We start from the raw sequence: 72,089 nt of genomic DNA on the forward strand, positions 1-72,089 counted from the left end.
AAGCCGGTGACCAACACACCGACGGCGGTTAGCAAAACGTTGAGCCCTTTCCTGAGACAACGTCAAATTGTCCACCACATGAGTCCTAATCTGCTGCAGCCTGTCCACCACAGAATCAACACCAGGACAATCAGAAGGCTCAACCTGCCCAGAAGAAAAGCGAGGATGAAAACCAAAATTACAAAAGAAAGGTGAAACCAAAGTAGCCGAACTAGCCCAATTATTAAGGGAAACTCAGCCTATGGCAAGAAAGACACCCAATCATCCTGATCAGCAGACACAAAGCATCTCAAATAGGTCTCCAAGGTCTGATTAGTTTGCTCAGTTTGGACATTAGTCTGAGGATGAAACGCCGAAGAAAAAGACAAGTCAATGCCCATCCTAGCACAAAAGGCCCGCCAAAATCTAGAGACAAACTGAGAACCTCTGTCAGACACAATATTCTCCGGAATGCCAAGCAAACGAACCACATGCTGAAAAAACAATGGAACCAGATCTGAGGAGGAAAGGTACCAGATGGACCATTTTAGAGAACCGGTCAAAAACAACCCAGATAACAGACATCTTCTGGGAAATAGGAAGGTCTGAAATAAAATCCATGGAAATATGCGTCCAGGGCCTCTCAGGGACCGGCAAAGGCAAAAGCAACCCACTAGCGCGGGAACAGCAAGGCTTGGCTCGGGCGCAAGTCCCACAGGACTGCACAAAAGCACGGACATCGCGCGACAAGGAAGGCCACCAAAAGGACCTAGCAACCAAATCTCTGGTACCAAAAATCCCAGGATGACCAGCCAACACTGAACAATGAACCTCAGAAATCACCTTACTCATCCATCTATCAGGAACAAACAGCTTCCCCACAGGACAGCGGTCAGGCCTATCAGCCTGAAATTACTGAAGCACCCGCCACAAATCAGGGGAGATGGCAGAAAGAATCACCCCTTCCGTAAGAATGCCAACCGGCTCAAGGACTCCAGGAGAATCAGGCGAAAAACTCCTAGAGAGGGCATCAGCCTTAACATTCTTAGATCCCGGAAGATACGAGACCACAAAATCAAAACGGGAGAAAAACAGAGACCATCGAGCCTGTCTAGGATTCAGCCGCTTGGCCGACTCGAGGTAAACCAGATTCTTATGATCAGTCAAGACCACAACGCGGTGCTTAGCTCCCTCAAGCCAATGTCGCCACTCCTCAAACGCCCACTTCATAGCCAACAACTCCCGATTGCCGACATCATAATTGCGTTCCGCAGGTGAAAACTTTCTGAAAAAAAGGCACACGGTTTCATCAAAGAACCATCAGACTCCCTCTGAGACAAAACGGCCCCTGCCCCAATCTCAGAAGCGTCAACCTCAACCTGAAAAGGAAGAGAAACATCCGGCTGACGTAACACAGGGGCAGAAGTAAATTGGCGTTTAAGCTCCTGAAAGGCCTCAACAGCCGCAGAGGACCAATTCGTCACATCAGCGCCTTTCTTCGTCAAATCAGTAAGGGGCTTAACCACACTGGAAAAGTTGGCAATGAAACGGCGATAGAAATTAGCAAAGCCCAAAAATTTTTGAAGGCCCTTCACAGATGTGGGTTGAATCCAGTCATGAATAGCTTGGACCTTAACAGGATCCATTTCTATAGACGAGGGAGAAAAAATAAAACCCAAAAAAGAGACCTTCTGAACTCCAAATAGGCACTTAGACCCCTTCACAAACAAAGCATTATCACGAAGGATCTGGAACACCATCCTGACCTGCTTTCACATGAGACTCCCAATCATCGGAAAAAATCAAAATATCATCCAAACATACGACCATGAATTTATCAAGATAATTGTGGAAAATATCATGCATGAAAGACTGGAACACCGATGGAGCATTAGAGAGCCCAAATGGCATCATAAGGTATTCAAAATGGCCTTCGGGCGTATTAAATGCAGTTTTCCATTCGTCACCCTGTTTAATACGAACAAGATTATATGCCCCTCGGAGGTCAATCTTAGTAAACCAACTAGCCCCCTTAATCTGAGCAAACAAATCAGTAAGCAGAGGCAAGGGGTATTGGAATTTAACCGTGATCTTATTAAGAAGACGATAATCAATACAGGGTCTCAAGGAGCCATCCTTCTTAGCAACAAAAAAAAACCGCTCCCAATGGTGACGAAGAGGGCCGGATATGCCCCTTCTCCAAAGACTCCTTAACATAACTCCGCATGGCGGCATGCTCTGGCACAGACAGATTGAAAAGTCGGCCCTTAGGGAACTTGCAACCAGGAATCAAGTTAATAGCACAATCACAGTCCCTGTGCGGTGGAAGGGAACTGGACTTGGGCTCATCAAATACATCCTGGAAATCCGACAAAAACTCAGGGACCTCAGAAGAGGGGGAAGAGGAAATTGACATCAAAGGAACATCACTATGTACCCCTTGACAACCCCAACTAGTCACAGACATAGTTTTCCAATCCAGCACCGGATTATGTTCCTGTAACCATGGAAAACCCAGTACAACAACATCATGCAGGTTATGCAACACCAGAAAACGGCAATCTTCCTGATGTGCTGGGGCCATGTACATGGTCATCTGCGTCCAGTACTGAGGTTTATCCTTGGCCAAGGGTGTAGCATCAATACCCCTCAAAGGAATAGGGCTCTGCAAAGGCTGCAAGGAAAAACCACAGCGCCTGGCGAATTCTAAGTCCATTAAGTTCAGGACAGCGCCTGAATCCACAAATGCCATGACAGAAAAGGACGACAATGAGCAAATCAGGGTCACAGATAAGAGAAATTTAGGCTGTATAGTACTAATGGTAACAGACCTAGCGACTCTCTTAGTACGCTTAGGGCAATCAGAGATTACATGAGTAGAATCACCACAGTAAAAACACAGCCTATTCTGACGTCTGAATTCCTGCCGTTCTGTTCTAGTCAAAATCCTATCACATTGCATAGGTTCAGGACTCTGCTCCGAGGACACTGCCATATGGTGCACAGCTTTGCGCTCGCGCAGACGCCGATCAATCTGAATGGCTAGAGACATAGATTCGCTCAAACCGGCAGGCGTAGGAAAGCCCACCATAACATCTTTAAGGGCTTCAGAAAGACCTTTTCTGAAAATAGCAGCCAGAGCCTCCTCATTCCATTTAGTGAGCACAGACCATTTTCTAAATTTCTGGCAGTATAATTCTGCCGCTTCCTGACCTTGACACAAGGCCAACAGGGTCTTTTCTGCATGATCCACAGAATTAGGTTCGTCATACAATAATCCGAGCGCTTGAAAAAATGCGTCTACATTCAATAATGCCGGATCCCCTGTTTCAAGAGAAAAGGCCCAGTCTTGAGGGTCACCACGCAGCAAGGATATGATGATCTTTACTTGCTGAATGGGATCACCTGAAGAACGGGGTTTCAAAGCAAAAAACAATTTGCAGTTATTTTTAAAGTTCAAAAACTTGGATCTGTCCCCAAAAAACAAATCAGGAGTAGGAATTCTAGGCTCTAAAGCCGGAGTCTGGACAACATAGTCCTGGATACTCTGTACTCTTGCAGCAAGTTGATCCACATGAGAAAACAAACCCTGAATATCCATGCCAGAGCATATATCCTGAACCACCCAGATATCAAGAGGAAAAAAAAGACAAACCAGAGCACAGAAAAAAAAATGGTTCAGAACTTTCTTTTCCTTCTTTTGAGATACATTTAATTCATTTTTGGCCACTTGTACTGTTATGATGCGGTGGTTTAGGAGCAACATGGAACGAGCTCTGAAGGAAGTGGTAACTGTACTGACCGCAGTCCCTAAGCTCAACACAACACTAGAAGTAGCCGTGGGATGCTCCTAACTCTCCCTAGGCACCTCGTCACCGCCTAAGAGCTAACTACCCCTAAAGATAGAAGCAGGGAAACTATCTTGCCTCAGAGAAAATCCCCAAAGGATAGATTAGCCCCCCACAAATAATGACTGTGAGTGGAGAGGAAAAAGACATACACAGAATGAAACCAGGATGAGCACAGGAGGCCAGTCTAGCTAAATAGATAGGACAGGATGGAATACTGTGCGGTCAGTATAAAACACTACAAAAATCCACGCAGAGTTTACTAAAAATCTCCACACTTGACTAAAGGTGTGGAGGGTAAATCTGCTTCCCAGAGCTTCCAGCAAGACAGAATTAATTAATACTGATAACGCTGGACAAACATAGAAGCACAGAACGGATAAGTCCACAATCTGTGAACAGAAAAGAGCAAGCAAAAACTTAGCTTTGCTGAACTGGTCAGGATAACAGGGAACTCCAAAGAGATGTGAATCCAACCAGGAACCATTTACAAGTGGCACTGGCTGCAGGACAGAGGCATGCATAAATAGCCGAGCAGAAAAGACGATCAGTGGAAGCAGCTGAAGACAGCTATCTCCAAGGAGCAGCCATACCACTAGAAACCACAAGAGGGAGCCTAAGAACAGAACTCACAAAAGTGCCACTTACAAGCACCGGAGGGAGCCCAAGAGCGGAATTCACAACAGGGTTTCTACTGTTTAGCCACATCAGGGGCTCTGCAAACGCAACGTGATGCCCGCAGACCATTCCATCAAAGTCTGCATTTCAAAACGTCACTACTTCACTTCCGAGCCCCGGCATGTGCCCAAACAGTGGTTTACCCCCACATATGGGGTATCAGCGTACTCAGGAGAAACTGGACAACAACTTTTGGGGTCAAATTTCTCCTGTTACCCTTGGGAAAATAAAAAATTGCGGGCTAAAAATCATTTGCTGGGGTCCTGGGTTCTAATCCCACCCAGGACAACTTCTGCAAAGAGTTTGTATGTTCTCTCCGTGTTTGCGTGGGTTTCCTCTGGGCACTCCGGTTTCCTCCCACATTCCAAAGACATACTGATAGGGATTCTAGATTGTGAGCCCCATCGGGGACAGTGATGATAATGTGTGTGCCAAACTGTAAAGCGCTGCGGAATATGTTAGCGCTATATAAAAATAAAGATTATTATTATTTTTGAGAAAAGAAATTTTTTTTTTATTTTCATGGCTCTGCGTTATAAACTTCTGTGAAGCACTTGAGGGTTCAAAGTACTTACCACACATCTAGATTAGTTCCTTTGGGGGTCTAGTTTCCAAAATGGGGTCATTTGTGGGGGATCTCCAATGTTTATGCACACAGGGGCTCTCCAAACGCGACATGGTGTCCTCTAATGATTGGAGCTAATTTTCCATTTAAAAAGCCAAATGGCGTGCCTTCCCTTCCGAGCCCTGCCGTGCGCCCAAACAGTGGTTTACCCCCACATATGGGGTATCTGCGTACTCAGGACAAACTGGACAACAACATTTGGGGTCCAATTTCTCCATTACCCTTGGCAAAATAGGAAATTCCAGGCTAAAAAATCATTTTGGAGGAAAGAAAAATTATTTTTTATTTTCATGGCTCTGCGTTATAAACTTCTGTGAAGCACCTGGGGGCTTAAAGTGCTCAGTATGCATCTAGATAAGTTCCTTGGGGGGTCTAGTTTCCAAAATGGGGTCACTTGTGGGGGAGCTCCAATGTTTAGGCACACAGGGGCTCTCCAAACGCGACATGGTGTCCGCTAACAATTGGAGCTAATTTTCCATTCAAAAAGTCAAAAGGCGCGCCTTCCCTTCCGATCCCTGCCGTGTGCCCAAACAGTGGTTTACCCCCACATGTGAGGTATCGTCGTACTCGGGAGAAATTGCCCAACAAATTTTAGGATCCATTTCATCCTATTGCCCATGTAAAAATGAAAAAATTGAGGCGAAAATAAATTTTTTGTGAAAAAAAGTACTTTTTCATATTTACGGATCAATTTGTGAAGCACCTGAGGGTTTAAATTGCTCACTAGGCATCTAGATAAGTTCCTTGGGGGGTCTAGTTTCCAAAATGGGGTCACTGGTGGGGAAGCTCCAATGTTTAGGCACACAGGGTCTCTCCAAACGCGACATGGTGTCCGCTAACGATGGAGATAATTTTTCATTCAAAATGTCAAATGGCGCTCCTTCCCTTCCGAGCCTTACCATGTGCCCAAACAGTGGTTTACCCCCACATGTGAGGTATCGTTGTACTCAGGAGAAATTGCCCAACAAATTTTAGGATCCATTTTATCCTGTTGCCCATGTAAAAATGAAAAAATTGAGGCTAAAAGAATTTTTTTGTGAAAAAAAAGTACTTTTTCATTTTTACGGATCAATTTGTGAAGCACCTGGGGGTTTAAAGTGCTCACTATGCATCTAGATAAGTTCCTTGGGGCGTCTAGTTTCCAAAATGGGGTCACTTGTGGGGGAGCTCCAATTTTTAGGCACACGGGGGCTCTCCAAACGCGACATGGTGTCCGCTAAAGAGTGCAGCCAATTTTTCATTCAAAAAGTCAAATGGCGCTCCTTCCCTTCCAAGCCCTGCCGTGCGCCCAAACAATGGTTTACCCCCACATATGAGGTATCAGCGTACTCAGGACAAATTGGACAACAACTTTCGTGGTTCAGTTTCTCCTTTTACCACTGGGAAAATAAAAAAATTGTTGCTAAAAGATCATTTTTGTGACTAAAAAGTTAAATGTTCATTTTTTCCTTCCATGTTGCTTCTGCTGTTGTGAAGCACCTGAAGGGTTAATAAACTTCTTGAATGTGGTTTTGTGTACCTTGAGGGGTGCAGTTTTTAGAATGGTGTCACTTTTGAGTATTTTCAGCCATATAGACCCCTCAAACTGACTTCAAATGTGAGGTGGTCCCTAAAAAAAATGGTTTTGTAAATTTCGTTCTAAAAATGATAAATCGCTGGTCAAATTTTAACCCTCATAACTTCCTAGCAAAAAAAAATTTTGTTTCAAAAATTGTGCTGATGTAAAGTACACCTGTGGGAAATGTTATTTATTAACTATTTTGTGTCACATAACTCTCTGGTTTAACAGAATAAAAATTCAAATTGTGAAAATTGCAAAATTTTCAAAATTTTCGCCAAATTTCAGTTTTTATCACAAATAGACACAGAATTTATTGACTTAAATTTACCACTAACATGAAGCCCAATATGTCACGAAAAAACAATCTCAGAACCGCTAGTATCCATTGAAGCGTTCCTGAGTTATTACCTCATAAAGGAACACTGGTCAGAATTGCAAAAAATGGCCAGGTCTTTAAGGTCAAAATAGGCTGGGTCATGAAGGGGTTAAAGCAGCAGTGTACCCATGTCTGCTTCCATGTGCAGCCGAGTGAGCCGATCTTCCACAGGTGGTGAATGCGGGCAAACTGGTGGGCCTAGTGGAAAAGTTCCAGGTGGTTGGAAGGTCTTGGGGATCATCAATATGTTTTCTGGCAAAACTGTGACGAGCCTTTATGTTCCTATATCTCAGCAGTGGTTTTTGTGTTGGAACTTTGCCACGCAGGCCATTTTTGCCCAGTCTCTTTCCAAGGGCTCATACTCACATGCGAGAAACTCGGGAGAGTCTCGCACGTCAATACCCGGCACTGCACCCGGCACTCAGGAGCAGAGCGTGCAGCTACATGTATTGCTACGCAGCCGCACACTCTGATTCAAGTGCCGGGTGCAGTGCCGGGTATTGACGTGCGAGACTCATCAAAATTTCTCGCATGTGAGAATGAGCACTTATGGTGAAGTCATGAACACTGACCTTAACTGAGGCAATTGAGGCCTACAGTTGTTTAGATGTTGTTGTTGTGAGTTTTTTGTGACCTCTTGGATGATTCATCACTGTGCTCTTGGGGTAATGTTGGTCTACAGGTCACTCCTTAAAAGGTTCACCAATGTTTTTGCCATTTGTGCATAATGGCTCTCACTGTGGTTCACTGGAATCCCAAAGCTTTATAATCTTTTTCAGACTGATAGATCTCAATTACTTTCTTTCTCATTTGTTCCAGAATTTTTGGGATCTTGGCATGATGTCTAGCTTTTGAGGATCTTTTGGTCTACTTAACTTTGTCAGGCAGGTCCTATTTAAGTGATTTCTTGATTGAGAACAGGTGTGGTAGTAATCAGGCCTGCATGTGGCTAGGGAATTTGAACTTCCCAAAGATGCGATAAGCTTCAGATAATTGATTTTTAAATGAGGGGAGATTACTTTTTCACACAGGGCCCTGTAGGTTTGGATTTCTTTTTCCCTTAATAATAAATACCTTCAATTAAAAACAGCATTTTGTGTTTACTTGTGTTATATTTGCCTAATATTTAAAATTGTTTGATCTGAAACATTTAAGTGGGACAAACCTGCAAAGGATTAGGAAATCAGGAAGGAAGAAAACACTTTTTCACATAAGTGTATATGGCTTCTAACTTGATCTGGAAATCCACCATGAACTAACCCTCTAAGCACCAAATGCAAAAATATAAATGGAGGGCACCATTAAAGGGAACCTGTCATGTCCTTTGTGGCATGTGAAATGTCCCCAGTGCATTGTTAATGATGCAATATGCATTGCTAATACGTTTTTCCCATTAAAATTGTCACTGTAATCCTTCTAAAAAAACACTTTATATCTTACCTGCTTGATTAGTCATAGAGGTGTGCTTCATTGCGTTCAGTCAGGCTTGTCTCCGCCCATGCAATTTGAATTGTTCCTGGGGTTACGCCGACGTCACTGCATATTCTGCGCTTGCGCAGTGTTTGTTTTCCGTGCTTGAATAGTGCGTATTATGGAAGCCGTGCTGGCGCAGTATGCTGCTGACCAGCGCTTGCGCATTGTCCATCGGCGCCATGACTAGTGGCTTCCCACACGTGCACACTCAGTCAGTGAAGCTGGAAACTAACATCAGCTTCAGTGCGAACGTGCGGGGAGCCACTTGTCACGATGCATGCGTGAATCACATTTTGATAGGCCATGCACATCTACCGAAGTCTATATATCATCTAGTCAATACGTGACATGCACGCACTGTGAGGATTCACAAGTCTGCAGTCCCCTAGAGTGACTACAGATTTTAACTTCAAGCCCGGACAACCCCTTTACCCCAAATCATTCTACTATGACTGATATTACCACCATACAGTGACCATATAATGGTAATATCCGGTGTACCCCAGTGCTCTGCAGACCATACACAGGGCCGCCATCAGGGCATGACAGCCGTGACTGGCGTATGGGGCCCGGTGAGCAGAGGGGGCCCGCATCGGGCCCCGTCTCATCTGGTCACCGGGCCCCCCCTGCAGGCGCTGCGGCAGCGGCACACTATTGACTTGCGGGCCCGAGCCCGCACGTCAATAGTTAACAGCCGCCAGCCAGTCTGAGGCTGGCGGCTGAATAGGGCCGCAGTGCGCACTCGCCGGCGCCGCCGGCGTCTGACGTCATTGTCAGCCGCCGGGCCCGGCGGCGAGTGCGTCTGTGTGGAGCCTGGAGAGGGAGCTTCACCCGGCGCTGGAGCTTGGCCAGGTAAGAAGTTGTGTTTTTGTTTTTTTTCTTTGAGAGCTGCTGCGATCCAGGGGGGCCCGGGGGGCAGGATGATGGACACACAGGGGCAGAAATGCTGGACACACAGGGGCAGAATGGTGGACACACAGGGGCAGAAATGCCGGACACAGTAGGGCAGAAATGCTGGACACAGTGGGGCAGAATGGTGGACACAGTGGGGCAGAATGGTGGTCACAGTGGGGCAGAAATGCTGGACACAGTGGGGCAGAAATGCTGGACACAGTGGGGCAGAAATGCTAGACACAGTGGGGCAGAATGGTGGACACACAGGGGCAGAATGGTGGACACAGTGGGGCAGAATGCTGGACACACAGGGGCAGAAATGCCGGACACAGTGGGGCAGAAATGCTGGACACAGTGGGGCAGAATGGTGGACACAGTGGGGCAGAATGGTGGACACACAGGGGCAGAAATGCTGGACACAGTGGGGCAGAAATGCTGGACACAGTGGGGCAGAATGGTGGACACAGTGGGGCAGAATGGTGGACACACAGGGGCAGAATGGTGGACACACAGGGGCAGAAATGCTGGACACACAGGGGCAGAAATGCTGGACACAGTGGGGCAGAATGGTGGACACACAGGGGCAGAATGGTGGACACAGTGGGGCAGAATGGTGGACACACAGTGGGGCAGAATGGTGGACACACAGGGGCAGAATGGTGGACACACAGGGGCAGAAATGCTGGACACACAGGGGCAGAAATGCTGGACACAGTGGGGCAGAATGGTGGACACACAGGGGCAGAATGGTGGACACAGTGGGGCAGAATGGTGGACACACAGTGGGGCAGAATGGTGGACACACAGGGGCAGAATGGTGGACACACAGGGGCAGAATGGTGGACACACAGGGGCAGAAATGCTGGACACACAGGGGCAGAAATGCTGGACACAGTGGGGCAGAAATGCTGGACACAGTGGGGCAGAAATGCTGGACACAGTGGGGCAGAAATGCTGGACTCAGTGGGGCAGAATGGTGGACACAGTGGGGCAGAATGGTGGACACAGTGGGGCAGAAATGCTGGACACAGTGGGGCAGAAATGCTGGACACAGTGGGACAGAATGCTGGACACACAGGGGCAGAATGGTGGACACACAGGGGCAGAATGCTGGACACACAGTGGGGCAGAATGCTGGACACACAGTGGGGCAGAATGCTGGACACACAGTGGGGCAGAATGCTGGACACACAGTGGGGCAGAATGCTGGACACAGTGGGGCAGAAATGCTGGACACAGTGGGGCAGAATGGTGGACACACAGTGGGGCAGAATGCTGGACACACAGTGGGGCAGAATGCTGGACACAGTGGGGCAGAATGGTGGACACACAGGGGCAGAATGGTGGACACACAGGGGCAGAAATGCTGGACACACAGGGGCAGAAATGCTGGACACAGTGGGGCAGAATGGTGGACACACAGGGGCAGAATGGTGGACACAGTGGGGCAGAATGGTGGACACAGTGGGGCAGAATGGTGGACACACAGGGGCAGAATGGTGGACACACAGGGGCAGAAATGCTGGACACACAGGGGCAGAAATGCTGGACACAGTGGGGCAGAATGGTGGACACACAGGGGCAGAATGGTGGACACAGTGGGGCAGAATGGTGGACACACAGTGGGGCAGAATGGTGGACACACAGGGGCAGAATGGTGGACACACAGGGGCAGAATGGTGGACACACAGGGGCAGAAATGCTGGACACACAGGGGCAGAAATGCTGGACACAGTGGGGCAGAAATGCTGGACACAGTGGGGCAGAAATGCTGGACACAGTGGGGCAGAAATGCTGGACACAGTGGGGCAGAATGGTGGACACAGTGGGGCAGAATGGTGGACACAGTGGGGCAGAAATGCTGGACACAGTGGGGCAGAAATGCTGGACACAGTGGGACAGAATGGTGGACACACAGGGGCAGAATGGTGGACACACAGGGGCAGAATGCTGGACACACAGTGGGGCAGAATGCTGGACACACAGTGGGGCAGAATGCTGGACACACAGTGGGGCAGAATGCTGGACACACAGTGGGGCAGAATGCTGGACACACAGTGGGGCAGAATGCTGGACACACAGTGGGGCAGAATGCTGGACACACAGTGGGGCAGAATGCTGGACACACTGGGGCAGAATGCTGGACACACAGTGGGGCAGAATGCTGGACACAGTGGGGCAGAATGCTGGACACAGTGGGGCAGAAATGCTGGACACAGTGACAGGGGCAGAATGCTGGACACAGTGACAGGGGCAGAATGCTGGACACAGTGACAGGTGCAGAATGCTGGACACAGGGGCAGACTGTGAGACCCAGGGGCAGAATGCGAGACACGGGGCAGAATGGAGATACGGGGCATGATTGGAGACACGGGGCAGGATGAAAGACATGGGGGCATGACTGGAGACAGATGGGGCAGGATTGGAGACAGATGGGGCAGAATGGAGACACAGGGGGCATGATTGGAGACAAGTGTCAGGATTGCAGACATGGGGGCATGGTTGGAGACATAGGGGGCAGAATGGAGACATGGGGCATGATTGGAGACACTGGGGGCAGAATTGGAGACAGATCGTGCAGGATCATGGGGCAGGATGGATATGATGGAGACAGATGGGGCAGGATGGGGCGATCATATGGGGCAGGATAAGGAGATCATATGGGGCAGAATGGATACTAATGAGGGCAGGATGGGAGAATATCTGGCTGACGCCAGGAATGAGACACACGGGGCCAGGCTGGGTGATATTATTAATACCATAGGGGCTAATTTAGGGATATTATTACTGCAGTGATGTATTTATTTTATTTTTTGAGTATACTGTTTTAAATGGGGGGCGGTCCTGTTACTGTATAGAGTGATACTATGTCGCCTTCTTCATGTGGTGTAATGTAGAAGTTGTGAAAAATTAAGTAATGTGTTCTGCAAGCGGAGCTCGAGATAACTGTGTTATTTCCTGCAGAGAGAAGTCCTGGCTGGATGAAATGATGGCGGTCTGTGCTGGATGAAAGATGAAGGACTTCACCTAGAGACGTCACTGGTGAGTCAGTGTGTTACCTATACACTGACACTATACACTGTATACAGAGCTCCTGTGTATAATTTCACTAGTGATCACTATATTATCTGTACACAGACACTGCATACTAATTACAGATCTCCTGTGTATAATGGCACTTATGGTGATAGTATGGTGCTTTTTAAAAAATTACTGATCAGAATTGTAGTATTCAGTCACTATGTGGTGATAATATGTGGTCTGGACATGGTGTTGTGGTATTTGTTCCTTGTATGTGATATTATTCGATCACTGTGGTGGTAATATGTGGTCTGGTCATGGTGTTGTGGTATTTGTTCCTTGTATGTGATATTATTCGATCACTGTGGTGGTAATATGTCATCTGGTCATGGTGTTGTGGTATTTGTTCCTTCTATGTGATATTATTGGGCATTTTAAAAATTGAAAAATAAATAAAAATATACCTAAATTGTATTGCATATTTTAACAAATATTTAATAGGTTACAGCAGAGTAGGGCCCGGCCAAAAGTGTCTACGGTGTTATGGTGGCGGCTTAAAAAATCTTTTGGCCAAAACAAAAGCTGCCTGCTATATGTGTGATCTGGTGATGGGAACTGTTAATGTGTGATTGGTGAGAAGTGGAGTTTTTCCAAGAGAGAGCGGTGGGACTGTGGACAGTTCGAGGGGTGGAGCCTGGAGGCGGGGCTGGGGTCGAGCCTGGGCGGAGTCTCAAGGGGGCCCCGAAAATTTTGCCAGTATGGGGCCCCGAAATTTCTAGTGGCAGCCCTGACCATACATGTGTGCATGTTCTCACCAGTGATGTTCTCGCTGATTGTTGTCGTTCATTTTCTTTTTTTCCTTTGCATTCAGTCCAGACCGCTATGACCTGTTCCTCCGTCGAACTCATCTCTATAAAATGTAACACACTGATATCTTTACTTCTCACAAAACTAAGATATATGTTCTATCCATCAAATTCAAGGATAAAACCTGTACCCATTATCAATGTTTTTTTTTTTGGCAGCCCAAAATACAGATCAAAATTACTCATAAACGTCTGTCAGTGAAAATAATGGCTACCACATGGATGCCATCTGAGTGCATCCATGTGCTGTCCAGTTTTAACTTTGTAATGAGAGGGAGAAGCTTTGCAAAAAAAAATAATCCAAATTTACAGAAATCACTGTTGGCAAAAATGTACACAAGGACCAAGCACTGATAAAAAATTTGATCCAGGACAACCATGAAAGTCAGTCTGTTTTTTTACCTACAAGATAAAAAGTATGCTATGAAAGGAGAAAAAAGAGCTATACTAGGTATATATGTAATAAAAAGTATTGAATAGGGACGGGAAACGTGCGTCGGGGGGCTTCTTTATACACCCGGCCCAGGATCCTCCAACCCCTGCCATTGGTAAGTGTCTGCCTACCTCCCATATCATGATTACTGCCTCACTGGGGGCTATGCTTACATAGGGCGCTGTTTGGCAGGCATACTTACCTGTGTTATAGCACTTTGCACTTTATGGACAGCCGGTTTTGTACTCGGGTACTAGGGTTCTTTGGTGGGTCCTGTCTACCCTGGTGTGTTGTCTCTGCACATATACTATTTTCTGTGTTAATGTATGTTTAATATATATTATGTGAATTTTCAATAAATTTCGGACTTTTTATTACATTTATACCTAGTATAGCTCTTTTTTCTCCTTTCATAGCATGTTGTACTGAGTGGGTATATTTTTCTTTGTTCCTCGCTAAATGGGCTAACTATAGCCATTGCTTCTGACGGAAATATGTCAGAGAGGTTTTTGTGGTTACTAAGATAAAAAGTATGTCTGAATGAGGCCTATTACCACCTGAATATATCTTGCAACCAGTCTATACCGTACCTCCTATCAAATTTACCTACTGTGTGTCATAGGTAGAGAAATAAGATTGTGAGCTCCATTTTGAACAGGGACTGATACAAGTGATGACAACCCATATACTGCTGCAGAAAATGTTGTCACAACATATTCAAAAGTAATGAATAAAAATGCAGCTTTCTCTGGTACTATGGTGCCCATGGAGAAGGGAAACCCTTGGCTATGCATTTACCCAAATACGGCACATAAACATGGCTCCTGCTGACTGATTAATTTAGTGCTTCTTTAGACTATCGATTCTAAGTTTATACTACCTAAAAGTTGGTGTCATATTTAGGTCACGCTTCTAGTGACAAACCATATACATTATACTAGACCACACCCCCTTGTTGAAATATTTGGAAAATGTTTCTAAATCACAAAATGAATAAGATGCAAGGCATGGCAGACAGTTTTTATGGTGCAAATAAAAAGGGTTGCCCACTACTTGGATATAGCTGACATATAGTTCAGAAATATCTGATATATTGGATCCAACACCCACAAAACATTGACTGTTTGCCACTTAAGTAGCACCCAGATATACGCAATGCACAGAGCAAGAACAGGAAAGCTTTGGCCCTGTGTAGGGGTCATTCTAGGGTTCTGCTGCTCAGCTCCAATTGAGGTGAGAGGGAGCTTATCTGTACTGCCTGAGAACGGCCGCTATTCTGACGTCAGAACTAGGCAGCGAGCTACAGCGCTTGAGACACTGTTTCTATGAATATCTTTATGAACTAGTACTCACACAAAGATATTTAATCAGATAGCTTGACTCAACTGCAAAGGCACGTATTAAGATTCCAGAAGGAGGTTTATTTTCAAGCTGAATTCTTGTAGTTATACACAATTGCAGTATTTTAAAAAATTACTATTCTGAACCAGAGATGCAAAGACATGTGCCTCTTTACTTGGCTGACATATACTGTGACTGGGGAAAAGGGAGGGATTAATAACCTCAGAGCTACAGGGAGAGAGGGAGGACAAACTTCTAACAGGGGCAAACCTTATTTGCATAGCATTGTAACCACTATCATACACTAAAGGGTGTACAGAACTGTCTGACCTTTACCACTCTGGATAGGTCATGGTAGTTCTGGACAAACCCTTTAGACCACAATGTTGGTGTTTTTAGCTCAGTAAGGCTAGTTTCACATTTGCGTTTAAATCCGCAGCGTTTAATCCGCTTCCGCAAGTGGTGGAAAAAACGCATATAAACGCGTACAAACGCAGCGTTTTTTAGACGCATGCGTTCCCGCATGCGGTTAAAAAAACGCCGCGTTTGTACTCGTTTATATGCGTTTTTCCTGCGTTTACGTTTTTGGTGCGCATGATGAGAAATTTCACAAGAGAAAAATCTAGATAACCAGACACCGGCATTGGGACTACAGATGGCGTGTACTATGGTTTTTCTTTATATAGACCCCTGAACAGCTGTAATCTTCAGATTTTGCTCCTGTATCCTGTGTCATGATGGATCTTCGCATGGAGAGTTTTTATTTCAACCTGGATTTAAGCATCAAGCTGTTTCTTGCCTGTGTTTTTGCTTGGGAGCAAGACAGAATCGCGAAAGATGGAGAAGGAGACAACATAGGCATTTTTGGAGACACCCCATTATCGAACTACATGAGAGATGTGGAGCCTATCACACGCTGTATGGCGAGCTTAATGCCAACCCGGAGAAATTCCATGAATATGCTTTGCAAAAAAGAAAAAAAAAGAGCATGAACCGCACATCCCAAAATCATATGTTGATCTAAAGCCGCTAGGCAAAAATTAATATAACTGAATATGAGGTTTTCAGTTTAACATTCTGATCAGACTGTATGAAGCCCACTGCCACTTCACGGCAAACCTCGTAGTGGGTCCTATCGCCCTAACGGAGCGGAGCCGTGCGGCACCCACCGCCACAGCGGCCATGCACCAGCAGGGCGGACGGCCTGTTGCCCCACAGCACCCATGCTGCAAGACTGAGTCCCCAAGACTCCAGACCGTGCCGCCCCACCAGCACAAAGCCACAGCAACAATGGCCGCCACACAGCACCAACACCAAAATGAAAGGAGCACTTAAACTCACCTTCCTCCAGCTCTTCAGTGAGAGCCAAAATGGGCTAGACCCCTTACTTTGCAGTCTCCTGCTAATTAAAATCACCTGAGCGAAATGGGAGGAGTGCTGGTCCAAGAAAGAGACAAGAACATGCTTTGTACAAAAAGAAAAAAAAGAGCATGAACCGCACATCCCAAAATCATACGTTGATCTAAAGCCGCTAGGCAAAAATTAATATAACTGAATATGAGGTTTTCAGTTTAACATTCTGATCAGACTGTATGAAGCCCACTGCCACTTCACGGCAAACCTCGTAGTGGGTCTTATCGCCCTAACGGAGCGGAGCCGTGCGGCAACCACCGCCACAGCAGCCATGCACCAGCAGGGCGGACGGCCTGTTGGCCCACAGTACCCATGCTGCAAGACTGAGTCCCCAAGACTCCAGACCGCGCCGCCCCACCAGCACAAAGCCACAGCAACAATGGCCGCCACACAGCACCAACACCAAAATGAAAGGTGCACTTAAACTCACCTTCCTCCAGCTCTTCAGTGAGAGCCAAAATGGGCTAGACCCCTTACTTTGCAGTCTCCTGCTAATTAAAATCACCTGAGCCAAATGGGAGGAGTGCTGGTCCAAGAAGAAGACTAGAACATGCTTTGCAAAAAAGAAAAAAAAAAAAAACAGAGCATGAACCGCACATCCCAAAATCATACGTTGATCTAAAGCCGCTAGGCAAAAATTAATATAACTGAATATGAGGTTTTCAGTTTAACATTCTGATCAGACTGTATGAAGCCCACTGCCACTTCACGGCAAACCTCGTAGTGGGTCCTATCGCCCTAGCGGAGCGGAGCCGTGCGGCACCCACCGCCACAGTGGCCATGCACCAGCAGGGCGGACGGCCTGTTGCCCCACAGCACCCATGCTGCAAGACTGAGTCCCCAAGACTCCAGACCGCGCCGCCCCACCAGCACAAAGCCACAGCAACAATGGCCGCCACACAGCACCAACACCAAAATGAAAGGAGCACTTAAACTCACCTTCCTCCAGCTCTTCAGTGAGAGCCAAAATGGGCTAGACCCCTTACTTTGCAGTCTCCTGCTAATTAAAATCACCTGAGCCTAGTTATACTCACATTGTTCAGTGTCTTGTTTTCCTCCAAGATGTAGCCTGTGTCTCGTCTGCTTCAGTGTCTGCTGATTAGTGACCTGCAAATGTCCACTACCTCCCTTTATCACTTACTATGTGGGGGGTGGCTTATCAGTGTCTAGACATGTTTATCTCTTTTGAAACGCATGCATTCACAAACGCAAGCAAACGCATGTGCTTGTGAACGCATGCGATCATATAGACAGCAATGCGGTTTTTTGTCGCAATCCTTGCGCAATAGACCGCATACATTTCCAGGCGGCAAATTGACGCCTCTAAAAATTACTACATGTTGCATTTCCGCGCCAAGCCGCAAACGACGAAACGACGCATGTGTCGTTAAACGCGGCAAAACGTGAACAATCAAAAACGCATGCGTCCCTAACGTTAAATTTAGGAATACACAACGCATGCGGATATATGCGGTAGAAATGCTGTGGACACAACCGTAAATGTGAAACCAGCCTAAATCTGTACCAGTGTGTATATAGGCATTTTCCTATTTTACTATAGACTACTGTATATACTCATGTATAAGCCGAGTTTTTTAGCACATTTTTGTGTGCTGAAAACGCCCCCCTCAGCTTACACATGAGTCTTAGTACAGAAAGCCGGTGGGAGATGGGGCGGTGGAGCAGCGGGTGCCTGGAGCCGGCGCACACATCACACTCACCTACCTGCGCACCCTCGGTGCTGGCACTGCATCCCATTCCGGCCGCCGGTGCCTGTCTGCAGCTCTTCCTGTGCTCAGCGGTCATGTGGTAACGCTCATTAAGGTGATAAATATGGACGCGTCTCCACTCCCATAGGGGTGGAGCGCATATTCATCACCTTATTGAGCAGTACCACATGATCACTGAGCACAGGAAGAGCTGCAGTCAGGCACTGGCGGCCGAAATGAGATGCAGTGCCAGCACCCAGGGTGCGCAGGTAGGCGAGTATGATGTTTTGCTTTTTATTCAATAGGAAGCATGCAAACAGGGATAGGAGATAAGGAGGCATGCATACAGGGACGGAACTGGGAGGCATGCATACAGGGACAGAATGGGGAGGCATTCATACCAGGACAGGGATGGAACGGGGGAGGCATGCATACAGGGATGGAACGGGGAGGCAATTATACCAGGACAGGGATGGAACAGGGGAGGCATTCATACCAGAACAGGGAAGGAGGAAGCATGCATACAATGACAGGGACAGGGGAAGCATGCAGACATGGATAGGGAGGCATTCATACCAGGACAGCGACGTGGGAGCCACGCATAGCAGGACAGGGATTAGGAGACAATGCATACTCGAGTCAATAAGCTTACCCAGTTTTCCGTGGCAAAAGTAGGTGCCTCGGCTTATACTTGGGTCAGCTTATACTCAAGTATATACGGAAACTTCAGATTCACAGAGAATATACCACAAATATAAAACTTAGTTTATTAAATTTGTATAAAAACACCAATAATTATAAAGTGCCACAGAACAATGGCTGTTTACTAATCCTGCCTATTATTAGACATTGGTAAACATACTATCCAGGCCCATTTTCCCTAAACAAGGAATGGGCAACACTTAACATAATGATGCAATATACTAATCCCACAGTTATATAGACTATGGTCAGATTAAGAAGTGTTCACATATAGAGTTGAGCGACCTTGACCTTTTTAGAGTCGAGCCGGGTTTTGCGAAACCCGACTATGTCCAAAGTCGGGTCGAGTGAAATCGGCCGATTATGACGTAAAGTCGGGATCGACCGAAACACGAAACCCAATGCAAGTCAATGGGGCAGCATAGTCGGCAGTGAGTGGGGGCCAGGAAAACACCTAGAGTGCCCATTTTAATGTCAAAACCATCCATTCTTCTTAATGAAGCTTGTCAAGCGTAATTTACCTTAAAATAATTGGAAGGCATTTGAAATTGGGGGTCATTTGGCTAAAGTTGTGGGGGGTAGGGCTGGTTCAAGTAATTAGTGGGCCCAGTAAATCTGGACCACGTCACGGCAGTGGAGCAGGGAGAGGTAAGTATTTCAACTTTGCAAGTGCTGTGATCCTGAGCAAGCAGGGGGGGCCCACTCGTTGGCATTGGCACTGGCACAGGGCCCCTCAAAGTACAGCGGTGTGTTTGCACGGCGGGGGCGCCTCCCACCGGCAGCAACACTTTTGCGTACTATGAGAGGCCCTGTGCCAGTGACGTCGCCAACTAGTATTCCTCCCCCCACCTGATGAAGGAACCTGCACTTTCATCTGCACCTTCCTCTTTGTCCCCGTGTAAGGTGGTATGGTATGCGGGAAGAGCAACCTGACTTTCAGCAGGGTCACAATGTTGTTGTGTAGCGTGCACGGGGAATGTTGCGTTATGGGTCAATGTACCAGCAGACTCATCTATCACTGGCTGGGCAATGGGCACGATGAAGTGGAAACACAGATATAGGCCCAAAGAATAAAGTGGGCTAAATGCAGTTCAAAATTGGTAACACAGGAATAACCAGGGGGCATTGCAGTGGAGGACAACTGGAATGAGAGGCTGACACAGAGAGTAGGGCCAAATCAGTAAGTAGTCGAAATGCAGTTCAAAATTGGCAACCGTAGTAAACAGGCGGCACAGCTTTGTTCAGTGGAGGAGAACAGCAAGGAGTGGCAGACACCGATAGTAGGCCCCAACCCAACTAGTAGGCCAAATGCAGTCTAACATTAACAACTACTTAACGAGAGGCTGAAAATGGAATTTCAGGACAGGAAACCAGGAGAACAGCAAGGAGTGGCAGACACCGATAGTAGGCCCCAAACCAACTAGTACGCCAAATGCAGTTGTTCCATTTAACCACAATTTAATGAGAGCCTGAAGATAGAAGCTCAGGAAAGGCAACCTGGGGAACACCTTGGAGTGTAACACACCATCTCTCTCCACCCGATACCCATTTTGTAGGCCTAATGCAGTGTAGTTTTCTACAACTACTAAACGAGAGTCGGAAGATCGAAGCAATGGCGAGGAAACCTGGAGAACACCTTGGAGTGTAACACACCATCTCTCTCCACCCCATTCCCCATTTTTTAGGCCTAATGCAGCCTACTTTCCGACACCTACTAAACGAGAGCATGAAGATCGAAGCTCAGGAAAGGCAACCTGGGGAACACCTTGGAGTGTAACAACAACCTCTCTCTACACCACGGAAGGGCTGATTCTTAGGAAGGAAGGCTGTTGTAAATAAGCATTGCGCGTCCGAGGGTGATTATATTCTTATTCGGTATCTACTCACCCTCGGACGCGCCATGCTTCTTGATTTGTAATTAATGTTTATTTGCAATGTGCTTTTGACTTACTCAATTATTTTTTTAATTATTGATTTTATTAAATTAATAGTTTAACATCTTATTGGAAATAATTTAAAGGAGACGCGACAGGACAACACTCGGTGGATGCCATATCTGTGTTAACAACTCCAAAAAACTTTCAGTTAACTTCTTGCAGGAGAAAGAAATTGTAGCTGTTGGACCTTTGTAGTACAGTTCCAGATATTTGTTGTGTGTTTGTTTTGATTGTTAAAATGTCTGCATTTGAGATCTCAACACGATCTTATTTTTTATAATCAAATTAATTTTTTAAATATTTTATTAGGTTGGTTCAAGGGGTACACGGGCCGCAGTAGACAGGTCAGTGGAGGCCTAGTGGAAGGAGGGACCGCAGATGCGCCACTGTTTCACCCATACACAATTAGTAGGCCTAATGCAGCGTAGTTTCCAACAGCTACTAAACGAGAGCCGGAAGATCGAAGCTCAGGAAAGGCAACCTGGGGAACACCTTGGAGTGTAACAACAACCTCTCTCTACACCACGGAAGGGCTGATTCTTAGGAAGGAAGGCTGTTGTAAATAAGCATTGCGCGTCCGAGGGTGATTATATTCTTATTCGGTATCTACTCACCCTCGGACGCGCCATGCTTCTTGATTTGTAATTAATGTTTATTTGCAATGTGCTTTTGACTTACTCAATTATTTTTTTAATTATTGATTTTATTAAATTAATAGTTTAACATCTTATTGGAAATAATTTAAAGGAGACGCGACAGGACAACACTCGGTGGATGCCATATCTGTGTTAACAACTCCAAAAAACTTTCAGTTAACTTCTTGCAGGAGAAAGAAATTGTAGCTGTTGGACCTTTGTAGTACAGTTCCAGATATTTGTTGTGTGTTTGTTTTGATTGTTAAAATGTCTGCATTTGAGATCTCAACACGATCTTATTTTTTATAATCAAATTAATTTTTTAAATATTTTATTAGGTTGGTTCAAGGGGTACACGGGCCGCAGTAGACAGGTCAGTGGAGGCCTAGTGGAAGGAGGGACCGCAGATGCGCCACTGTTTCACCCATACACAATTAGTAGGCCTAATGCAGCGTAGTTTCCAACAGCTACTAAACGAGAGCCGGAAGATCGAAGCTCAGGAAAGGCAACCTGGGGAACACCTTGGAGTGTAACAACAACCTCTCTCTACACCACGGAAGGGCTGATTCTTAGGAAGGAAGGCTGTTGTAAATAAGCATTGCGCGTCCGAGGGTGATTATATTCTTATTCGGTATCTACTCACCCTCGGACGCGCCATGCTTCTTGATTTGTAATTAATGTTTATTTGCAATGTGCTTTTGACTTACTCAATTATTTTTTTAATTATTGATTTTATTAAATTAATAGTTTAACATCTTATTGGAAATAATTTAAAGGAGACGCGACAGGACAACACTCGGTGGATGCCATATCTGTGTTAACAACTCCAAAAAACTTTCAGTTAACTTCTTGCAGGAGAAAGAAATTGTAGCTGTTGGACCTTTGTAGTACAGTTCCAGATATTTGTTGTGTGTTTGTTTTGATTGTTAAAATGTCTGCATTTGAGATCTCAACACGATCTTATTTTTTATAATCAAATTAATTTTTTAAATATTTTATTAGGTTGGTTCAAGGGGTACACGGGCCGCAGTAGACAGGTCAGTGGAGGCCTAGTGGAAGGAGGGACCGCAGACAGGCATCGAAGGCCTAAAATAATCACACATGGCTGTAGGCAATTTTAAATTGGTTCCAGGGGTACACGGGCAGCAGTGGTGTGGTCAGTGGAGGCCTAGTGGAAGGAGTGACCACAGACAGGCATCGAAGGCCTAAAATATTAACACATGGCTGTAGGCAATTTTAAATTGGTTCCAGGGGTACTTGGGCAGCAGTGCCCTGGTCAGTGTAGTAGTAGTTGAAAGAATGGACCGCAGACAGGCATCGAAGGCCTAAAATAAAAAAATTGGGCTGGCTGTAGGCAATTTTAAATTGGTTCCAGGGTTACACGGGCAGCAGTGGTGTGGTCAGTGGAGGCCTAGTGGAAGGAGTGACCGCAGACAGGCATCGAAGGCCTAAAATAATCACACATGGCTGTAGGCAATTTTAAATTGGTTCCAGGGGTACACGGGCAGCAGTGGTGTGGTCAGTGGAGGCCTAGTGGAAGGAGTGACCACAGACAGGCATCGAAGGCCTAAAATATTAACACATGGCTGTAGGCAATTTTAAATTGGTTCCAGGGGTACTTGGGCAGCAGTGCCCTGGTCAGTGTAGTAGTAGTTGAAAGAATGGACCGCAGACAGGCATCGAAGGCCTAAAATAAAAAAATTGGGCTGGCTGTAGGCAATTTTAAATTGGTTCCAGGGGTACACGGGCAGCAGTGGTGTGGTCAGTGGAGGCCTAGTGGAAGGAGTGACCGCAGACAGGCATCGAAGGCCTAAAATAATAACACATGGCTGTAGGCAATTTTAAATTGGTTCCAGGGTTACACGGGCAGCAGTGGTGTGGTCAGTGGAGGCCTAGTGGAAGGAGTGACCGCAGACAGGCATCGAAGGCCTAAAATAATCACACATGGCTGTAGGCAATTTTAAATTGGTTCCAGGGGTACACGGGCAGCAGTGGTGTGGTCAGTGGAGGCCTAGTGGAAGGAGTGACCACAGACAGGCATCGAAGGCCTAAAATATTAACACATGGCTGTAGGCAATTTTAAATTGGTTCCAGGGGTACTTGGGCAGCAGTGCCCTGGTCAGTGTAGTAGTAGTTGAAAGAATGGACCGCAGACAGGCATCGAAGGCCTAAAATAAAAAAATTGGGCTGGCTGTAGGCAATTTTAAATTGGTTCCAGGGGTACACGGGCAGCAGTGGTGTGGTCAGTGGAGGCCTAGTGGAAGGAGTGACCGCAGACAGGCATCGAAGGCCTAAAATAATAACACATGGCTGTAGGCAATTTTAAATTGGTTCCAGGGTTACACGGGCAGCAGTGGTGTGGTCAGTGGAGGCCTAGTGGAAGGAGTGACCGCAGACAGGCATCGAAGGCCTAAAATAATCACACATGGCTGTAGGCAATTTTAAATTGGTTCCAGGGGTACACGGGCAGCAGTGGTGTGGTCAGTGGAGGCCTAGTGGAAGGAGTGACCACAGACAGGCATCGAAGGCCTAAAATATTAACACATGGCTGTAGGCAATTTTAAATTGGTTCCAGGGGTACTTGGGCAGCAGTGCCCTGGTCAGTGTAGTAGTAGTTGAAAGAATGGACCGCAGACAGGCATCGAAGGCCTAAAATAAAAAAATTGGGCTGGCTGTAGGCAATTTTAAATTGGTTCCAGGGGTACACGGGCAGCAGTGGTGTGGTCAGTGGAGGCCTAGTGGAAGGAGTGACCGCAGACAGGCATCGAAGGCCTAAAATAATAACACATGGCTGTAGGCAATTTTAAATTGGTTCCAGGGTTACACGGGCAGCAGTGGTGTGGTCAGTGGAGGCCTAGTGGAAGGAGTGACCGCAGACAGGCATCGAAGGCCTAAAATAATCACACATGGCTGTAGGCAATTTTAAATTGGTTCCAGGGGTACACGGGCAGCAGTGGTGTGGTCAGTGGAGGCCTAGTGGAAGGAGTGACCACAGACAGGCATCGAAGGCCTAAAATATTAACACATGGCTGTAGGCAATTTTAAATTGGTTCCAGGGGTACACGGGCAGCAGTGGTCTGGTCAGTGGAAGTCTAGTGGAAGGAGTGACCGCAGACAGGCTTCCAAGGCCTAACATAACAAAATTGGGCTGGCTGTAGGCACTTTAAATTGGTTCCAGGGGTACATGGGCAGCAGTGGTCTGGTCAGTGGAAGTCTAGTGGAAGGAGTGACCGCAGACAGGCTTCCAAGGCCTAACATAACAAAATTGGGCTGGCTGTAGGCACTTTAAATTGGTTCCAGGGGTACATGGGCAGCAGTGTATGGTCAGTGGAAGTCTAGTGGAAGGAGTGACGGCAGACAGTCTTCGAAGGCCTAACATAACAAAATTGGGCTGGCTGTAGGCACTTTAAATTGGTTCCAGGGGTACATGGGCAGCAGTGTATGGTCAGTGGAAGTCTAGTGGAAGGAGTGACCGCAGACAGGCTTCGAAGGCCTAACATAACAAAAATGTCAAAACAATGGTATTGTCAGTGCCAGGCATTGAAGGATGTCAGCGCCTAGACTACACATTGGTGAAGCTGTGAGAGATAATTTTGCTAGTGGTAGAGCACTGTTTGAGCTGGGGGGGGGGGAACTGGCTTGTGGCCGGCGGTACAGGCACAGGGCCCCTCATATTACAACGGTGAGTCTGACGTTGGGTGCGCACCACCACCGCCAGAGACACTTTATTGTACTATGAGGGACCCAGTGGCAGTGCCGTCGACCAAAAGCGGCCACACCCACCTCTTCAGACAAACAGCACTCTCAAGGGTCCAAGCGCAAAGTGGCGATAGCACGACCCCGTGTGGGGAGTTTGGCCATTTCGTGAGGTGGAAACATGTCGTATGCTGGACAATCAGGTGAAGAAAATTACGAGATTGGAAAAGTCATTCAGAATAGTCCACAGGCAAGACCTTTTCATAGGAAAGCTAGGTGTCAGCCGGGCAGGGTGGGGCAAAAGATTTTGAAATCCAGTTGTGGTTCATTTTAATGAAGGTTAGATCATCTACATTTTGGGTAGCCAGACGAGTCCTTTTTTCTGTTAGTATTGAACCTGCAGCACTGAATACTCTTTCTGATAGGACACTAGCTGCCGGGCAAGCAAGCTCCTGCAATGCATATTCTGCCAATTCTGGCCAGGTGTCTAATTTGGATGCCCAGTAATCAAATGGGAATGACGGTTGAGGGAGAACGTCGATAAGGGATGAAAAATAGTTTGTAACCATACTGGACAAATGTTGTCTCCTGTCACTTTGAATTGATGCTGCAGTACCTGTCCTGTCTGCGGTCATAGAAAAATCACTCCACAACCTGGTCAGAAAACCCCTCTGGCCAACGCCACTTCTGATTTCTGCCCCTCTAACACCTCTGGTCTGCTGGCCCCTGGAGCTCGTGTGAGAACGATCACGGGCGCTGTGTGCAGGGAATGCCAGAAGCAAACGGTCAACAAGAGTTGATTGTTTTGTTGCTAATATTAGTTCCAAGTTCTCATGTGGCATAATATTTTGCAATTTGCCTTTATAGCGAGGATCAAGGAGGCAGGCCAACCAGTAATCGTCATCGTTCATCATTTTTGTAATGCGTGTGTCCCTTTTGAGGATACGCAAGGCATAATCCGCCATGTGGGCCAAAGTTCCCATTGTCAAATCTGCGGTTGTGCTTGGTTGAGGGGCAGTTGCAGGCAAATCTACGTCACTTGTGTCCCTCAAAAAACCAGAACCCGGCCTTGCCACGCCACCAATTTCCCGTGCCCCCGGGAAAGCTTCCTCATTAAAAATATACTCATCCCCATCATCCTCCTCATCCTCCACCTCCTCTTCGCCCGGTACCTCGTCATGTACACTGCCCTGACCAGACAATCGCTGACTGTCATCAAGGCTTTCCTCTTCCTCTGGTGCAGACGCCTGATCCTTTATGTGCGTCAAACTTTGCATCAGCAGACGCATTAGGGGGATGCTCATGCTTATTATGGCGTTGTCTGCACTAACCAGCCGTGTGCATTCCTCAAAACACTGAAGGACTTGACACATGTCTTGAATCTTCGACCACTGCACACCTGACAACTCCATGTCTGCCATCCTACTGCCTGCCCGTGTATGTGTATCCTCCCACAAAAACATAACAGCCCGCCTCTGTTCGCACAGTCTCTGAAGCATGTGCAGTGTTGAGTTCCACCTTGTTGCAACGTCTATGATTAGGCGATGCTGGGGAAGGTTCAAAGAACGCTGATAGGTCTGCATACGGCTGGAGTGTACAGGCGAACGGCGGATATGTGCGCAAAGTCCACGCACTTTGAGGAGCAGGTCGGATAACCCCGGATAACTTTTCAGGAAGCACTGCACCACCAGGTTTAAGGTGTGAGCCAGGCAAGGAATGTGTTTCAGTTGGGAAAGGGAGATGGCAGCCATGAAATTCCTTCCGTTATCACTCACTACCTTGCCTGCCTCAAGATCTACAGTGCCCAGCCACGACTGCGTTTCTTGCTGCAAGAACTCGGACAGAACTTCCGCGGTGTGTCTATTGTCGCCCAAACACTTCATAGCCAATACAGCCTGCTGACGTATGCCAGTAGCTGCCCCATAATGGGAGACCTGGTGTGCAACAGTGGCAGGTGCGGATGGAGTGTTTGTGCGACTGCGGTCTGTGGACGAGCTCTTGCTTCTGCAGGAGGACGAGGAGGAGGAGGAGGAGGAGGGGGTGCGAACGGCTACAGACAACTGTTTACTAGACCGTGGGCTAGGCAGAACTGTCCCAAACTTGCTGTCCCCTGTGGACCCTGAATCCACCACATTTACCCAGTGTGCCGTGATGGACACGTAACGTCCCTGGCCATGCCTACTGGTCCATGCATCTGTTGTCAGGTGCACCTTTGTGCTCACAGATTGCCTGAGTGCATGGACGATGCGCTCTTTAACATGCTGGTGGAGGGCTGGGATGGCTTTTCTGGAAAAAAAGTGTCGACTGGGTAGCTCGTAGCGTGGTACAGCGTAGTCCATCAGGTCTTTGAAAGCTTCGCTTTCAACTAACCGGTAGGGCATCATCTCTAACGAGATTAGTCTAGCTATGTGGGCGTTCAAACCCTGTGTACGCGGATGCGAGGCTAAGTACTTCCTTTTTCTAACCATAGTCTCATGTAGGGTGAGCTGGACTGGAGAGATGGAGATCGTGGAACTAGCGGGGGTGCCGGTGGACATGGCAGACTGAGAGACGGTGGGAGATGGTATTGTTGCCGCCGATGCCCTAGATGCAGTGTTTCCTACTACGAAACTGGTGATTCCCTGACCCTGACTGCTTTGGCCTGGCAAAGATACCTGCACAGATACAGCAGGTGGTGCGCTAAATGGTGGTCCTACACTGCCGGAAGGGATGTTGCGTTGATGACTAGCTTCATTGGCCGAGGGTGCAACAACCTTAAGGGACGTTTGGTAGTTAGTCCAAGCTTTCAAATGCATGGTGGTTAAATGTCTATGCATGCAACTAGTATTGAGACTTTTCAGATTCTGACCTCTGCTTAAGGAAGTAGAACATTTTTGACAGATGACTTTGCGCTGATCAATTGGATGTTGTTTAAAAAAATGCCAGACTGCACTCTTTCTAGCATCGGATACCTTTTCAGGCATTGCAGACTGAGCTTTAACCGGATGGCCACGCTGTCCTCCACCAGGTTTTGGCTTTGCCACGCGTTTTGGGCAAGATACGGGCCCGGCAGATGGAACCTGTGGCGATGTTGATGCCTGCTGCGGCCCCTCCTCCTCCTCTGCTTCAGAACTGCTGCCGCCTGCACCCTGTTCCCCCAATGGCTGCCAATCGGGGTCAAGAACTGGGTCATCTAATAACTCTTCTTGTACCTCCTGCGCAACTTCGTCTGTGTCACCGTGTCGTTCGGTGGTATAGCGTTCGTGATGGGGCAACATAGTCTCATCAGGGTCTGATTCTTGATCAGCACCCTGCGAGGGCAATGTTGTGGTCTGAGTCAAAGGACCAGCATAGTAGTCTGGCTGTGGCTGTGCGTCAGTGCACTCCATGTCAGATTCAATTTGTAATGGGCATGGACTGTTAACTGCTTCACTTTCTAAGCCAGGGACGGTATGTGTAAAGAGCTCCATGGAGTAACCCGTTGTGTCGCCTGCTGCATTCTTCTCTGTTGTTGTTTTTGCTGAAGAGGACAAGGAAGTGACTTGTCCCTGACCGTGAACATCCACTAACGACGCGCTGCTTTTACTTTTACCAGTTTCACGAGAGGAGGCAAAAGAGCTAGAGGCTGAGTCAGCAAGATAAGCCAAAACTTGCTCTTGCTGCTCCGGCTTTAAAAGCGGTTTTCCTAATCCCAGAAAAGGGAGCGTTCGAGGCCTTGTGTAGCCGGACGACGAACCTGGCTCCACAGCTCCAGACTTAGGTGCAATATTTTTTTCCCCACGACCACCTGATGCTCCACCACTACCACTACCCTCATTACCAGCTGACAATGAACGCCCCCGGCCACGACCTCTTCCACTAGACTTCCTCATTGTTTTAAAAACGTAACCAAACTAACGTTATTTGTTGCAGTCACACAACTTACACGGTGAGCTATAACTTCAGTATGATTTAGCTACCCCTTTACAGGTTGGTGAGACCACCGCGAAAATCAGGCACAATGTTACACACTCTTTTTTTGGTGGCTGCAAATTAGAGAGATGCCCCACACGCAGGACTGTCACTGAAGCACAAATGTTAATATTAATGTCACACTATTATTTGTTTTTTATTTTTATTTTTTTCAGGAACACTTTAGAAACCCCCCCAAAAAAAAAAAATTGATTTTTGCAGGGAGAATTTAGAAAACAAATGTAACAAACTATATGCTTTCTATGGGCCACTGAGTGAGAGATGACGCACACAGGAATCAGGAGTGGCACACAAGCCCAGAGGCCAATATTTTTCTACCAATGATTGATGGAGTTATTTTCTCTGGTAGATTTTGGAACCCAAATCAAGGAAAAAAAATATAGGCTTTCTATGGACCACAATTGGAGAGAGAGAGAGAGAGAGAGAGAGAGAGATGGCACACCCAGGAGTCAAGACTGGCACACAAGCAGAAAGGCCAATATTAATCTCCCACTGTTTTTTTTTTTTTTTTTTTTTTTTCAGGGAGACTTTAGAAAAAAAAATAATAAAAAAAATATGATTTTATCAGGAAGAATTTAGAAACCAAATAAAATAAAATGATTTTTTCAGGGAGAATTTAGAAAACAAATAAAACCAAAAATAGGCGTTCTATGGCCCACTGACTAAGAGAGAGAGAGAGAGATGGAACGCTTAGTACTGGCACACAAGCCCAAAGGGCAATATTAATCTCCCTTTTTTTTTCCAGGGAGAATTTCTAAAACCCCCCCCAAAAAAAAAATAGGCTTTCTATGGCCCACTATTTGTGAGAGAGATGGGACGCTCAGGACTGGCACAGATGGCACACTCAGGACTGGCACAGAAGCCCAGAGGCCAATATTAATCTCCCTTTTTTTCTGGGAGAATTTATAAAACCAAAAAAATATTTAAATAGGCTTTCTATGGCCCACTATTTGTGAGAGAGATGGCACGCTCAGGACTGGCACAGATGGCACGCTCACAACTGGCACACAAGCCCAGAGGCCAATATTAATCTCCCTTTTTTCAGGGAAAATTTATAAAACCAAAAAAAAAATTAAATAGGCTTTCTATGGCCCACTATTTGTGAGAGAGATGGCACGCTCAGGACTGGCACAGATGGCACGCTCACAACTGGCACACAAGCCCAGAGGCCAATATTAATCTCCCTTTTTTCAGGGAAAATTTATAAAACCAAAAAAAAAATTAAATAGGCTTTCTATGGCCCACTATTTGTGAGAGAGATGGGACGCTCAGGACTGGCACAGATGGCACGCTCAGGACTGGCACAGAAGCCCAGAGGCCAATATTAATCTCCCTTTTTTTCTGGGAGAATTTATAAAACCAAAAAAATATTTAAATAGGCTTTCTATGGCCCACTATTTGTGAGAGAGATGGCACGCTCAGGACTGGCACAGATGGCACGCTCACAACTGGCACACAAGCCCAGAGGCCAATATTAATCTCCCTTTTTTCAGGGAAAATTTATAAAACCAAAAAAAAATTTAAATAGGCTTTCTATGGCCCACTATTTGTGAGAGAGATGGCACGCTCAGGACTGGCACAGATGGCACGCTCACAACTGGCACACAAGCCCAGAGGCCAATATTAATCTCCCTTTTTTCAGGGAAAATTTATAAAACCAAAAAAAAAATTAAATAGGCTTTCTATGGCCCACTATTTGTGAGAGAGATGGGACGCTCAGGACTGGCACAGATGGCACGCTCAGGACTGGCACAGAAGCCCAGAGGCCAATATTAATCTCCCTTTTTTTCAGGGAGAATTTATAAAACCCAAAAAAAAATAAAATAGGCTTTCTATGGCCCACTATTTGTGAGAGAGATGGCACACTCAGGACTGGCACACAAGCCCAAAGGCCAATATTAATCTCCCACTGTATTTTTATCAGGGAGAATTTATACACCCCACAAAAAAAAATACAGAAAAATGAAAAGGCTTTCTATGGCCCACTATGTGAGAGAGATGGCACACACAGGGATGGCACTCTAGCAGAAATGCCAAATTGCCAATCTTAATCTCCCACCAAAAAAAAAAAAAAAAAAAAAAACAGGGAATGTCCTACAATTACTATCTCCCTGCCTGCAGTAATCTCAGCCAGGTATGGCAGGCAGCTACTATCTCCCTGCCTGCAGTAATCTCAGCCAGGTATGGCAGGCAGCAATAAGGAGTGGACTGATGCACAAATGAAATAAAAAGTGTGGACAAACAAAAAAGATAGCTGTGCAGAAAGGAAGGAACAAGAGGATTTGTGCTTTGAAAAAAGCAGTTGGTTTGCACAGCGGCGTACACACAGCAATGCAGCTATCAGGGAGCCTTCTAGGGCAGCCCAATGAGCTACAGCGCTGAGGGGAAAAAAAAAAAAAAAAAACTTCCACTGTCCCTGCACACCGAGGGTGGTGTTGGACAGTGCAAATCGCTGCAGCACAAGCGGTTTTGTGGTTAATGGACCCTGCCTAACGCTATCCCTGCTTCTGACAAAGCGGCAGCAACCTCTCCCTAAGCTCAGATCAGCAGCAGTAAGATGGCGGTCGGCGGGAACGCCTCTTTATAGCCCCTGTGACGTTGCAGACAGCAAGCCAATCACTGCAATGCCCTTCTCTAAGATGGTGGGGACCAGGACCTATGTCATCACGCTGCCCACACTCTGCGTTTACCTTCATTGGCTGAGAAATGGCGCTTTTCGCGTCATTGAAACGCGACTTTGGCGCGAAAGTCGCGTACCGCATGGCCGACCCCGCACAGGGGTCGGATCGGGTTTCATGAAACCCCGACTTAGCCAAAAGTCGGCGACTTTTGAAAATGTTCGACCCGTTTCGCTCAACCCTATTCACATAGATATTTTAAAACAAAAATTTCTTTATTATAAACAGTTAAAATACATATAAATACATGAATAAACTATAGACAAGATGCCTATTTTTGGTTGGTTTGAGGCACCTTGTCTATACTTTATTCATGTATTTATAATAAATAAATAATCTTTATTTTTATATAGCGCTAACATATTCCGCAGCGCTTTACAGTTTGCACACATTATCATCGCTGTGCCCGATGGGGCTCACAATCTAGATTCCCTATCAGTATGTCTTTTGAGTGTGGGAGGAAACCCATGCAAACACGGAGAGAACATACAAACTCTTTGCAGATGTTGTCCAGGGTGGGATTAGAGCCCAGGACCCCAGCGCTGCAAGGCTGCAGTGCTATCCACTGCGCCACCATGCTGCCCCATTTATATGCATTTTAACTGTTTATAATAAAGAAATTTTTGTTTTAAAATATCTATGTGAACACTTGTTAATCTGACCATAGTCTATATTATTAGATATTGGAAACTTAGTTAGGACAGTGTTAAAATGCACCAGATTTATGAACGTGAATGATAAATTTGGTGCATCATTAGATACTTCTTTACACCACTTCTTGCTTGACTTAATTTTAGACATTTTTGTGGCAAAAAAATGTCATACATCTACAGAACGGGTTAAACATTTGAAAACCCCTGTGCATGCATTGGTTTCCTTGTTATTATTGGAATGTGCACACTGTAGATTCAGAATGAAGGCAGAAAACCTTCAAAGTTCAAAGTAACACATAGAAACAAGGACTAAAGAAACTCGTGTGATTCCAAACAGAATGCGTTTAACCTTAGATTCCTCACCGTACCTCTATTATTTTGGTGATCACCTTACATACCTTACATTTTTTCAAGCAGCTTCATCAGGTAGTCACCTGGAATGGCTTTCCAAAAGTCTTGAAGAAGTTCCTAGAGGTCCTTATTAGTGATGAGCGAGTGTACCCATTGCTCAGGTTTTCCCGAGCACGCTCGGGTGGTATCCGAGTATTTGTGACTGCTCAGAGATTTAGTTTTCCTTGCTGTAGCTGGATGATTTACAGCTACTAGCCTGCTTCATTACATGTGGGGATTCCCTAGCAACCAGGCAACCCCCACATGTACTCAGGCTGGCTAGTAGTTGTAAATCATGCAGCTGCGTCAACAAAAACTAAATGTCCGAGCAGTCACAAATACGAGTATACTCACTCATCACTAGTGCTGAGCACTTGTAGGCTGCTTTACCTCCACTCTGTGTACAACTCATCCCAAACCATCTTAATTGAGTTGAGATCAGATGATTGTGGAAGCCAGGTCACCTGACACAGCACTCCATCCCTCTTCATCTTAGGCGTCTTTCACACTTCAGTTGTTTGGCGTCAGTCTAAAACCGCCATTTTCCTCAAATAACGGATCCGTCATTTTTTTTTACGGATCCGCTATTTTCCCATAGACTTGCATTAGCGACGGATTGTGACGGATGATTGTGACGGATCCGTCGAAATTTGGCGGACGTTGTCTGGACGTAGACGGACATTGAAACGTTTTTGTCAACGCCAAAATGGCGGATCGCGACAGATCCGTCGCGTCCGCCATTCCATAGAATGGCCGCCTATGGGCGACGGATACGTCGCGACCGCCATTTCGGCGGATCCGTCGCCCCAATCTGCTTTTTCAATTGCGCATGCTCCAAAAAGTAGATACTTTTCCCAGACAACCCCCAAGTAATGGATCCGTCAAAAAAACGGATCCGTTAGAACCGTTTTCTCAACAATTGTGACGGATCCGTCGATCCGTCACTATGTCGGAAGTGACTGACGCCAAACAACTGAAGTGTGAAGAAGCCTTAGTCACATAGCCCTTATATAGCCTGGATGATTATTTGGGGTCATTGTACTGTTGCAACACAACTAATGGTCCCACTAAATTCAAGCCAGATGAGATGATATGTAATTGCAGAATGCTACTGTAGGCATACTAGGTAAATGTGCCTTGAATTTGGAATAAATCTTCCATAGTGCCACTAGAAAAGCTCCCCACGCCATCCTACCGCCCCCTTCATGCTTCACAGTGGACTGCAACACATGTAGAATCTATCTAGTAATCTTTTCTGCATCTCACAAACACATGGTTGGTTCCAGGAAAGATATATATCTTGTTACCGTGTTAGCCAGTAGATAGAAAAATATTTAGAATTGAGAGTCCTCAGTGGTTGATACCTTTAATGACTAACTGAAAAGATGGTAACAAATTGCAAGCTTTCGAGACTACTCAGGTCTCTTCATCAGGCATAGACTAAAACAAATTCTGAAGAATCACATATTTATGCACAACATAGTATAGAAAAAAAAGAAAAACCATGGATAAGACAGGTGACATGAAGCAGAATTACCATGAGTGATAAACAGTTTTGTCCATAAATATTGGGCCAGTTATCTAAGAACTGGCCCAATATTTATGGACATAACTGTTTATCACTCATGGTAATTCTGCTTCATGTCACCTGTCTTATCCATGGTCTTTCTTTTTTTTTTTTTGTGCTATGTTGTGCATAAATATGTCTTTTCAGTTAGCCATTAAAAGGTATCAACCACTGAGGACTCTCAATTCTAATTATTTTTCATGCTTGGTTCCAAAAATTTAACTTTCTGACTCATCAGAACAGAGTACAGATTTCAACTGAACTAATGTCCACTACTTGTGTGGCTTGGCCCAAACAAATCTCATCTTTTTTGCCTTTCAGTGTAATGTATTCTGTTATCTGAGGTGCTGTCAGTTTCCAGTTTCTGAGTCTTTTAACTTTGATGAACTTATCTTCTGCAGCAGAGGTAATTTTTGGTCTTTCTTTCCTAGGGAGGTACTCTGAGTTATCATCAAAGCGATTTATGATTTTCGTGACTTCACTTGAGGATACCTTTGAGGTTCTAGTAATTATCTGGATTGACTGACCTTCATGTCTTAAAGCAATGGTGGATTTAGACAAGTGGTTCTCGCTATATTTTGGTTTAGGATCGTTGTGGAATAGGACTCAGCACTGTGTGGAACTGTGTACCAACATTGCCTCTGCAAAACACACCTTATGGTTGCACACACATTCTCAAGGCCGGTGATTTGACAAATGATCTCTTGATGAGGCACGATGAAGCTGCTTGAGAACATGCCAAGGGTGTATAAAAACATCATGAGAGTAAAAGTGGGGTACTTTGGGGAATTTAAGGTTTAACATATTTTGATTTTTTTCACTTGTGTTTTTTTACTCCTTGTTTCCATTGGTGTTCGTTTCTGGTTTTGCTTCCTTCAGTCTGAATCTACAATGTGCACATTCCGTTAACAAGGAAAACCATTGCATGAACAGGTTTTCAAAGTTTTTACCGGTATTGTATATTTTGTGTATTTTACAAATACACTTAACCATGTCTTCTTTTTAAAAACCCTTTATAAAGTATCCAGTGAGCGGCAAAAAGTATCTAAACACTGAATAAATGTGGCACATGGCATGTAGGACAGAACTCATTATAACCATAAAAAAATATACTTGTAGCATTTATTTCTCCTTGAACTAGATTATTTTATTTAGCACTAATTTGGTTCTTTCTTTACAGCCATGTAATAATCTACAAGTTGAAAAATATAAAGTAAAAATGATTATGATATGAGTGAAGGCCAAATCATGTGCGGGAAGTTCCTTAGAAGCTTCCATGGTGTTAACACATCGCAAATGACATGAGAGCTATATCGCAGCAGGAACAGCTTGTTCCTGGCTGATGATTTAAGTGTCTAATTCTCCAATGAAGTGAATGGAAAAGTAAAATCTAAACGATTTGTGAAATTACAAGAAAGAAAAGTTTATGGAATCATCTCTACACCTAAGGATAGGTCATCAATATAAAAGTACTGGAAGGCCCATTTCCAGAGGAGCAGTCACCGCTCCTGGCATGTGTTTTACTAGATACTTGTATTCCACATAAAAAATACAACTGAGATGCTGATTTTCTCATAACTGTACATTTGCTGTTCCTTCGTTAACTTCCCACATTAAGGCCGAGTCTCTACATGATCTCATACTTTCAGCATTGGTTGGACAGTGTTATAGTATGTAGATATGCAAATTTCCTCGTTATAGAGGAAGAGAACTCTAGTGCCACATATTGGAAATAGCAATCCTGAAAGTCAATATTGACCCTGACAGGGAATCTGACAGCAGGATTTTGTAACCTCATTAGAGAGCAGCATAATTTAGGGGCAGAGATCCTGAATCCAATGATGTATTTCTTAGTTTACTGGGTGCAGTGATTCTGAAACAATCAGAGTTCTTAGATTTAGCAATGCAGCAAAGCTCAGAAAGCTAGTCCCACCCACACCAGGCTCTGTATTTACATTGTCTATAGACAGTGAGCTGCTTATCAGAGGAGAGGGAGGAGTCGGATTAGCGTGCACACGCTACTGTAGTCAGTGCGATGATCACCAGGTGATAAAACCTTCACTGTAACAGCACACAGCTTGATAAGTGACAAATCATTGAAATCTGTATGTTAATCTCAACCTCATGCTGTCCTCAGATTACATAGCAAAAACCTGTTGACAGATAAATAGGACAGAGAAAAATAGGACTTAAACTCTATAGCGCCACCTGTTGGAAGTAGCGATACTACAAGTCACAATCAACCCTTTAACGAGTCGTGCAATATGACTTAGGATAAAAGCCAAATCAGTATCTCAATTCGCAGACACGGTGTTTCAGGCTGTTGGCCCTCGTCAGTGCGAAGCATGAGAACTAATTTGGATAGGTGATAGGCTCTGGACTGGGGTCTAAGGGGTAACGTCTCTCCTTATGGAGAGTGACATACCATCTCCGGCTTGTCAACGTAAGGAGGCTTATTCGCTGTGCAATGCTCCTCTGGGAAATTTAATATTCAAATTGCCTCTTCTGAAGAGTCATGTTGATTGTGACTTGTAGGATCGCTACTTCCAACAGGTGGCGCTATAGAGTTTAACTCCTCTTTTTCTCTGAAGAGGCAATTTTTGCACAAAGTTTGTTGCTTCAATTTTTATAGTGGCCATTTTGCAGTAACATTAGATTGTTATGAAGAGTGATAAGATGAATTGCAAAAAGATTAAAAATCATTCCTTGCCATGAAAACTGGCTTTTTTCAGCCCTACTACAAAACTACCAGATCACATAATTTCATAAAACTAGTTAGCTCAGGAGAAAGTGTTAACAAGGCCAAGGTAGCTGATCTCACTCTGTCATGCTGATTGAATTATAAGAGCTGACTGGTTGCTTTAAAAGGGGCTGGTGCTTGAAATCATTGTCTTCTTCTGTTAATCTTGGTTACCTCAAAGTAAACGTGCAGTCATCATTGCTTTGCATCAAAAGGGCTTTACATTCGAGGACATTGTGGCTTGTAAGATTGACCCTATATCAACCATTTATTGAATTATCAATAACTTCAAAGATAGAGGTTCAGTTGCTGTGAAAACGGCTTCATGGCTGTCAAGAAAGTCAGGAAACTGCCAGAACCATCTCCTAAAGAGGATTCAGCTAGAGATTGGCTCACCACCACTGTAAAGCTTGCTCAGGAATGGCAGCAGGCAGGTGTCAGTGTGACTGATTGCATTCAAGGTGAGACGAAGGCTGTTGGAGGCTGGCTTGATGTGAAGAAAATCTGCAAAAAGGCCACTTTTCTCTAAAGATAATAACATCAAGGTCAGATATAGGAGGAAGCACAGGGATTGTACTGCAGATCAGTTATTTTCTCTGATTAAGGCTGCCGTCACACTAGCAGCATTTGGTCAGTATTTTACCTCAGTATTTGTAGCCAAAACCAGGAGTGGGTGAAAAATGCAGAAATGGTGACGTGTTTCTATTATACTTCTCCTTTATTTGTTCCACTCCTGGTTTTGGCTACAAATACTGAGGTAAAATACTGACCAAATACTGCTAGTGTGACGGCAGCCTGAGACCCCTTCAGACTGGGACATCTGGAACGAATGATTGTCAGGTAAGTAAAAGGTGAGCATTACCATGAGTCTTGTGCCATGCCAACAGTAAAGCATCCTGATTTCATTTATGTGTGGGGTTGCTTTTCATCCAAGGAAGTGAGATCACACACATGAATAAACAATGGGATCTAAACATCCTCCAAGAGTAACTTCTTCCAACAATCCAGAAGCAATTTAGTGATGAACAACAATTTTTCCAGCACGATGGAACACCATGTCACAAGGCTAAAGTGATAAATAGGTGGCTCGGTGAACAAAACATTTAGGGTATGTTCACACGTTCCTGATTTCCATCCTTTTTTTTTCAGGACTGAAACCGCAGGTCTTTGCAGAAAACGCAGGTGCGTTTTTTGGTGCGTTTTTGGTGCGTTTTTTAATGCGTTTTTTGATGCGGTTTTTAGTGCGTTTTTTGATGCAGTTTTCTCTGCAGATTGTCTGTGTTTGACACAAATAAAGCTTACTGCAGTGGGGAAAAAAAAAAAAAAATGATGTCATTTCCTTGTCCAACCCTTTTCTTCTTCCATCCTCCATTTTGGAACTTACACATCAAAATGAGTGGACGTGCTGAGCGTCGGCCAGATGACAGCCCACGGATCCAGCTCCACACGCCACACCGGATTGCGATCCTGGGGTTGATGCTTCTAATTCTGAATGGACATGCACGTCAGGTAAGCAGATGTCTGTTTGTTTTATATATTGGGTTATGGGTACATGTCCACGTTCTGGAAACGCTGTATGTTTGGCGCTGCGTGTGGCCGCAGCGCCAAACATGCAGCGTCCACATGTAACAGTATAGTGGAGGTGATGTCATGAAATCACGTGTCCACTTTGTGTCATCCGTGAGCCCTGCGACTCCGGACATGCTGCGTGTCTTTTATGATCACAGCATGTCCGTGTTCCTTGTTGTGAAACTGCGGCTCCGCAAGGAATAAAACCGGGCCCTATGCGTGGGGTGCGATGATGCTGGATTTGTACAATGAACACATCTGGCATCATTGCGTCCCAGAAGGGGGTGGGCCTTCCTGAATGTGGACACGTACCCTTACATAATCGACATTGTTTTCCAGGCATGTTTGATATATTTTTCTAATTGTTGTGTTTACAAAATATTTTTTTATTTTAGAGGCAGCGGCGGCAGAGAAGACGTGCGCAGAAACGAATGTGGGTGCACCCGCTTGTAGCAGACCGAACTGAGAAGGGGCACTTTTATGTGCTGTACAATGATTTGAGGAGGTAAGTAGAAATATATTGAATGACTAAGGCTACCTTCAGATTAGCGTTGCGCGACGCTGCGTCGGCGACGCAACGCACGACGCACGAAAAAACGCGTGCAAACGCACGCAAAAACGCTGCGTTTTGCGACGCGTGCGTAGTTTTTTAACGAAAATCGGACGCAAGAAAAATGCAACTTGTTGCATTTTCTTGCGTCCGACGCTAGCGTCAAAAACGACGCACGTGTTGGAAAACGCAACAAGAAAAACGCATGCTTCCCCCATGTTAAACATAGGGGCGCATGACGCGTGCGTCGCCGCTGCGTTTCCCGACGCAGCGTCGGGAAATGCTTATCTGAACGTAGCCAAATTTACATTTTTTTGCTAGCAATACTTGTGAAGTAACCCTTTTTTGTGTTTCTTTTTCAATTTTCAGATATCCTGAAAAATGTATCTCTTTTTGTCGGCTACCAATTATGGCATTTGACAGACTGCTCACAGTGATGAGGAAGTCCATCTCTGCAGAGGAAAGGCTGCTCATCACCTTGCGGTAAGTAACAATTTTTGGGGGGGAATGTCGTTAGGTCTCTATTTTACACGTCTCTGTGTCCAGTATGTGTGATTAAACCCACCCAGTCCTCCTGTTGGACAGGGAGCACACATACACACACACACACGTGAGATACGGGCGAGTGTTGCATGGTAATCCCCGGCCCTGCTGCCTGCACTCTGGAGCGGAGTGTGCACCCACATACCAATACATGGAGCCGCACGCTCCACAACGGAGTGCATGCAGCAGGTCCGGGAATTACCATGCAAAACTCGGTCATATCTCGCATGCGTGTGTGCACAAGTCCCATCAGGCCTTTTATTAATGTTTTTACACCCTATGTGTTGTGCTGGGTTTTAATACCATCATTATTGAATGGTGCTGGACGCATATTATAGCGGCCTTAACGTGTGACGTGTTGTAATTACCTTTTTGTGTGACATTTCAAATTTTCTTTTTTGTTTCTTTCCAGATTTTTGGCCACAGGAGAGAGCTATACATCCCTGCACCTCCAATTTAGAGTTGGTAAATCTACCATCTCTAACATTGTGAGGTGTACATGTACCGTCATCTGGCAGAAGTTGCAGCCCATGGTGATGCCTTCCCCAACCGAGGAGACTTGGCTGCAGGTTGCCACAGGCTTTCAGTCTGTGGCCAATTTCCCAAACTGCATAGGTGCAGTCGATGGTAAACATGTAAGGGTTCAGCAGCCACCACGATCAGGATCACGCTTCTTTAATTATAAGAAGTATTTTTCAGTGGTCCTGATGGCGGTGGCTGATGCCCATTACAAATTTGTTGCCATTGACGTTGGTGCCTATGGTAGTACTGGGGATTCTCGGGTGTTGCGAACGTCACAGATTGGGATGCAAATTCTTCGAGATGGCGGCACGCTCCCAGCCCCAAGACCTTTGCCGGGCTCCACACATCCAGTGCCCTTTGTGATGGTATCGGATGAGGCGTTTCCCTTAACGACAACCCTGCTGCGCCCATACCCACGAAGGGGACTGGATGCCCGACGGAGGATTTTTAATTATCGGCTGAGTCGTGCACGCAGATATGTGGAATGCACCTTTGGGATCATGACTAGTCAGTGGAGGATCTTTCACACTGCCATTCAGTTGGACACAGACACCGTTGATGCTGTGATAAAGGCTTGCTGTGTACTCCACAACTATGCTCGTGAGTACAACACTGACGTAGATGTGGAGTACCAGCAGCCAGTATTTAATCCAGTGGTCAACGGGGGTCTGGGCAGGCCGTCCAACTCGGGTGTGCGTGTGAGAGAATCCTTCACTGACTACTTTATGAGTCCAGAAGGTGCCGTGCACTGGCAATACTCCTGTGCTGGTGTTGAGCAGCCTGACCAGCAGAGAAGGATGCATCTACACTGACCCCCCAAAAAAAGTTGCCGACATCGCTGCTAACAGTTTTGAAAACATCCCGAAGAATGATAAACGACAGCAACCAACACAAAAATTTTTTAAAAAAAGTTTTTTTTTCATGTTACCAAAAAAAGTTTAAAAAAATTGGTTGTAATATAAATAAAAAATCTATTTTGGTTGAATTTGGTTTTTTTTTTTTATGTCAAAAAAATGGTTGGTGTTTTCAGAAATTAACAGCAGTATGAGGTATACAATTGTTAACACATAAACCCATAAACCACTAATCGATAGCCCATAAACCCAGGAAAGCGGCCTTGTCCCCATTGTCTAAAAAAGAGAATTTTTTGTGTGAAATAAAATTTATTTTAAAGAACACAAATTCTTGGTAATTTTACCAAAAGATTTTTCAATTTGAAAAAACAAAAAAATTAACAGCCCCTTTCAAATCCAAAATGGCAACTGTAGCTGCAAACAAAAGCACAACTTAGTGCAACTGAAAACTTTTGCCCACGTTCAATTAAGAAATGTATATTCGGGAGAATAGAGGAAATTTGTTCCCTCAGATTGATACGGTGCTCCCCCCAGATGCTGTGAACTGCCTCTGTCTCCAGAACTTCCTTGGCTGTGGGCCAAATACTGGGGTCTTGTAGCTGTTTCAGGTGCTCTGTGTCGGGGCCTGAAAAGTCCCAACACCCCCATCAGAACCTCATTGTAGGGAGAAATCGGAGCAGGGTCCTCCAGAGCAGTGAGGGACATCTGCACCATAGACATGAAAAGAGATTGTCTATCCGGTGGCAGGGGCGTGTTTTTCTGGCGACAGTTTGTGCAAAGGAGTCGCAATGGTCATCGGTACTTGTTTTTTTTAATAAATCTAATGTGTCACAAGCAATTTGGACAGTTTGGTCATCTTGGTTCTTCTTGGTTTTTTTTTTTTTTTCTCTGCTGCCACCGGATAGACAGCTCTCTTCTCCACTCTCACAGCTTCTGCGGAATCAGATGCTTCAGCAGCTGCTGAAGTAGATGTTGATGCAGCAGCTGCTGAAGTGGATGCTGATTCAGCAGAAGCTGTGGGAGTGGAGGGCGAGATGGTCCCTCCCACTCCAGAGGAACTGCCTGCTCCATCTTCTGTGTCGCTGTCCTCCAAATCAGCTACCGACATGTTTCCTTCCGTCCTGTAGGGGAAAAAAAAAACATTAATTTTTCGCACACCATATTATATATAAAAAATCTTGTGGAGTGGATTTTAACTTACTTTCTCAATGTCCTGCTAGTCACAAGAAACTGCAGCTCTTCACTAAACGGGAATTTAGTTTTGCTTGGCGAAGAGCCACTCCTTGAGCATTCATTGAGGAATTTAGTAAAACGGTCTCTGATGGAGCGCCAACATTGCCTCACATCTTTATCTACCAAAAAAAGGTTACAAAAAACAACAACAATTTTTAAGAGATCTCAACAAATTATATTTGTAATATACTCAAGGTTTACTAAATAAATTTAATTAAAATTACCGATTTTCTGCTGTGTAGTCCCAGGATATTTATCCCAATCCGGGATCAGGTCGCGCACTATTTTTGTCCAGGCTAGCTCCCTGAAGTACTTGTCCTTATAGGACTCATCAGATGGGTCCCACAAGGCCGGATAATCACGAACCTACAATAAATACAATAGTGTCATCTCATAATCTATAGCACGACCAAGTAATGTTACACAAATGCTTGAAATATATAAAAGTAACCCCTAATAAATGAACACAAGCACAAACTGAAAACACAAACACCAATAAAAACGTTCGTGTGCAGTTGTTTTACTACTAGCTCTGGCGCCGTCAATCCTGAGTGGTGCGTGCGCCAATCAAAAACATTAAGTAAAAAACCCACTATAAACTGAAATAGTAGGGTAGGGTTAGGGCTCATAACCCTAAGCACCCTACCCCTAAAGGGATCATAACCAGAAAGTGATCCTAACCCTACCCCTAAAGGGATCCTAACCCTAACCCTACCCCTAAAGGGATCCTAACCCTACCCCTAACCCTAAAGGGATCCTAACCCTACCCCTACCCCTAAAGGGATCCTAACCCTAACCCTACCCCTAAAGGGATCCTAACCCTACCCCTAACCCTAAAGGGATCCTAACCCTACCCCTACAGGGATCCTAACCCTAACCCTACCCCTACCCCTAAAGGGATCCTAACCCTAACCCTACCCCTAAAGGGATCCTAACCCAACCCCTAAAGGGATCCTAACACTACCCCTAACCCTAAAGGGATCCTAACCCTAACCCTACTCCTAAAGGGATCCTAACCCTAACCCTACCCCTAACGGGATCCTAACCCTACCCCTAACCCTAAAGGGATCCTAACCCTACCCCTAAAGGGATCCTAACCCTAACCCTACCCCTAAAGGGATCCTAACCCTACCCCTAACCCTAAAGGGATCCTAACCCTAACCCTACCCCTACCCCTAAAGGGATCCTAACTAGTGTTGAGCGATACCTTCCGATATCGGAAAGTATCGGTATCGGTTTGGATCGGCCGATATTCAAAAAATATCGGATATCGCCGATACCGATACCCGATCCCAATGCAAGTCAATGGGACCAAAATATCGGAATTAAAATAAACCCTTTCTTTCCTTGTAGGTTCATTCTACATGAAGGAAAACAACTAAGAATAATGTAGGATGTATGGGGGAGGTGGCGGAGACATTAAAGGCAATGAGGATTAGTCCAATCAAATAGAATAGCATGTTTTTTTTTTTTTTTAAAGACGTTCGGATTGAAAAAGATATTGACTATGTAAATTTTTTTTATTTTGTCAGATATTGATGTTTCACTATTCCACGCCCTTCCCCTTCTTTTTTTTCTTTTTTTTTTTTTTCTTTTCCCACACTTTCATCTTCATCATCATCAGCATCTTTGACATCAACTTCTTCACCTTATTCATCTTCTTCTTCATCTTCTACCTATTTTTTTTTTTTTATTACATTCTTCATATTCATTTTCTTCAACTATTATTATTCTTCCTATTCTACATATTCTTTTTATTCCACTGTTATTATTCTTCCTATTCTACTTCTTCATCATATTCTCATTTGTGACAGGCATTCCCGTAGTTGTTATCTATAAAAGTTGGAAGATTACACCTTCCGTTCTGCCAGTCACAAAAGTTACATTTGTCCGCGTTCAGTTTGGCCTGCAGCATCAGGCTTTATCCAGGGGCACCACGAGGAGGAACGGACTCACCCCCATACACTGCTTAGTCTTCTTCTGCATATAATTTAGATAATATCTTTTGCTCTGATATTAAGTCTTATGCTTAATGTTCTTCTGCTCTTTGTTCTGCAGCCTCTTGTTCTTCTGCTTCTCGATCTTCCATGTTGTCGTCTCCAGGGTCGTCGTCTCCAGTGTCGTCATCTCCGCCGTCGTCGTCTCAGCCGTCGTCGTCTCCGCCGTCGTCGTCTCCGCCGTCGTCGTCGTCGTCATCGGGGTGGTCTTCCGGGTCGTCGTCATCGGGGTGGTCTTCCGGGTTGTCGACGTTAGGGTCTTCAACTTGGAAATGTAGCAGAAGGTACAAGAAGGCTGAGAAAATGCCAAGAACCAGCTGATGGAACTGGAACTCGGATGGCTACCCGAAGGTTCAAGAGCCTATGGAACTACCGAGGACCAGCTGACGTTACTGGAACCCGGTTACTAAGCAGGAGGTACCCGTGCTAAAAAGCACTACCAAGGACCGCCTGACGTTGGCGGAACTCGGATACCCAGAAGGAGGCACCTAAGCCAAAGGCTCTGCCCGGAACCAGATGACGTTACTGGAACCAGGATGGGGAGCAGAAGGTACAAGAGCAAAAGACACTGCCGAGAACCAGCTGACGGTACTGGAACCCGGATGGGTAGCCGAATGTCCAAGAGCCAATGGAACTACCAAGGACCAGCTGACGTTACTGGAACCCGGTTACTAAGCAGGAGGTACCCGTGCCTGAAAGCACTACCAAGGACCACCTGACATTGGTGGAACTTGGATACCCAGAAGGAGGCACCTAAGCCAAAGGCTCTGCCCGGAACCAGCTGACGGTACTGGAACCAGGATGGGGAGCAGAAGGTACAAGAGCAAAAGACACTGCCGAGAACCAGCTGACGGTGCTGGAACCAGGTGGTGGACCCGAAGGCCCACAGGAGAGGAGAGAACAGCTAGGCCGCGAGGCAGCCGCAGTTACCGAACCCCAACAGTCCTACAGGGCGAGCTGGGCTCACACGGAGACCGTGCAGACAGCCGTAAACGGCGCTGCAAGGCCAAAAAACCCTCCTCTAGGTTATCCTATATAGTGTTTTTCCACTATTTAGCTGGATACGAGTGGAAAGACACTAATAGGAATTTTTTTTTTCAAATTTTAAACAGGCTGCACTATTTGAAAAAAAGGAAAATTTTTCTCAAGGTATGAGCCAGTAACGAACCCTGAGCTGAATCCAACCGGCTATGGCTGCACACAGACTACAGGGCGAGCTGGGCTCACACGGAGACCGTGCAGACAGCCGTAAACGGCGCTGCAAGGCCCAAAAACCCCCCTCTAGGTTATCCTATGTAGTGTTTTTCCACAATAGAGCTGGAGACTGGTGGAAAAACACTAATAGGAAATTTGAGAAAAAATGTGCAGCAGGCTGCACTAAGAGCAAAAAAGAACAACTGTGTGAGGCAGTGTGAACCCCCCCTGAGCTGAATACAACCGGGTATATGGCTGCACACAGACTACAGAGTGAGCTGCACACACACACACACACACACAGAGACCTTGCAGAACGCTGTTAAAACAGCGCTGCAAGGCAAGAGCAAGGTGAACAGTGAAGAACACACAGCGTTTTGCTAAATTAGCCTTTGGAAAGGAAAATAAAGCAATTAGCAAGCTCAACTGGCCCTCAGTTAGAACACAGCGTCCTGTCCCTAACTGAAATCACAGCAGAGTGAGCGCAAAATGGCGGCAGCGCTTTTTTATAGTGCAGAGTGACATCATTTCAGCAGCCAATCCAAGCCTTGCCAGTACTTACATGCCCACCATGCTAAACAGGATGTGCCCACACTTTCATTCATTCCTCATTGGCTGCTGCGTTCAATTTGAATTCTGGGAACTTCCGATTCCGGTATCCGATACGCGGGAAGTATCGGAATTCAGTATCGGAATTCCGATACCGCAAATATCGGCCGATACCCGATACTTGCGGTATCGGAATGCTCAACACTAATCCTAACCCTAACCCTACCCCTAAAGGGATCCTAACCCTAACCCTACCTCTAAAGGGATCCTAACCCTAACCATACCCCTAACCCTAAAGGGATCCTAACCCTACCCCTAACCCTACCCCTAAAGGGATCCAGACCCTAACCCTACCCCTAACTCTAAAGGGATTCTAGGGTTAATGATAGGGTTGCGATTGTAAGGTGGCATTAAGCACGGTTAATAATGGAGAGGCGTCAATAAGACGCCTATCCATTATTAATCCTATTAAGGGTTACTATAATATATGTGGACCCCCTAAAAAAAATACATAGGATCCCCCTATATTTTTAGTCCAGAAAGGCTAGGCAGACAGCCGTGGGCCAATATTTGAGGCCTGGGAAGGGGTTAAAATACCCATGGCTGTTCCCAGGCTATGAATATTAACCCACAGCTGTCTGCGTAGCCTTTCTGGCACTAAAATATAGGGGGCCCCGAAAAAAAAAAAGTGTTGGGGTCCCCCTATATTTTTAGGCCAGAAAGGCTAGGCAGACAGCCGTGGGCCAATATTTGAGGCCCGGGAAGGGGTTAAAATACCCATGGCTGTTCCCAGGCTATGAATATTAACCCACAGCTGTCTGCGTAGCCTTTCTGGCACTAAAATATAGGGGGCCCCGAAAAAAAAAAAGTGTTGGGGTCCCCCTATATTTTTAGGCCAGAAAGGCTAGGCAGACAGCCGTGGGCCAATATTTGAGGCCCGGGAAGGGGTTAAAATACCCCTGGCTGTTCCCAGGCCATGAATATAAGCCCACAGCTGTCTGTGTAGCCTTTCTGGCACTGAAATATAGGGGGCCCCAAAAAAAAAAAGTGTTGGGGTCCCCCTATATTTTTAGGCCAGAAAGGCTACGCAGACAGCCGTGGGCTTATATTCATAGCCTAGGAAAGGGGCCATGGATATTTGCCCCCCCCTGGCTACAAATATAAGCCCGCAGCCGCCCCGGAAAAGGCGCATCAAAAAGATGCGCCAATTCCGGCACTTAGCCCCTCTCTTCCCACTCCCGTGTAGTGGTGGGATATGGGGTAATGAGGGGTTAATGCCACCTTGCTATTGTAAGGTGGCATTAAGCCCGGTTAATAATGGAGAGGCGTCAATAAGACGCCTATCCATTATTAAGCCAATGAAAGGGTTAAAAAAAAAAACACAGACTAGAAAAAAATATTTTAATGAAATAAAGACACACACTTTTTGACCATTTTTTATTTTATGCTTAATCCGTCCTGAAGACCCTCGACCTGAAAAAAAGGCAAAACAAAAAAACAAATTCATACTCCCTGGCCCTGTCCGCAGAAATCCATCGAGAGTCCCACGAAGATCTTCCATGGAGAACAGACACATCCAGAGATGTGTCTGCTCTCCACGGCTGCAGCAACACACTGACAGGAGCCATAGTTCCTGTCAGTGTGTTACTGCGCATGAGCGAGCGAGTTAACCGGCGGTCATTGACCCCGGCACTCTCGCTTCACGGCAGTGCTGCGTGGGAAAGTTCAACGCAGCTGTACTGCCGTTAACCGAGAAGCCGGCGCCATTGAGCTCCGGGACAGTACGCGATACACTGCTAGGAGCTTCGCTCCTGGCAGTGTATCACCGGAGAGCAGGAGATCGGCGTGGGACACTCGGTTATGGATTCTGCGGACAGGGAGTATGAATTTGGTTTATTATTTTTGGATTTTTTTATGGAGGATCGAGGGCTTCGCCTACAAGTGTGGTGTTGGTGAGTATATACTCTATGTTATGTGTTGTATGTACTGTACTGTGTGTCATGTTTGTGTATTGTGTGTTGGTGTTTGGTGTAAACTTTACTATTGTGCTAAGTCGCCGGACACAGGGACAACTCTCCCATCCTAATACCGGATGGGAGTAGTAGTCCCATACGGCGACTTAGCACAATGGAGGCATATCGTCGCATGGGGACGGACACACAGACATACCAGATCAATCAGAAGCCCGACATCGATCCCCATACGACGGTATGCCTCCATGATGACAGTCTCTTCGGGAACGACACTCCGCCCACGCACTTCCGCCCACGGACTTCCTCCCGCTTCCCCGCACTTCCTGCTGCAGCGGTTCTACACATCAAACCGCAGTAAAACCCGCAGATATATTTTTGATCTGCGGGTTTTACTGCGGTTTTGACCTCACAATGGAGGTCTATGGGTGCAGAACCGCTGCGGTTTAGGAAAAAGAAGTGACATGCTCCTTCTTTTTTCCCGCACCTATTCTGCGCGGCTTTTTAAGGGAAATTCAGGATCATGTGCACAGCGGTTCCTGTTTTCCATAGGGTTACATTGTAATGTACACTGCATGGAAAACAGCTGCGGAACCGCAGCGGCAAAACCGCTGCGGTTCCGCAGTAAAAAACGCACTATGTGAACATGGCCTTACATTTTGGGTCCATGCCCAGGAAATTCCACAGATCTTAATCCCACAGAGAACCTGTAGTCAATCCTCAAAAATTGGGTGGATACAGAAAGGGTAGCTATACGTGACCATTTTCTCTTTATCCAAGAAAAAAACGGCCTGATTATTCTCATCAGAGTTTGATCAGAATGGCATCAGTTTTTCTCAGAGGTGCAGAAAAAAAAAGTTTCTGCACCCTCTCCATTCTGTCAGTCCATGAAAACTGGACTACACTCGGAATTACAGAAGTCTTGAAAAATAAGGGACACCACTGTAAATATTGAGTCATTACATAAAGGACAACAATGTAAATGTCTTTACATAAAAGTTAAAATTTATGAAAGTCTAAGAATTGTACTTCATTAACCATAGAAACATCTGATTAAAAGACTTAACCCCTTAATGACCAGGCCACATTTTTTAAATCTGACCATTGTCACTCTATGTAATCTATATATATATAATTGTCTAAGGGGTGTTAAGGACTGGCGGAACGCACCAAGTATAGATGATATGAAACTAGGTGCGTTCGCAGTCCGAGGTCCACCGTGCAGGTAAAAACCCTGCTGCTAGTAAGACGGACTATATGGCGGTACTATAAGTATACACGCACGGGTTAACTTCACCCTGCGTGAAGGAAGCGATCCTGTTGTGTCACAGGACCGCGATACCGCACATAGAACGCGAACAAGAAGTCAGCGAACACAACCCCAACACAGGATTGAAGTCCGATTAGACCACTTGCTGGCACAACACTGCAACTGGGTGTGTAAGGAAACTATAAAAATAGTATATAAAGGCACGAGAGTGCATGCAGTGCCGCACTGACGGACGCCACTAACCACCCAGGCTTGGGTAAGGAAAGCGCAGAGGAAGCGCACGGCACCGTACAGGCGGTCACAGCAACTAGACGCTGTTATGTGTGTAACGTGCTGTTGGATAAGTCGGGCGCTAGATAGCAAACATACACCTTCCGCGAACAGTCATCCAATAGGGAGGGTATTTTAAAGAGCGACTTTCACTCACAACACACACACATATTATCAAGACAATACTAGCGCATGGCCGTGCGGTCATGCGCAGTTTATATAGTTGCAGCACAGGAAGCTGCTACTGAAGTTTTGCCCTTTCAGGACCTTCCTGGAGGACCAATGGAATGTGCTGCAGTACCTGAGCATGTGACCCTCGATCTCCAACGGGAGATCTTGCCCTGGGCATGCTCAGTGTGTGCAAATAAGGACTTCGTCCCAGAGAAGCCCGCTCGCCGCAGATCAGTGCAGGGTACAACAGGAGAGCCAGAAAAGGCAACAGTAACCCTTTGCACAGAATCAGTCCCAGCAAGACGCTGGGAGCGACGCCTCCGCTGAGCAGACCCCACTGTGGCCGGTACAGAATGGGAGACCGCAGCAGACAGGGATCGAGATTCCCCCTGTGCAGCAGAGGAAACTCGACTCCTAACATTACCCCCCCTTTGGGCCCCCCCCTCCTTGGGCCTCGCTACGCTCGAAGGCAGCAGTGAGCTGCGGAGCCCGAATGTGCTCAGCAGGCTCCCAGGACCTGTCCTCAGGACCATAACCCTTCCAGTCCACCCAAAAATTTTTTTTGCCACGTACCACCTTGCACCCTAAAATAGCATTCACCTCATAATCGTCCGAAGACGAACCCGATGTCCCAGCAGATGACTCGGAAAACCGGGACATGTACACGGGTTTCAGGAGGGACACATGAAAGGTGTCGGTGATACCCAGGCGTGGTGGAAGAGCCAAGCGATAAACCAAAGGATTAACCTGTTCGAGCACTTTGAAGGGACCCAAGTAGCGAGGAGCAAACTTAGTGGACTCAACTCGCAGCCTGATGTTACGGGCGGAGAGCCACACCAAGTCGCCAGGAGCAAAGGTCAGAGCGGGGCGCCGATGAGCATCGGCGGAGGACCTCATTCTCTCCTTAGAGGCCCGAATGGCATCCTGAGTGCGGTCCCAAATATCCCGTGCCTCCACAGCCCAGTCTGCCACCCTGGAGTCTGCGAAAGACACGGGCATAGGCACAGGTACCCGTGGATGCTGACCATAGTTGAGGAGGAATGGGGTTTGTCCAGTGGAGTCGGCTACGGCGTTGTTTAGCGCAAACTCTGCCCATGATAGCAAGGATGCCCAGTCATCCTGCCTGGCTGAAACAAAATGTCGCAGGTATGTGACTAAGGTCTGGTTGGCCCTCTCTACCAACCCATTCGTCTCGGGATGATAAGCGGAAGAGAGATTCAACTCAATACTGAGAAGACGACAAAGCTCTCTCTAGAACCGAGATGCAAACTGGGGACCCCGGTGACTGACAATTTTGTCAGGCATACCTTGTAGGCGGAAGATGTGTTTAATGAACAATGCTGCCAAGGCCCGTGCGGAAGGTAACCGTGGTAGCGGCACCAAATGCACCATTTTTGAGAAATGATCGGTGATGACTAGTGTTGAGCGATACCGTCCGATACTTGAAAGTATCGGTATCGGATAGTATCGGCCGATACCCGAAAAATATCGGATATCGCCGATACCGATATCCGATACCAATACAAGTCAATGGGACATCAAGTATCGGAATGTATCCTCATGGATCCCAGGGTCTGAAGGAGAGGAAACTCTCCTTCAGGCCCTGGGATCCATATTAAAGTGTAAAATAAAGAATTAAAATAAAAAATATTGTTATATTCACCTCTCCGGCGGCCCCTGGACATCAGTGGGAGGATCCGGCGTCCGGCACGGCTTCTTTCTTCAAAATGCGCGCCTTTAGGACCTGTGGAATGACGTCCCGGCTTCTGATTGGTCGCGTGCCGCCCATGTGACCGCCACGCGACCAATCAGAAGCCGCGACGTCATTCCTCAGGTCCTAAAAGGCGCTCATTCTAGGACTTTAGCTGAGGAATGACGTCGCGGCTTCTGATTGGTCGCGTGGCGGTCACATGGGCGGCACGCGACCAATCAGAAGCCGGGACGTCATACCACAGGCCCTAAAGGCGCGCATTTTGAAGAAAGAAGCCGTGTCGGACGCCGGTTCCTCGCGCAGATGTCCAGGGGCCGCCGGAGAGGTGAATATAACAATATTTTTTATTTTAATTCTTTATTTTACACTTCCTATACCGATACCCGATATCACAAAAATATCGGATCTCGGTATCGGAATTCCGATACCGCAAGTATCGGCCGATACCCAATACTTGCGGTATCGGAATGCTCAACACTAGTGATGACCCAAATGATGGTACAGCCGCAAGATTTGGGTGAACCCACGACAAAGTCCATCCCGACCATCTCCCAGGGCCTATCTGCCACCGGCAAGGGATAGAGCAACCCAGCTGGCCTTTGACGCGGAGATTTATTTTTGGCGCAGGAGACACACGCCAGAATATAATCCCTGACATCTCGGGCCATATGCGGCCACCAGTACGTCCTCGCCAGTAGCTCAGATGTCCTCTTTGTCCCAAAGTATCCACCCACCCTGGACGAATGAGCCCAAGAGAGAACCTCCGGTCGCAAATTAATGGGCACAAAAGTCTTGCCCGGAGGCACAGACTCCAGCGAAACCGGCGCTACGGTTCTCAGGCTCTCGGAAGGGACAATAAGCCGAGGCTCCTCTTCCTCCTCTTCAGTTGACATAAGGGAGCGAGAGAGAGCATCAGCACGAATATTCTTCTCCCCGGCGAGAAAATGAAGGGAAAAGTGGAACCGGGAAAAGAACAAGGACCATCTGGCCTGACGAGAATTTAGCCGCTGGGCTGTTTGCAAATAGACCAAATTTTTGTGGTCCGTGTAAACTTGGAAGGGAAAGCGTGCACCTTCCAGAAGATGTCTCCACTCAGAAAAGGCCAATTTCATTGCTAGCAGCTCCCTATCCCCGATGGAGTAGTTTCTCTCTGCTGGCGTGAAGGTCTTAGAGAAGAAGAAGCATGGATGCTTCCGACCTTGAGCATCCTTTTGATAGAGGACTGCTCCAGCACCAACGGATGAGGCATCCACCTCCATTAGGAATGGCTTATCCACATCGGGACGATGTAAGATGGGAGTGCTAGCAAAGTGGGACTTAATAGAAGTGAAGGCCTTGGAGACCTCTTCCGACCACAATTTGGGATTCGCTCCCTTCTTGGTGAGGGCTACCAAGGGAGCTACCAGAGTTGAGAAGTGGGGAATGAACTGGCGGTAATAGTTAATGAACCCCATAAAGTGCTGCACCGCTTTAAGAGAATGGGGCTCTTGCCAGTCCATCACAGCCTGTAGTTTGGCAGGATCCATAGCCAATCCCTGGGCGGAGATGATATAGCCCAGGAAAGGTAAGGACTCCTGCTCAAACATACACTTCTCCAACTTAGCATAAAGAGAGTTTGCCCGTAGGAGGTCGAAGACTCTGCCAACATCTCTCCGGTGAGAGTCAATATCTGGAGAAAAGATGAGAATATCATCCAGATAGACTACAACTGAGGTGGAAAGCATATCCTGGAAGATGTCGTTGACAAAGTCTTGGAAAACGGCTGGGGCATTACAGAGCCCGAAGGGCATCACCAGATACTCATAGTGCCCATCTCTGGTGTTAAACGCCGTTTTCCATTCGTCCCCCTCACGGATGCGAATCAGGTTATAAGCACCCCGCAGATCTAATTTAGTAAACACTCTAGCTCCCCGAAGCCTATCGAAGAGCTCGGATATCAAGGGCAAAGGATACTTGTTCTTAACGGTGATAGCGTTAAGACCCCTGTAGTCTATGCATGGACATAATTCCCCATTCTTCTTCTGCACGAAGAAGAACCCTGCCCCAGCAGGTGACACTGACTTCCTGATGAACCCTCTTGCCAGATTCTCTTGAATGTACTGAGACATGGCCTCCGTCTCCGGGAGAGATAATGGATAAACTCGACCCCGGGGAGGCTCCGCACCTGGCAAGAGATCGATAGGACAGTCATAGGGGCGATGGGGCGGAAGGGTCTCCGCCGCCTTTTTGGAGAGCACATCTGCATAAGACCAATATTGCTTGGGAAGAGAGGAAAGATCTGCGGGTACCTCTGTAGAAGCAACCTGAACGCACTCTCGGTGACACCTACCCCCACATGATTCACCCCATCCCAGAATTCTGCCTGAGGACCACTCGATGTGAGGAGAGTGGTACCGTAACCAAGGTATCCCCAACAGGACCTCATCAATCCCCTCAGGAATGATGAGCAGAGATATAATCTCCTGATGGGATGGTGACATGGACAGAGTAAAAGGGATGGTCTGATGTGTTATCTGTGCGGGGAGTGTCGACCCATTCACCACTTGTACCGTCACTGGTTGAGATAGCATAACCAGGGGTATTGCGTGACGTCGGGCGAAGGCAGAAGACATAAAATTGCCCTCCGCTCCAGAATCCACGCAGAGCTCCACCGAGTGGGAGGATGAGCCAAAAGTTATTGTCCCCTTAAAGGACAATTTGGAGGCAAACGTCACCGTGTCTAGTGCACCTCCACCTACTACCACTAGACGCTGACGTTTCCTCGACCGCTGGTGACATCTGGTGGCTAGATGTCCTGACTGTTGGCAAATATGGCAAACCTGGAGTGCACGAGCGGTCCGAGACTTAGATCCCGCTCGTGACACTACCTTAGGTTCATGAGACTCAGGAGCCTGTGCTGGAGATTCCAAAGGTTTGGCGAAGGTGGGAGCCAGCCGAAACCTCTGCCTACACTGGGCTCGCTCTAACCTCCGCTCGTGAAAACGGAGGTCAATACGAGTAGATACTGTTATTAATTCTTCCAGTGTGGTGGGAATCTCCCTAGTGGCCAGGGCGTCCTTAACGTGGTCAGCCAGCCCCCTCCAAAATATGGGAATAAGGGCTTTATCCGACCACTCCAGCTCAGATGCTAGAGTGCGGAAGTGGACGGCAAAATGGCTGACCAAGGACGAGCCCTGAGTCAGTGCCAACAGTTGGAGCGCCGTATCATGGGTGACACGAGGTCCTATAAAGACCTGTTTCAGAGTGCTCAGGAATAACGGAGCACTCTGCACCACATGATCGCCACGCTCCCACAGCGGCGTAGCCCACTGCAACGCCCTGTCCGACAATAAAGATATGATAAAGCCCACCTTAGCCCGCTTTGTAGGGAAACGAGAGGCCAGAAGCTCGAGATGTATTGAGCACTGACTCACGAAACCCCTACAGGACTTACTGTCACCAGAAAATTTCTCTGGTAGCGGGAGGCGAGATAGCGTCGGTACAGGGGCGGCAGTGGACAAGGTAGCTGCAGCCACACTTGCAGCCTGAACAGTGACAGCAGTAACATCCACAGCTGAGGTTGAACGCTCAAGAGCCGCCAACCTTCCCTCCAGCTGCTGGATGTACCGCTGTAAACGCTGATCGTCCGTCATTACTAGCCAGACCTTGGCGCTAGTATTATGTTAAGGACTGGCGGAACGCACCAAGTATAGATGATATGAAACTAGGTGCGTTCGCAGTCCGAGGTCCACCGTGCAGGTAAAAACCCTGCTGCTAGTAAGACGGACTATATGGCGGTACTATAAGTATACACGCACGGGTTAACTTCACCCTGCGTGAAGGAAGCGATCCTGTTGTGTCACAGGACCGCGGTACCGCACATAGAACGCGAACAAGAAGTCAGCGAACACAACCCCAACACAGGATTGAAGTCCGATTAGACCACTTGCTGGCACAACACCGCAACTGGGTGTGTAAGGAAACTATAAAAATAGTATATAAAGGCACGAGAGTGCATGCAGTGCCGCACTGACGGACGCCACTAACCACCCAGGCTTGGGTAAGGAAAGCGCAGAGGAAGCGCACGGCACCGTACAGGCGGTCACAGCAACTAGACGCTGTTATGTGTGTAACGTGCTGTTGGATAAGTCGGGCGCTAGATAGCAAACATACACCTTCCGCGAACAGTCATCCAATAGGGAGGGTATTTTAAAGAGCGACTTTCACTCACAACACACACACATATTATCAAGACAATACTAGCGCATGGCCGTGCGGTCATGCGCAGTTTATATAGTTGCAGCACAGGAAGCTGCTACTGAAGTTTTGCCCTTTCAGGACCTTCCTGGAGGACCAATGGAATGTGCTGCAGTACCTGAGCATGTGACCCTCGATCTCCAACGGGAGATCTTGCCCTGGGCATGCTCAGTGTGTGCAAATAAGGACTTAGTCCCAGAGAAGCCCGCTCGCCGCAGATCAGTGCAGGGTACAACAGGAGAGCCAGAAAAGGCAACAGTAACCCTTTGCACAGAATCAGTCCCAGCAAGACGCTGGGAGCGACGCCTCCGCTGAGCAGACCCCACTGCGGCCGGTACAGAATGGGAGACCGCAGCAGACAGGGATCGAGATTCCCCCTGTGCAGCAGAGGAAACTCGACTCCTAACAAAGGGTACTTCCGTCTTTCTGTCCTCAACTTCCGTAACGGAAATCCCGCATCGCTGATTGGTCTCGGCAGCTGCCTGTCATGGCTGCCGCGACCAATCAGCGATGGGCACAGTCCGATTAGTCCCTCCCCTACTCCCCTGCAGTCAGTGCCTGGCGCCCTCTCCATAATCCTCTCCAGTCACCACTCACACAGGGTTAATGGCAGCGGTAACGGGCCGCGGTGTAACGCACTCTGTTACCGCTGCTATTAACCCTGTGTCCCCCCAACTATTTACTATTGATGCTGCCTATGCAGCATCAATAGTAAAAATATGTCATGTTAAAAATAATAAAAAAAACCAAAACCTGCTATACTCACCATCTGCCGCCTTTCCCGCTCCTCCTGACGCTCTGGTGACCGCTCCATGCAAGCGGCAGGTTCCGGTGGCAAGGATTGTATGCGACAAGGACCTGCCATGATGTCACGGTCATGTGACCGCGACGTCATCACAGGTCCTGCGCTCATACCAGCCCTGGGACCGGAAGCTGCCGCTTGCAATGGAGCGGTCACCGGAGCGTCGAGAGGAGCGGGAAAGGCTGTGGGGTGTACAACAGTACTTAATCGGGCCTTCGGAAGGTGAGTATATGTTTATTTTTTATTTTAAGTCTCTATACTATGTGGCTCTGTGCTGTATACTACGTCGCTATGCAATATACTACGTGGCTGGGCAATATACTACGTGGCTGGGCAATATACTACGTGGCTGGGCAATATACTACGTGGCTGGGCAATATACTACGTGACTGGGCAATATACAACGTGGCTGGGCAATATACTACGTGGCTGGGTAATGTACTACGTGGCTGGGCACTATACTACGTGACTGGGCAATATACTACGTGGCTCTGTGCTGTATACAACGTCGCTGTGCAATATACTACATCACTGGGCAATATACTACATGACTGGGCAATATACTATGTGACTGGGCAATATACTAGGTGACTGGGCAATATACTAGGTGACTGGGCAATATACTACGTGGCTCGGCAATATACTATGTGGCTGGGCAATATACTACGTGGCTGGGCAACATACTACGTGGCTGGGCAATATACTACGTGACTGGGCAATATACTACGTGGCTCTGTGCTGTATTGTTATGACCTGGTGGTCAGGACAATAATGGACCTGGTGGATAAAAGCACACGGAAAGACCTGATAGTTACTGATAATATAGGACGAGCTCTGGGACGTGGGAACTCTGCTGACCGCAATCCCTAATCCTATCACGCACACTAGAAATAGCCGTGGATTGCTCCTAACGCTCCCTATGCAACTCGGCACAGCCTAAGAAACTAGCTAGCCCTGAAGATAGAAAAATAAAGCCTACCTTGCCTCAGAGAAATTCCCCAAAGGAAAAGGCAGCCCCCCACATATAATGACTGTGAGTAAAGATGAAAATACAAACACAGAGATGAAATAGAATTAGCAAAGTGAGGCCCGACTTACTGAACAGACCGAGGATAGGAAAGGTAGCTTTGCGGTCAGCACAAAAACCTACAAAAGACCACGCAGAGGGCGCAAAAAGACCCTCCGCACCGACTCACGGTGCGGAGGCGCTCCGTCTGCGTCCCAGAGCTTCCAGCAAGCAAGACAACAAACAAAATAGCAAGCTGGACAGAAAAATAGCAAACCAGAGAAAAACAAGCAGGCAACTTAGCTTCTGCTGGGAAGACAGGTCACAAGAACGATCCAGGAGTGAACAAGACCAATACTGGAACATTGACAGGTGGCATGGAGCAAAGATCTAAGTGGAGTTAAATAGAGCAGCCAGCTAACGAATTAACCTCGTCACCTGTGGAAGGAAACTCAGAAACACCCACAGCCACCAGAGCAATTCCATGGACAGAACCAGCCGAAGTACCATTCATGACCACAGGAGGGAGCCCGACAACAGAATTCACAACACTGTATACTCCGTCGCTGTGCAATATACTACGTGACTGGGCAATATACTACATGGACATGCATATTCTAGAATACCCAATGCGTTAGAATCGGGCCACCATCTAGTAATAACAATAATAATCTTTATTTATATAGCGCCAACATATTCCACAACGCTTTACAGTTTAGCAGTTTCAATCACAACAGTTAGCAATACAATAATTAAAGCAAAATAAGACGACCCTGCTCGTGAAAGCTTACAATCTACAATGAGGTGGGGGAGATACAAAGTACAGGTGTGTATTTATAATGGTATATTTACAATGATGGTCCAGCCATCTTTAGGGGGTGGGCGATATATGGAAGTATTCAATAGGCTACACACACACAAACATAAAATGACTTTAATTAGTGAACGTGATAGGCTGCTCTGAACAAATGTGTTTTGAGGGAGCGCCTAAAACTATGTAAATTGTGGACGGTCCCAGTATCTTGTGGTGGAGCATTCCAGAGAATTGGCGCAGTGCGGGAGAAGTCTTGGAGTTGGGAGTGGGGGTACGGATTAGTGCACAGGTTAGTCGAAAGTCGTTTGCAGAGCGCAGTGGTCGGTTAGACCGATAGACCGAAATGAGGGAGGACATGTAAGGGGGTGCTGCACTGTGGAGAGCTTTGTGGGTGAGAACAAGTACTTTGAATTGTATCCTATAATGAATGGGCAGCCAGTGTAACGACTGGTGAAGAGTGGACACGTCCGAGTAATGACTAGCCAGATGGACAACCCTGGCTGCAGCATTAAGGATGGACTGGAGAGGGGAAAGTCGAGTAAGGGGGAGGCCAATTAATAGAGCATTACACTAGTCCAGGCGGGAGTGGATCAAGGCGACAGAGAGGGTTTTTGTTGTTTCCATGGTGAGAAAAGGGCGGATTCTAGAGATGTGCTTTCAGGAATTAATGCAAAGTGACATGATAGGAATGAAAAAATGTCTTATAACCATCTACCTTAAGGTCGTTATTTGGCCATGAATTGCTATTGCAATCATCATGACCACTTGATCAAGATCTCAGGGTGCCGATGGGGTTAAAGAGGGAGCCCCCACACTTTATTGACCGTCTAGATGCTGTAGTTACTATTTACAGCAGTATTTAAGGGGTTAAACGGCCATGGATGGTGCCAACCCTGACCATGGCTGATGCAGCAAGTTGTCAGCTATAGTGTATAGCTGCTAGCTGCTGGATTGTCACCTCTCGGAGGATGTTAGTCACATATTGCAGGTCAGTTTTATGTCGTGTTGATGGTCATTAAAGGGTTCAAAACAATGAAACAGTAAAGCTGTGTGAAAAACAAAATTTTTGTCAGTCTCGAAACTTTTGACCGTGTAATTTTGATGTTCTTGTCTTTTTTTGTCTATAGAGAAGCCAATGAGAAAATTAATAAACATAAACCAAAAATGTGAAAAAAAGCCACAGAGAAATGCACCGTTTGTAAAGCGCTTCATATTTTCCTATTAACTCACAATTTCTTAAGCAACAAAGAAACCTCCGCAAATCTCCACCAAGTAAATGGCAATATTGAAAAACACGTAAAGTTAAAGCAAAAATAATGCAAACAGCAAAATCCTTCTCATAGGCATGTGCACCGCAACATTGAGAAAAAGGCGCATTAAGGGACAGGGGCCTACTAGTCTGCCAAGGTAGGGTTAATTATACAGATTTGACACACAGGCTCACATACTACACACACCACAGGGCCATAGCAACTGCTGCAATAAATCAATAGGAAAGCCTGCCTGCCAGTTAGACTAAACAGACACACTTTTTTTTTTCAAGCATTGCTGACCCTCATTAATCACTCTGACAGCCCTAAAAACACATTTCCCCCTTTAATGACTGTATTTGAGTAATCAGTGGCTTTCTTCCTTGGTTAGATTTGGGAGGAACAGACAGCTGGTGTTATTGTATGCATTCATCAGTAGGAGAGAAGAAAGCCTTGGGGTCAAACGGGAGTCAAACTCCGTGGGTCTCCCTTCTGAGGAGAGACTTGTTATGCAATAATAGAGTGGATTCCGGCATTGCCCAACACAGTCCCAATAGAAACCCCCTGTGGGGCACTTCTCAGGAAAGGTGTCCTAACCCCCATTTTGTTAAACAGTTGGTAACGGAAGGGTTAAGGATACAGCTCTTCTGTGTAGGAGCAACATGGAATCTTAAGAATTATTTTACAATTGTCAAGTGCTGACAAAGTTTTTGATGTAATTTGACATTTCAGTCAACAAAAGTTAAAAAAAAGTCTTTCTGCTTGTCTTTTCTAATGACAAAATCGGCATTGTACAGTATTTTTCTTTTGGTTGCCCCTAAATTCCGGACCAGAAAATTCAGTCAAATAAAAACCCTAAAACCCTCTCAGTAACCTTGTGTTACTGGTACAGACTTCCTGGGACTTACATTACTGAGGCCGGTTGCCTCGGTGACATATACCAGGCATCCAGGACCATACTTTCTGTTTTCTTACAATATATTCTGTATCCTGTAAACCTATCATCCATAACTTTTAAACCACCTGATCTGTAAAGAAATGGACTCCACAACACCTAGTGATAGTAGTAGGGACAGTGTGAAGAAAGGGCTCAGTATGGAGAGGAGGCAGTGTGGTGGCAATGTGTAAAAAGAGTATGAAGAAGGGGCAGCAAGAGGGAGACAATTTGAAGAGGGGGCTCAGTATAGAGTAGAGGGGAGCAGGTTGGGGAGACTGGAAAGGGTTCAGTATGGAGAAAAGGCAGCATGGGGTCAAAATGCAGAGGGGGGTTCAGCATGGAAATGACAGCATGAGGGAGTCAGTGTGAAGGGAGGGTTCAGTATGGGGGAGATAATTTGAAGATAGTGCTCACTATGGAGTGGGGGTAGCATGAGTGGGACAGTGAAGAATGAGCTACATGGGGGAACAGTGCGAAGAGGGGTTTCAGAGGGTGGAGACAGTGTGAAGATCATAGTTCATAAGTGAGGAAATTGTAATGGGTGTAATTCATAGAACACTGGTGGTTGTAGTTAAAAAAAGGACTAATATGATGGCAATAGTTCATGAGAGACAACAGTGTGGTTGTCATAATATGTTGGGGGAATGGCATGGCGGTAAAAGTAAATAAAGAGGAAGGTGTGGTGAGAATATTTTATAGAATGGTGTGGAGGCCATGTATCATAACAGGAACTACGATCTGCTACCGTGAACAATGAAACAAGCTTAAAAATCATTTGACTGAACAAACAAACATTTTGTTCTTGCATCAAGTTATTAACAGCCTGTTTATATAGGCTGATATTCAGTTCTGTATTATCAGCCAGGGTAAATGCACTTTAGAGTTCAACTAGACTTTTGGGAGGGTTTTTATTTGTCTTAGGCCTGTTTTATTCTGAGCAGAATGTTAGGGACCTGGTCCTGAGACCCCAACAATTGATCAAAAGACTTCTTAGGAATGCGCATTTCAGAAGACAGGAGAGCACGCACAGCATTGCGGATACCATACAAAGTCATAGGCTCCTGTCTCCTGAATTGTGTGCTTCTACAAGATCTTTTTGACAGATTGGTGGGGTTCTTGGGACCCAGACCAATCTAAACAGAATTAAAGGGCTTAAAAGATATAAAATATCTCCCAAAAAGAAAAGCTACTCTTGAATAATGCTACTACTTGCATCTAATCAGTACTGTGGTTCCTGTATGGTCCACATTCTGAAGATGGTAGGTGACAGCAATAACTCCCATCACCTCATTATGATGGATAAGGACATACTGGGAGTTGAATATATTAATGATGGTTCTTATGATTTATTAATGTACTGATGGTGGTTCTCGTGCTGTATTCATGTACTGATGATGGATCTGGTTATGTATTCATGTGCTGATGGAAGTTCTGGTGATACATTCATATACTAATGGTGGTTTTTGTAATGTGTTCATGTACTGTATTCTACAGAGTGATGGGGAAGGAGACGGTAGGTTGGAAACAGCTGTGTGGAAATAGCCTTAGCATTGAATGCCTCTATTCATATTTGCATGCTTCCATTCATACACAGAGATTGTGCAGATTGCTCTTAGTGAGGAAACCACTCATAGCACAATGCTGTACAAAGGAACTATGCCTTGATACTGTGCTTCTGTAGTGTGACATTGCATGGACCCTGCGTACGACTGTACAGACCCCATATATAGAACGAATAAGAGGTTATACAACTGAAGAAAATTCTTACCTGAATTCTTGTGGAGTTTTGTCTACCCTCTATATATAAAAATAAAAAAAAACTCGCCTCCAGTATGTAAACATATAACAGGTCCAGTTACTTAGTGAATGATTATGCAATAATTGGCTTGACCTTAAAATTGGTATTAACTGGACATTTACCAGAATATTAAAAATTTACAATGCACATATATATGAAAAAAATACAAAAACACGTATTACTATTTTATGGGGCTAGAAGTTGATAGGGACCTAATTTCTTTTCAGGTTTGGACGACCTGCTTGAACTGCTGTACCCTAGTTCACTTCATTTTAAGGTAAAGCAGGAATTAAGTAATCTTTTTATTTTTGCAGTTTTTTGCAATTTTATGCTGTAAAGAGTGCCAGTCCCTGCCCATCTATAACTGACTATCTTGCCCATTTCAATCTGGCATCAAATCAACTTTGATCAAGCCCAACCTTGTTCATTCTTCACAGGAGCTCATGTTTCTCTACATGTAGACCACTATCTACTGGAAGTTATTTTCCGCCTACACAGTTGTTTGAAGTAGTGTACTGACACATCAACTAAATTGTAACCATTATGGCCAAACACACAGGCCCCCAGTGGACTGAGATTCACAGAATGCGGAATCCAATTATCCAGAGAGAAGGGGTCATTGGACAGAATGTAAGAACTTGATTGTTCTCTGCTCTTTTCTCTGATCCTTCTAACCAAAAGAGAAGAATGGTGGACCTCACAATGGCTTTATCCACCTACCTGGGAAATTTTAGCATGCACTGACCCTGAAAACCATTGAGAGAGGTTCATGTGTAAAGACTAACTGAGATTTGCCTCTGTAATTGCGGTGGCATATTTTCTTCTCCCCATTTTATGCTACTAGACGCTCCGGGAGAACATTTTTTGACACATTCTTTTATACAAGACTTCAGGCACAATTACCTAGCTGAATACCTGCATTAGTTGTACATAATTGGGATAGATTTAAGCTTTATTATATATAAAAATTAAAAAAGACAAAAGGGGCATTTACTATGTGTAGTGTTTCATACGAACTGGCATAGGTTTCCACTATACGTTTTTCTAATTTCTAAAATAATTGTAGTAAGCCTTATGGGCCGTGGTGGGTACTGCCTTTTTACACCAAGCCTCATCTTTTTTAGAAAAGTAGCAAAGATTGCACAAAAATGTTCTACTGTTTATGCCCAAATCATAGCTTAAATTCTCCAATATGTACTGTATATTAGAAGGTTGCCTAATATTTCAATATGCAATAAGTAAAGTCCAATACACAACATTGATCACTTATCACAATAATGTATAATCGCAGGAGGTCGCGTCTGCTGAGACGCCCACTCATCCGAAGAATGGGGGTCCTATAGTCCCATATGTGAATGGTGCAGTTGTCAGCATGTCTGACTTCTACCGCAGATAGTTACCGAAGCACTGGTTGCAAATGCCTATCACCGCTCCATTCATACAGTGAATGTATGACATCTATGCCGGTGGCTACTCCTCTCTATTCCCGCTTTGATCGTCAGCCGGCACAAGGCGACTGTTTGGTACAGGGTGACTATTTGGTAGCCTTGTTTCAGTCTTAGTTTTGTTGCTTCAGAAGCTTTGGGGATAAATCCTAGTTAGTTTCTCTTTCTTCCCGCTGTCAGTCCTTTATGGGACTGCTCACTATTTAAACCTCTGAGAATCCGTCCCCCATTATGTCATAACCAACTCCTATGTGAATCTCAGCTTCTGTGTCTTAGTGATACCCCTGATTCTGACTTTGGCTTGGTTACTGATTACTCTTCTGCCTGATGATTTTGTACCTCCTGGCTCTGACCCGGCAATCTGACTATTCTTCTTGCCAGTTTGCACCACTGAACAACAGCCGACTCTGTGGCGGCAGCCCAGGGTCCCCTGTGTAATTCAGTATCTTTGTACATAAGTAAATGATGAAGCTAAGAGCCTTCTGATAGAAATCACGCCCCTTCTTCATGCTGAAAAGTAAAATGTCACTGAAGTCATATTAAAAGTCATAGAATTGTCAAGAAATTGTATGTTCTTAATTCAATATTACATTCATATGCTTAATATCATTAACGTGATTTAGCTATCTAGTTACGTCAGCTTGTGGAATGTGGCCTAACATGATATTCTGTTCGTGACCTGTATGTTTTCCTTCCCCTCTACAGATTCCTGGCTTTTCACCAAACTTCACAGATTACTGTCAGTAATTACTGCCCGGGCCCTCCTTACTGCTCAGGTAAGAGGGGATGAGAAATCCAAACTCCTATCTTAAAGTGTAATTGCATATTCTAGTGACTTTTAAGAATAAAATGTAATTTATGCGCATGAAGAATAACACTATTTATGGCCAATATATATTTTGAATCCCCAATAACTTGGCAGATTTTACCCCTGGAGACACTAATCTACCGGCAGAATCTTTTTGTGTGGTGTGCTCTCTCTTTTTTCCCTCTGTCTTCTCCTCTTTTTCTCCCTAGACTTCTAGACGTATTAGATTTGTCTTGATACCTCAGTGAAGACAGATCTGTAGACAGATTTGAGCAGATTTTTTTAGGGTACGTTCACACATGCAGTATTTGGTCAGTATTTTACATCAATATTTGTAAGCCAAAACCAAGAGTGGAACAATCAGAATAAAAGTATAATAGAAACACGTCACCATGATGTGAAATATTGACCAAATGCTGAAGTGTGAATGTGACTGACCTCAGAGTGAATGATCAGCTCATGGAGACAACAAGTGACTGATAAATCAAGAAGGAGGCACGATATATATTATAAAGTTTCTTATCTTCATTTGTACTGTGGATTTCTGAAAATAAATGATTTCACTGTAGGTGTCACATAAAGAGGCAGGCATTGCCTTGATGGTATAGCCACAGTGACACCACCAGTATATGGATTCTATCAAGTTTATAACACTATAAACACAGAGCCAAATAGTCTATCATTAAAAATGAATGCTTCTTTATTAAATCGTAACAAAAATGTAGGCAATCACATATACATACAACAGACAAAATAGTTAATAAAAAGTCTCAGGTATAAAGGTTGAGGGGTCAACACATACATACATATGTAGGGCAGGGGGAGTAAGCCATAAGAAGGTACTTTATGGAAAAAATGGCTATTAGTAATTGTAGTGCTTCCTGATACAAATCATTGGTGGAGTACTAAAGGGAGACACCTGACCCGAACCCCCAACGCGCGTTTTGTGTGGGTTTCCTCAGTGGGCTGTTTGTGGCAACTTTTTGCAAGAAAAACATTTTGCATATTCAGTGGTCCATGCACATCGATCCGAACACGGACCGCTATTGTCCCAACTGGCGATGGTTCTCCAAACTAAAGCATGACAGCCTCAAAAGAAATCTCTGAAACTGTCATATTCCAGTCATGAGAGCCGCGGCCTGTCCGTATATTGCAGTTGGACCGAAATCCAAGGACGTCTGAATGAGTCCTTACTGATAAATGATTTTCAGCGCCTGATTCTGGTGGACATAAACTATGAAGTTCACCAGCGTGAAGGAAAAACAGGTGTCGTCACAACACTATAAGCATGTAACAATTGTAAAGCTACCTTCACCCAACCATATATCCAGATCAAGTGCTGGCTGTGGAAAAAGCTGGCATCACATGCATAGCAGCAGGACCACTGTTATTCAGTAGGGCTGCTCAGACCGAATGAGTGTATGGACCAAATGTTTCTGTGAAAAAAATAGCAGCATGTACTGGTTTCTTCTGGATCTCAGATGACACTTGTCTCCTCAAATCTATGGGGCATCTGATTTTTATGGATACATCACCATTATTAACGTAGGAAAGGGTTTTTTTTGCCTGTAAATTTTATTCACAGCTGAAGCATAAAAACCTTTTCGGTTTCAATTTGCTAAACCAGATAGAAAACTAATGCAAAGATATACTGCTCCTAAAATGAACACAATGGTTCCGCTCATGAAAAGTTCATCTCATCTCTCCATATTGTTTCCATCCTCTTCCTCACTTATAGCAGGCATTTAAATATTTTTTTGGTTTTCACAATAGCCATCTATTTATACATGAGTGTCACAGATGCCATATTGGTCTTAACATTTTCTGATTACATCTCCACCAGACGTGTTGATTTATCTCACATCTAATTGTCATTGTGATGTGTGTGACAGAGCAACTAAAACCACAGGAGCCTCTAGCAAAAACATTTGGTATTCGGGGAAAAATAATTGTGCTGGAGATGAATTTGATGAATGAAACACCACCTTCTGGTACATCTTGTAGGGTGTTAGGGTGTTATCACAACTCTCAAAAGATGATGATGACTGTGGAGATTTATTGTTTTCATTGTCAATGCATTTAGCACATCCTCAACAAAATATATAAAATGTACAAATGAAATGCAGGAAAATCTTTGACGGGAAAGAATGCAGATTAAATATGAGGTTTACATAACGCAGATAACCCTGATTCCGGTCCTTAAAAAAATACACAACTTTTCCCTGTTAAATATTTTATTCTATAAAAAAAAGAAATATTGAAAAAAAAACTACATTTTTTACGCTATTGCTGTTAAAAAAAAAATTAGCACAGTGGGGCCGAGTCATCAAGACTGATGTAGCACACGCTTGCACTATGCCAAACTTGCTAGAGGACCCGGTGCCGAATTCATAAAGAATCTCACAACTCTTAATGAATTGATCCCATATCCGGTGGTGAGTACGCCTGTGTGCAACGCGCCAGAAGTTCTACTCCAGTTAGGAACTGGAGTAGCATTTCTGACGTATGCAACGCAGTCACTTTTGATGAATTTGACAGGTGGACATGGCAATGCTGCTGTCCCGTCCTGAATCTTCCCCAGCTCAGGACATTTCAGAGAAACTGATTCAAAATGGTGTGACAATGCCAAAAGTTGCAAGACTTTTGCGCAACTGCAACGTAGTGCCAAAATTTTGAAACTATTCAAAGCTTTTATGGCAGTTTTCTGCCATAAAGGCTTTGATGAATCGGCCTCATAATGTTTTTATTGCATGGTGAACGTCATGAAAAATAAAGGTCTTATAGTTTTTTGTTCAGTTTTTCAATGTATAATATGTTACACAAGACTGTAATATGTAACCCAAGTGCTTTTTGCATTTATTTTACTCACTTATAAAGCACATTTATTGTCCTCAATGAGACTTGAGCCCAGTACCCAAGCGCTATAAGGCTACAGTACTAACCACTGAGGCAACCAAGGTGCCCTAGTTAAATCATCCTAGATAAAGGGTTTGTCTGGCCTTAGGCTACAAGTCTGCATCACACTGTGGGCACGGTGCCAGAATCGGGCGGCCACGTGACCACAAGTATGCGATTTGCATACTCCCAGCCACATAATAATAATAATAATCTTTATTTTTATATATACATTCTGACTAGACTATGTCCGGCCTCACTCAGTACACTTGCATTGAGCAAGTCTGCGCCCCCATCTAGTCAGCACTTGATCGCATGTATGCAAATCACATCCTTACAGTTATACGCCAGCTGCACCTGGCACTGGCGCCGGAGAATCCTCACAGCAGCCAGTGTGAGCAATGTCAGGATTCACAAGTCTGCAGTCATATAGAGTTTCTGCAGACTTGTAGCCTAAGTACCCCTTTGAAAAATTTGCATTAGAGATTAGCGAACGTGCTCGGTGATACTCTGATACCACTCGAGTTTCTGGGTACTTGGATGTGCCCGACATTTGGCGAGCATTAGCTGGAGCTCAAATTTGAAATTCAGCTCACTAATGCCATTGCACAGTTCAGCGACAGTTCTTATTGGAGGAAGAGAGTGTTTGTCCAGGCCTGTGTGTTGATAGATGATGAATCAGAGTCCTCTTGGTGCTGATGCTGAACCATCATGCTATCAGTCCTCCAAAGGACTTTTTGTGCTTTATTGTTTGTGTCAGATACATTATGTATTTAGCCTTGGGAGGGACAGTTGCAGGAGCAGGGAGAATACAACCTCTAGAAAGGGTTTAGCGCTTTGCAGTCCATTGCAAAATATTGCATATAGCTATGGCATTTGATCACATTCCTTGTTTTTTGGGTGAAAAAAATTGACTATATTGTCATCCATATGGTATTATGTGCTCTATGGTACATTTCTGTGCTATATAACAAGCATTGACAAAAAAAAGCATTTAATTTTTTTTTCTGGATTTAATTACTCATTCATAGAATATTACGTACTTTGCGGTACAATTTGGTGTTATATAGCACTCCCAAAAAGTGTTAAATTATTTTATGGATTAATTTACTCACCCATAGAGTATTACATGGTTTTTGTTACATTGCGGTGTTATATAATACTCCACAAAAGTGTTGACAATTTTTCTGGATTCAATTAATCATCCTTAGAGTATTACGTACTTTGTTTTACGTTTCAAAATGTATATAACACTCCAAAATGTAAAAAAAAAATTCTGGATTGAAATAGTAATCCATACAGTGTAACACGCATTGTAGGCGACAAAAATGGCAGAATCCCATGAGACTTTTGAGGCATATCGGAGTCAGACCAAGCAGGCGTGACAGCAGAGGTGGCAGGAGCCTGTGGTCTGGAACCAGACTCTTTCCCGGAACCACTAAGGCTTGAACCCAGGCCATAGTCGTCACCGCTGGGGTTCTTGCGGACTGCAGACGGGTGACCAGGATCCAGAAACTCTTGAGCAGACTGCGGTGCCTAGGCTGGTTGGAAGAGACGAGGCAAGCCAGGACCAGGGCTGGAGACATGCTAACGGGCCTGCTAGCCGCAAGGTAACAAGAGTTCGCATCCTGGGGGGGAGATTGTTACGTATGACTGGCAGCGAAGATGGGGGTCCATAGAAGAGTTTGGGGTCAGACATGACATCTCGTTCAACCCACGAGCAGTAGAGATAGAACACTTCTCTCAAAGGCTGCAAGAGCTGACAGCTGGAACCAGGGTCACATTTCTCAAAATGGATAGGCAGCATTGCTGGTATGTGGTGGGTGTGATCCGAGAAATAAGGGAGAAGGATGAACTCTTCTTGTAAAATGAACAGGCCTGGGAGAGGCTCCTCCAGGTAGCTCGAGACAAGGCTACCACCCCGAGAGATTAGACGGTCATTGGGGTTCCTTACCTCCTATGCTGGTGATGGTGCAGGTGACACAGGGGGGTGTTGCCCATTTCTAGATGTCGAGGGCTTTGGCACTACCCTAAGCCAGGTCACTTACAGCCCAGGCTCCTGAGAAAGAAGAAGAAGTGGGCACCTGAAGAGGATTACTGTATTACCCTCCTTATAATTTTTTCCTGTCTTTTCACTTTGTGCAAGAATATTTACATTCATCTTGGACAACAAAAAAAGAGTACTGTTTTTTCATCCTGCTAGATCCACGCTATGCTTGCCCAGCCAAGGTAGAGAGGCGAAGGAGACACATCAAGTTCAGCAGAATCAGGTGTACCCTGTCAAAGGCCTGGACCAATTTCATGACACCCTCCCAGTGTCCAGGCCCTGATGACTGGGTATTTTTGACAAGTTTTTAAAGATGGTTAAGCAATATCTGGCCTACAAAACCAATGTACTCCCTAATTCCTTTGCGACCTTTAGCTATTGCGTCTCAAAGCACCTGGCTTGAGCCATTTCTCTATGCCTTGGAGGTGTTGTGCTGCCCTGCCGCTAGCTCTTTGTATGAGCTCATTTTTAGTGCTGCCAGGGAGAGTTAAAACAGATAGGCGCTTTCGCCTGTCAACGGAAAGTGCTTGGTATCGGGTCCGGCCATCATTAAAGGTGTGGTCACGGTGGCAGCGACCCGGTCTGTGGCCCTGGGCATCCAAATTAAAGGGAATGTTTTTAAAGGGGTTATTAGAAATAAGAATGTTCATGATGCTACCTGTGGTATTCGGTCAGAGGTGACCAATGCTGCTTAAAGGGGTCCTCTGGGGAGTGATGGCACTGTAGCAAGGATGGTATGTCTTCCCACAGGTGAAACTGGGTACCCAGGGCTCCCGATGTAGTAGGAAAAGATGGTGTGGTGCCAGAAATAATCAGATGACAACACTGTCTGCTTCTCCTCTGCGGCCTGGAGCTGCAGCACCACGTGGCTGCACGGCCCCAGCTTTCCTGCTCACTCTCCTCTCTCTTCTACTGTCTGACACAAACTCACTCCTCCTCCAAGCCAGAATATATATATATATATATATATATATATATATATATCTGGGTAAGCTCCCGTGAAACCGGGTTCAGAGCTCCCCCTTCTGGCCTGGAATCAGAACATGTTGCGTGTATGTACCACCTGTTAAAGCGATCCTCATCACTTCCAGGCATGGCATCACCCTCCCCAAAAGGAAGGCAACACCACTGTAACAACCGGCTTCCTGGGGTGTTCCTCTTGAATTAGTCCCAACTTTTCCACACCACCAGATGACAGCAGCTCATAAAGTGTTTTTAATCTTCAATATTTGAATGAGGCCCGCCAGTTGCTGCCTTCAAGGGTCTATGGATGCCCATACTTATAATTTTTTCCTGGCTTTGCACTTTGTACAAAGCTTTTATGAGTGTAGTACACCAACTATGTTTTCAAAATATTTTAATGAGGACCTCAAGTTGTTGCCTTCAAGGGTCTCTGGATCGCTAAAATAAAAAATACACATATTTGGTATTGCCAAGTTGAAAATCGCCCAATCTATCTAGATATAAAAATAATTAATCTGATCAGTAAACGGCATAACGAAAAAAAAAATCAAAACGCCAGAATTACATTTTTTTGTCCCTGCAACATAACAATAAAATACAGTAATGGGCAATCAAAGCATCGTATCTATCCCAAAATGGTGTCGATAAAAACATCATCTCAGCGTGCAAAAAATAAGCCCTCACCAAGATCCAGATCCTGAAAAATGGAGATGCTACGGAATATGTTCTTTTACAATTCTTTACCAAAGTTTAGATTTTGTTTTTACCACTTAAATAAAAAAATAACTTATATGTGTTTGGTGTCTATGAACCCTTAATGACCTTTGGAGTCATAACGGCAGGTCAGTTGTGGCATTTAGTGAACATGGTAAAAAAAAAAACCTCGTGGAATTGCACTTTTTTTGCAATTTCAACGCACTTAGAATTTTTTTTCCTGTTTCCTAGTATACAATATAGTAAAAGCAATGGTGTTGTTCAAAAGTAAAATTTGTCCCACAAAAAACATGTTTTCACATGGCAATATTGATGGAAAAATAACAAAGATATGGCTCTGGGAATAAGGGGAGCAAAAAAGGAAATACCCCTGGTCCTTTAATGGACTCTGTCACCCCAAAAAAAGGTCAGAGAAAAAGGTCAGAGAGCCCCGGCGCCTGCGCACTGCAGTACTTTGCAGACAAAATACGCTTGCACCGGAGCCGCTGCAAAAAGACAAGAAGAGGACATCATCAAATGAAGATAGGAGGCGCTGGACCCGGATCGCGACGCCCATCGGACCGGACCGCACTGGGACCTCCCCTGGGTTAGTATAGTATAATATAACCTTTATTTCTCATCTTTCAGGTTACATCGGGGGCTTATTTGTAGCATTACAGAATGCTGTAGATAAGTCCCTGATTTTGGTGGCCTTAGCTCAGATATGATTTTTGGGGTGACAGAGTCCCTTTAACCCCTTTACCCCCAAGGGTGGTTTGCACGTTAATGACCAGGCCAATTTTTACAATTCCGACCACTGTCCCTT

The 72,089-nt window shown here is 45.6% G+C and overlaps 1 protein-coding gene across 1 annotated transcript; it reads left to right on the top strand.

Moving 5' to 3' along the window:
* Positions 1 to 39,134: 39,134 nt before the first annotated feature.
* On the top strand, positions 39,135 to 41,259 carry LOC138674277 (uncharacterized). The gene is made up of 3 exons (XM_069762150.1): positions 39,135 to 39,240; positions 39,655 to 39,768; positions 40,241 to 41,259. The coding sequence occupies exons 1-3, from the start codon at positions 39,167 to 39,169 to the stop codon at positions 41,160 to 41,162; spliced, it is 1,110 nt and encodes a 369-aa protein (XP_069618251.1). The 5' UTR covers positions 39,135 to 39,166; the 3' UTR covers positions 41,163 to 41,259.
* Positions 41,260 to 72,089: the final 30,830 nt, after the last annotated feature.

Source organism: Ranitomeya imitator, chromosome 4 (genome assembly GCF_032444005.1).
Source record: "Ranitomeya imitator isolate aRanImi1 chromosome 4, aRanImi1.pri, whole genome shotgun sequence".
Lineage (NCBI taxonomy): Eukaryota > Metazoa > Chordata > Amphibia > Anura > Dendrobatidae > Ranitomeya > Ranitomeya imitator.

What these genes read in the sequence shown, in the direction of transcription:
- LOC138674277 (XM_069762150.1), top strand. Translation starts at nt 39,167, where the DNA reads ATGTGGGTGCACCCGCTTGTAGCAGACCGAACTGAGAAGGGGCACTTT. An exon ending in CTGTACAATGATTTGAGGAG is followed by an intron (nt 39,241 to 39,654) that starts GTAAGTAGAAAT and finishes TTCAATTTTCAG; the next exon opens with ATATCCTGAAAAATGTATCT. An exon ending in AGGCTGCTCATCACCTTGCG is followed by an intron (nt 39,769 to 40,240) that starts GTAAGTAACAAT and finishes GTTTCTTTCCAG; the next exon opens with ATTTTTGGCCACAGGAGAGA.